General features: G+C 49.7%; 1 protein-coding gene across 2 annotated transcripts; it reads left to right on the top strand.

The window, feature by feature from the left end:
• Positions 1-3,091: 3,091 nt before the first annotated feature.
• Positions 3,092-48,517, top strand: rchy1 (ring finger and CHY zinc finger domain containing 1). 2 transcript variants are annotated; one of them, XR_015080699.1, is made up of 10 exons: positions 3,092-3,233; positions 11,121-11,240; positions 15,807-15,922; positions 20,713-20,791; positions 34,657-34,701; positions 37,349-37,407; positions 42,262-42,353; positions 42,930-42,959; positions 44,409-44,529; positions 46,443-46,629. XR_015080699.1 is itself a non-coding variant. In XM_086006012.1 (9 exons), exons 1-9 carry the CDS (start codon positions 3,156-3,158, stop codon positions 46,569-46,571), a joined length of 777 nt encoding a protein of 258 aa, XP_085862138.1. In that variant the 5' UTR covers positions 3,093-3,155; the 3' UTR covers positions 46,572-48,517. The 2 variants fall into 2 exon arrangements, 1 of the variants encoding a protein (XP_085862138.1); XM_086006012.1 differs by lacking the exon at positions 42,262-42,353 and having other exon boundaries at positions 3,093-3,233; positions 46,443-48,517.
• The last annotated feature ends 23,020 nt before the right edge of the window (positions 48,518-71,537 follow it).

Here is a 71,537-nt window from a genome sequence, read left to right on the forward strand (position 1 = left end):
AGCAGCTGGGGTTGTTCTCCTTAGAGCAGAGAAGGTTAAGGTGAGATTTTGTAGAGGCGTTCAAAATCATGAGAGAGTAAATCAGGAGAAACTGTTTCCACTGGCAGGAGGGTGAGTAACCAGCCCCTCCCGCCATGGTGCGGTGACGTGTCCCGCACAGGCCGCTCACAAGCTGTTGCGGCCGGAAGAGACACCGCGCACGCGTGACCGCGCAGCAAATTTAAAGGGACCGCGCACAAAAAAAAATTAGACGGATCATTGTCGGTAACCAGAGGACACAGATTTACGGTAATTGACAAAAGAACCAGAGGGGGAGACGAGGAGAATTTTCTTTAAGCAGCGAGTTGTGATCTGGAACGCGCTGCCTGAAAGGGCGGTGGGAGCAGATTCAATAGTAACTTTCAAAAGGGAATTGGATAAATACTTGAAGGGGATAATTTGCAGGGCTCTGGGGAAAGAGCAGGGGGGAGTGGGACTAATTGGAGAGCTCTTTCAAAGAGCCGGCACAGGCACGATGGGCCGAATGGCCTCCTCCTGTGCTGTGAGATTCTATAATTCCAGGTAAATAGCTGAAATGAAGGTCTGTAAAGTTTTCCCCACCCTTACAATTCTGAGCGGAGAATCATCCATAATCCCTGTGATGCACAACAAGCCTCCTCCCACCCCCCCTCATCTCACCCTATCAGCAAATCCTTCGATTCCTTTCTCCCTCATGCGCTAAAAAAGTTAAAGAAAATGGGTTCCGACGAAGGAACACAGGAATAGGAGGAGGAAATTCAGCCCCTCAAGCCTGTTCTGTAGTAGTGTCATCTGTGGCTCAGTGGGCAGCACTCTCGCCTCTGAGTCAGAAGGTGGTGGGTTCATAGTCCCACTCCAGAGACTTGAGCACAAAAATCTGTCGGAGGGGCAGTACTGAGGGAGCGCCGCACTGTCGGAGGGTCAGCACTGAGGGAGCGCCGCACTGTCGGAGGGTCAGCACTGAGGGAGCGCTGCACTGTCGGAGGGTCAGTACTGAGGGAGCGCCGCACTGTCGGAGGGGCAGTACTGAGGGAGCGCCGCACTGTCGGAGGGTCAGTACTGAGGGAGCGCCGCACTGTCGGAGGGGCAGCACTGAGGGAGCGCTGCACTGTCGGAGGGTCAGTACTGAGGGAGCGCCGCACTGTCGGAGGGGCAGTACTGAGGGAGTGCCGCACTGTCGGAGGGGCAGTACTGAGGGAGTGCTGCACTGACGGAGGGGCAGTACTGAGGGAGCGCTGCACTGTCGGAGAGGCAGTACAGAGGGAGTGCCGCACTGTCGGAGGGGCAGTACTGAGGGAGCGCCGCACTATCGGAGGGCAGTACAGAGGGAGGGCCGCACTGTCGGAGGGGCAGTACTGAGGGAGCGCCGCACTGTCGGAGGGTCAGTACTGAGGGAGCGCCGCACTGTCGGAGGGGCAGCACTGAGGGAGCACTGCACTGTCTGAGGGGCAGTAGAGGGAGTGCCGCACTGTCGGAGGGTCAGTACTAAGAGAGCGCCGCACTGTGGGAGGGCCAGCGCTGAGGGCATGCCGCACTGTCGGAGGGGCAGTACAGAGGGAGCGCCGCACTGTCAGAGGGGCAGTACTGAGGGAGCGCCGCACTGTCAGAGAGGCAGTACTGAGGGAGCGCCGCACTGTCGGAGGGGCAGTACTGAGGGAGTGCCGCACTGTCGGAGGGTCAGTACTAAGAGAGCGCCGCACTGTGGGAGGGGCAGCACTGAGGGCGTGCCGTACTGTCGGAGGGTCAGTACTGAGGGAGCGTTGCACTGTCGGAGGGGTAGTACTGAGGGAGTGCTGCACTGTCAGAGAGGCAGTACTGAGGGAGCGTCGCACCGTTGGAGGGTCAGTACTGAGGGAGCGCTGCGCTGTCGGAGGGGCAGCGCTGAGGGAGTGCCACACTGTCGGAGGTGCCATCTTTCGGATGAGACGTTAAACCGAGGCCACATCTGCTGCTCTCTCAGGTGGCTGTAAAAGCTCCCACAGCAAATTTCGAAGAAGAGCAGGGGGAGTTCTCCCCAGTGTCCTGGGCCAATATTTATCCCTCAATTAACATCACTAAAAAACAGATTAGCTGTGCTGTGCTGTGCTGTAACCATTCTATGACCTGGAGATTATCACACTGCTGTTTGTGGAGCTTGCTGTGTGCATAAATTGGCTGCTGTGTTTCCGATGTAACAACAGTGACGACACTTCATAAGTACTTAATTGGCTGTAAAGCACTTTGGGATGTCCCAAGGTCGTGAAAGGCACTATATAAATGATGATCTCCTTACCTAAGAAAGGATATAGTTGCCATAGAGGGAGTGTAACAAAGGTTCACCAGACTGATTCCTGGGATGGGGGGATTGTCCTATGAAGAGAGATTGAGTAGACTAGGTCTATATTCTCTAGAGTTCAGAGGAATGAGAGGTGATCTCATTGAAACATACAAAATTCTTACAGGAGCAAAATACTGTGGATGCTGGGAATCTGAAATAATAACAGAAAATGCTGGAAATACTCAGCAGGTCAGGCAGCATCAAGGAGAGAGAAACAGAGTTAATGTTTCGGGTCGAACCCTTTGTCAGAACAGAAAATCCTTACAAGGCTTGACAGGGTAGATGCAGGGAGGATGTTTCCCCTGGCTGGGGAGTCTAGAACCAGGGGGCACAGTCTCAGGATAAGGGGTCGGCCATTTAGGACTGAGATGAGGAGGAATTTCTTCACTCAGAGGGCGGTGAATCTTTGGAATTCTCTACCCCAGAGGGCTGTGGAGGCTCAGTCGTTGAGTATATTCAAGACTGAGATCGATAGATTTTTGGACTCTGAGGGAATCAAGGGATATGGGGATCGGGTGGGAAAGTGTAGTTGAGGTAGAAGATCAGCCATGATCTTATTGAATGGCGGAGCAGGCTCGAGGGGCCGAATGGCCGACTCCTGCTCCTAATTCTTCTGTTCTTATGGTTTTAGCGCCATTCAATGAGACCATGCCTGACCCTGCTCAGCCCACAGGTGGCGCTGACCCTCCGCCCGCACTGCGCCTGCGCCGAACCGCATCTGCCGGCAGCCGTTGATATTGCGCCTGCGCAGTCCCATGATGCCGGCGCGGTGGTATTGCGCCTGCGCGGGTCACGGCGCGGCGGGTTTCCTGGTAACGGGATGATGGCGGCGGCTGAGACCGGGCTCGGAGCCACGCTCCTGGGGTGTGAGCACTACTCGCGGTCCTGCCGGCTCAAGGTGAGTGAGGGGAGAGGCCAGGGCCTACCCCGCCCACCCGGGGTCGCCACCCAGTGGGAAAGCGAGCGGCCTGTCACAGCGCGCCGGGCCTCAGGCTGTGGGAGAGCGGCGGGCCCGCGAACAACCGCGTCACCCCGCCACTCAAAACCCGGCACTCAAACCCCGCCCCTCAAACCGCATCACTCCGCCCCTCAAACCCCGCTCAACCCGGCCCGCCCCCTCCCTCCCTCTAACCCCGCCCCCTCCCTCCCTCTAACCCCGCCCCCTCCCTCCCTCTAACCCCGCCCCCTCTAACCCCGCCCCCTCCCTCCCTCCCTCTAACCCCGCCCCTTCCCTCCCTCCCTCTAAACCCGCCCACCTCCCTCCCTCTAACCCCGCCCCCTCCCTCCCTCTAACCCCGCCCCCTCACTCCCTCCAACCCCGCCCCCTCCCTCCCTCCAACCCCGCCCCCTCCCTCCCTCCAACCCCGCCCCCTCCCTCCCGCTAACCCCGCCCCCTCCCTCCCGCTAACCCCGCCCCCTCCCTCCCGCTAACCCCGCCCCCTCCCTCCCGCTAACCCCGCCCCCTCCCTCCCGCTAACCCCGCCCCTCCCGCTAACCCCGCCCCTCCCTCCCTCTAACCCCGCCCCTCCCTCCCTCTAACCCCGCCCCTCCCTCCCTCTAACCCCGCCCCCTCCCTCTAACCCCGCCCCTCCCTCCCTCTAACCCCGCCCCTCCCTCTAACCCCGCCCCTCCCGCTAACCCCGCCCCTCCCTCTAACCCCGCCCCCTCCCTCCCTCTAACCCCGCCCCCTCCCTCCCTCTAACCCCGCCCCCTCCCTCCCTCTAACCCCGCCCCCTCCCTCCCTCTAACCCCGCCCCCTCCCTCCCTCTAACCCCGCCCCCTCCCTCCCTCTAACCCCGCCCCTCCCTCCCTCTAACCCCGCCCCTCCCTCCCTCTAACCCCACCCCTCCCTCCCTCTAACCCCGCCCCCTCCCTCCCTCTAACCCCGCCCCCTCCCTCCCTCTAACCCCGCCCCCTCCCTCCCTCTAACCCCGCCCCCTCCCTCCCTCTAACCCCGCCCCCTCCCTCCCTCTAACCCCGCCCCTCCCTCCCTCTAACCCCGCCCCCTCCCTCCCTCTAACCCCGCCCCCTCCCTCCCTCTAACCCCGCCCCCTCCCTCCCTCTAACCCCGCCTCCCTCCCTCCAACCCCGCCCCCTCCCTCCCTCCAACCCCGCCCCCTCCCTCCCGCTAACCCCGCCCCCTCCCTCCCGCTAACCCCGCCCCCTCCCTCCCGCTAACCCCGCCCCCTCCCTCCCGCTAACCCCGCCCCCTCCCTCCCGCTAACCCCGCCCCTCCCGCTAACCCCGCCCCTCCCTCCCTCTAACCCCGCCCCTCCCTCCCTCTAACCCCGCCCCTCCCTCCCTCTAACCCCGCCCCCTCCCGCTAACCCCGCCCCCTCCCTCTAACCCCGCCCCTCCCTCTAACCCCGCCCCCTCCCTCCCTCTAACCCCGCCCCCTCCCTCCCTCTAACCCCGCCCCCTCCCTCCCTCTAACCCCGCCCCCTCCCTCCCTCTAACCCCGCCCCCTCCCTCCCTCTAACCCCGCCCCCTCCCTCCCTCTAACCCCGCCCCTCCCTCCCTCTAACCCCACCCCTCCCTCCCTCTAACCCCGCCCCCTCCCTCCCTCTAACCCCGCCCCTCCCCCCCTCCCTCTAACCCCGCCCCCTCCCTCCCTCTAACCCCGCCCCCTCCCTCCCTCTAACCCCGCCCCCTCCCTCCCTCTAACCCCGCCCCTCCCCCTCCCTCCCTCTAACCCCGCCCCCTCCCTCCCTCTAACCCCGCCCCCTCCCTCCCTCTAACCCCGCCCCCTCCCTCCCTCTAACCCCGCCCCCTCCCTCCCTCTAACCCCGCCCCCTCCCTCCCTCTAACCCCGCCCCTCCCTCCCTCTAACCCCGCCCCTCCCTCCCTCTAACCCCACCCCTCCCTCCCTCTAACCCCGCCCCCTCCCTCCCTCTAACCCCGCCCCCTCCCTCCCTCTAACCCCGCCCCCTCCCTCCCTCTAACCCCGCCCCCTCCCTCCCTCTAACCCCGCCCCCTCCCTCCCTCTAACCCCGCCCCCTCCCTCCCTCTAACCCCGCCCCCTCCCTCCCTCTAACCCCGCCCCCTCCCTCCCTCTAACCCCCGCCCCCTCCCTCCCTCTCTCTAACCCCGCCCCCTCCCTCCCTCTCTCTAACCCCGCTCCCTCTAACCCCGCCCCCTCCTCCCTCTAACCCCGCCCCCTCCCTCCCTCTAACCCCGCCCCCTCCTCCCTCTAACCCCGCCCCCTCCCTCCCTCCCTCCCTCCCTCCCTCTAACCCCGCCTCCAGCGCCCTAACATCTCATTCCTAGTTCTCGAGCTTATTAAAGGGGTCTGGTTCCGGATTATTCTCAAAAAACCCAATATATAGTCAGCCTGCTCGGAGGCAGAAACCTAAAAGTTCCGATCTGGATTTGTGGTGGGCGATCACCTCGAGTGCAGGAAGGAATAGGCTAGCTGCCTGGAGAACTGATCCCAAAAACAGTGATTCGGACAGAGATAGAAAGTGTTTCAATCAGCAAGATTGATATTTTAAATAGCTGTTGAGTAATTTAAAAATGTTTCAACCCTGCAAGATTGAGTCAGTGCAGTGCCCTGGTTTTAATAACAGTTTCTAGCTCCTTCAATGGTTATTCCCTGAATGAGATTTAAGGTACTTAAATACAATTTCTCCAAGTCTTTTTATGGTCTAAACGATCATTGCAATCAAATATGAGACTTCTGTCCTTGTTACAATTGCTTCCCCTTTTGCTCATATGTTCTGCACATATCGGGGTAGATTTTCCTGAACCTGTCGGGAAGAAGGCGGGACTTCAGCTTTCGGGTTTTTGACCCGCCTACATCGACGTCCGGCCAATCCGCGCGATTCTCCCTTGATTGACCTTGTTGAGCCCGCCCAGCGGTCTCAGCAGCCCAATTAAGGGCCACCCGGCAACAGGTGACGTCACAGACTGCAATTTCATCTGTCGAGTTTTTGACAGATGACATATCAGTGTTTCACAGCCGTTCAGCTTTAAGTGCCGGCTGAGTGATGGGCTCCCGCCGCCTGCAGGAAGAAAGGCTGTTAAGGTAAGTACAGGTAAGTGAAAGTTCGTTACACACTTTAGACACACCAAACACACTTACCTTTGCAGTCATGCACCCATCACTCACCTGAGCACCGACATCGCGACCCCTCCAACCCCACGGACCGCCTGCTCTAACCTGGCGTGGTTTGGAGCCGTCGGGAAACCCACACGACACCCCTCAAAATAGGGATTAGGCTAAAAACTGCCTGTTAACTACCTGTTAACAGGCAGTTAATTGGCACTAATCCCTTCCCACCTGGTTTCGGCGGGTCCCAGTGCGGGGCAGGTACCCGCCGCCCCTGAAAGTTGCGTGAGGCGGGATGGTGTCGGGACACCCAAATTCGGGATTTCCCCCCCCCCCCCCACACGCCTGAAACCCCGCCTGACGGCTCCCCAAAAATCTAGCCCATCGTATCTAATCTTACATCTGCGCACAACTTGACTTCCTGTTGTCACATTTTCTTCATGCTTTCTGTGTCACCATTTCCATTATCAATTTCTATTTCCACATTGATTCCCGTTCTCCTGTCGCCCCTGTGCTCGCTGACCTACATTGCCTCCCGGTTCGGCAATGCCTCAATGTTAAAATCCTCATCCTTGTTTCCAAATACCTCCATGGCCTCGCCCCCCTCTTTCAGCCCCACAACCCTCTGAGATCTCTGCGCTCCTCCAATTCTGGCCTCTTGAGCATCCCCGATTTTAATCGCTCCACCATTGACGGCCGTGCCTCCAGCTGCCTGGAATTCCCTCCCTAAACCTCTCCGCCTCTCTCGCCCCCTTTAAGACGCTCCTTAAAACCTACCTCTTTGACCAAGCTTTTGGTCACCTGCCCTAATATCTCCTTCTGTGGCTCGGTGTCAAATGTTGTTGGATAATCGCTCCTGTGAAGCGCCTTGTAGCGTGCGCTATATAAATACAAATTGTTGATGATGGGTGAACTTGCCACATTCAGCAATTGTACAATCTGGCCACTGGGTGGAATGCGGAAGAAATCTGTGAACTTTCTCTGCTGTTGTCTTGGTTTCCCTGCAGGTTATTGTTAGCTTTATTTTAAACTTTTATTTGCTTTTTTATTTTTAGATTTTATGTGATGTTTTATTTCCTCTTTATGGTCTTAAAATACCTTTCACCACGCATGGATGACTCGTATCCTGAGACAACCCACTGGCTGGCTGTAATTTTTTTTAACAGAGGCGGCTGAAAGGCCAATGGTTAATATGGGGTGACCATATTTTCTAAACCGAACCCGAACCTGGGGACACGCAGGGTGGGAGCGCAGCAAAGCAGCCAGGACGGAAAATGTAGGTCGCGCAGCGCAGCGAGGCAAACATTTTTAGCAGCCAATATTTTAACAGTTGTACAAATACACTGCACCGCAAAACAAATGTGCCTATAATGACTGCAGATGTGAAGTCACACTATTAAAGACACCTGAATCGTGTGTGTCCTACATCATACGCCATTCATTCAGTGCCGTAGCTATGGCAACTGCAATAGTGCTGTACCATTTATACTCGTCCCCAAATACCCTAACCTTTAAATTCTCCATTTAAAATCTGTTCCAAACAGACTGAGATTTTCCATATCAGGTGTGAACCGTGTCGGCCGTGGCTCAGTGGGCAGCACTCTTGCCTCCGAGTCACAAGGTTGTAGGTTCAAGTCCCACTCCAGGGACTTGAGCACAAAATCCAGGCTGACACTCCCAGTGCAGTACTGAGGGGGCGCCACACTGTCAGAGGGGCAGTACTGAGGGAGCACTGCACTGTCAGAGGGGCAGTACTGAGGGAGCGCCGCACTGTCGGAGGGGCAGTACTGAGGGAGCGCCGCACTGTCGGAGGTGCCGGCTTTCAGATGAGACGTTAAACCGAGGCCCCGTCTGCTCTCAGGTGGACGTAAAAGATCCCACGGCCACTATTTTGAAGAGCCGGGGAGTTCTCCCCGGTGTCCTGGGGCCAATATTTATCCCTCAATCAGCATCACTGAAACAGATGATCTGCTCATCATCACATTGCTGTTTGTGGGAGCTTGCTGTGCGCAAATTGGCTGCCGCGTTTCCCACATTACAACAGTGACTACACTTCAAAAAGCACTTCATTGGCTGTAAAGCGCTTTGAGACGTCAGGTGGATGTGAAAGGCGCTGGAGAAATGCAAGTCTGTCTTTCTTTGCAACAGCCTCTATCTCAGAAGGTTTGAGAACCCTCTTCCTGGTGGGAGAATTTAGAGCTTGCCTTATTCATTTAAAAGAAAACACGATTTGATCCAATCTTTGCACCATGCTGATCTCTGAGGTAAATCCATTCCCCCACCAGCTCTCACCGCGCCATCAGCTTCTCCTCCGATTTTTCTTCTCGCTCATGTTAAAGAATCCGCCAGCAGCTGCCTCCTCATAGGATGAAACCTAACCCACATGTCCCACCTTCGCCACCAGCAACAGCCAATCCCAGGAGCGCCGCGCTCTGATTGGTCTAGATCTGAGGCGTGACGAAGATTGACGTTTCAGCGGACCAATGAATATGGCTATAATCTGTTCGAGGACAAGTTTTGTGAACAGGGACTCTTCCGGAGAATCTCCCGGGAACACAATACCTCATCCGGGGACTGTCCCCAGAAAATGACTGACGTATATGGCTGTATTAAAAGAAAGAAAGACGTGCATTTCGATAGCGCCTTTCATGACCACCAGACGTCTCAAAGCGTTTTACAGCCAATGAAGTACTTTTGAAGTGTAGTCACTGTTGTAATGTAGGAAACAGGGCAGCCAATTTGTGCACAGCAAGCTCCCACAAACAGCAATGTGATAATGACCAGATAATCTGTTTTTGTTATGTTGATTGGGGGATAAATATTGGCCAGGACACCGGGGATAACTCCCCCTGCTCTTCTTCGAAATAGTGCCATGGGATCTTTTACTTCGACCTGAGAGAGCAGACGGGGCCTCGGTTTAACGTCTCATCCAAAACACAGCACCTCCGACAGTGCAGCACTCCCTCAGCACTGCACTGGAGTGTCAGCCTAGCTTTATGTGTTCAAGTACCTGGAGTGGGACTGGAACCCACAACCTTCTGACTCCGAGGCGAGTGTGCTGCCCACTGAGCCACAGCTGACACATAGGGGGTGATTTTGCCAATGGGGGCGCGGTGGAGGCGGGACTGCTGCTTGTCGGGTTTTAGTCCCGCCTCTGTCGACTTGTGGCCAATCCGCGCTATCTTCCTTTGATTGACCTTGTTAAGCCTGCCCAGCGGGCTCAGCAGGCCAATTAAGGGGAAGCCGGTTACAGAGAACGTCAGCGTATGACGTTTCATCAAAAATTTTTGACAGATGAATTGTCATCATTTGACAGCTCTGTGAAGCTGTCAAACATGGACATTCTCTGTTGTTTGATGAGTCCTTGTATTCAAGTCTCATCAAACCTCTTGTGAGCAGAAATTAGATGGTTGTTGCATTGGAGAATGTAGCAGCCATCTGTCATCTCTGCCGGTGAGGTGTGAGACTCTCCACATCCCCAACTGTTGAGGCCTGCAGGAAGAAACAAAGCTAAGTAAACATTTCCTATCACTTTCCACTCACCTCACATACTTACCTCTCCACACTTGCACCCATCACTTACCTCCACAGCGCACTTTTGCACCCTGCAGACCCACTGCTCGCCTCGGTGACCCTGGCGGGATTTCCTGACGTCAGGAAGCCCGCACCTGTGTGAGTAAAATGGGGATAATCCTCTTAACTGCTTGCTAACTACCTGTTAACGGGCGGTTAAGTGGCTGTAATCCCCTTCCCACCTCCAGGAGACGGGACCCCCGGCGCGGGTCGGCTACCCGCCTCCTGGGAAGTTGGCATGGAGGTGGGATGGGGGTGGGATGGGTACCCACCCCCAGATTCTGCCATTTTCCCGGCAGTCCCGCCTCCCCAGGGCTGGCAAGATCACACCCTTAGGATTAGGAATACTTCAATGTTAGCCACCAGAATCTGTTGTTTATTCACATACATATCGATAGACTGCGTGTTTCTCACCAGCTACACGCACCACCTATGAAAATCTCCCATCTAAATCATTTCAATACAAATTTGTTAGCCCTTTCCCCTTCCTCTATCTCCCTCCCTCTAGCCCCCTCCCTCCTCTCCTTCCCACCTCCTGCACTTAACTCTTTGCGATGACAATCTTAAAATGCTGTGTATTTCAGCGCCCATCTCCAAGAACACACCAGTTCTAACATATCTGCAAATTCTTTATTGTCCCATCAATCTGCCCTCTCAGGTGGACGTAAAAGATCCTGCAGCTCTTTTCGAAGAATATTTATCCCTCCATCAACAATCACTAAAACAGATTATCTGGTCATTATCCCATTGCTGTTTGTGGGAGCTTGCTGTGCACAAACTGGCTGCTGCGTTTTCCACATTACAACAGTCACCACACTTCAACAGTAGTTCATTGGCTGGAAAGCGCTTTGGGACGTCCTGAGGTTGGGAAAGGCGCTATAGAAATGCAGGTCTTTCTTCCAATCCATCAAAGTCAGGGTTCTGACCTGCAGCTTGACCTCTAACTGAACTCGGTAATGTAGGGCAGTGACAAATTCGAGCTTTAAAGGGACACGCACCTACCTTCTACTTTACAACATAATGTTCCAGTCCTTCTAAAACAACACACCTAACATAGCATGGGCCGCACCATGGAATATCCACCAGTGTATGAATAAAATAGAGAAAGCATGGAGAGCTGAATTGAGAAGTGCATTTTTTGAAAAGTTGTTTTTGATCTTTCAGGCACCATGCTGTGGCAAATTTTACATCTGTCGACTGTGTCATGATGACATAGAAAATCACCAGCTGGATCGCTTCAAGGTCACGCAGGTTCAGTGTGCAAAGTGTGAGACAGTCCAGCAGGTAGGTACATACTAAGCAATGTGTTCCAGAACACACGTGTACAGATTTAGGTGTGGGGAATGTAGCAGGTGCACAGTGTGTGTGTGGGAGGTAATAATCATCCCTACAGCAGAATCAACTGCAGTGCGATAATATCACTTTCTTGGAATTAGAGAGTGTGCTGCTGTTAGCAATTCTGGAACAGTTTGTATTTATAATGCACCATTAACAATAAGAACATAAGAAATAGGAGCAGGAGTCGGCCATTCGGCCCCTCGAGCCTGCTCCGTCATTCAATAAGATCACGGCTGATCTTCAACCTCAACTCCACTTTCCCGCCTGATCCCCAAATCCCTCGATTCCACTAGAGTCCAAAAATCTATCGATCTCTGCCTTGAATATACTCAACAACTGAGCCTCCACAGCCCTCTGGGGTAGAGAATTCCAAAGATTCACCCCCCTCTGAGTGAAGAAATTTCTCCTCATCTCAGTCCTAAATGGCCGACCCCTTATTCTGAGGCTGTGACCCCTGGTTCTAGACTCCCCAGCCAGGGGAAACATCCTCCCTGCATCTACCCTGTCAATCCCTGTAAGAATTTTGCATGTTTCAATGAGATCACCTCTCATTCTTCTAAACTCGAGAGAATATAGGCCCAGTCTACTCAATCTCTCCTCATAGGACAATCCCCCCATCCCAGGAACCAGTCTGGTGAACCTTCGTTGCACTCCCTCTATGGCGAGTATATCCTTCCTTAGGTAAGGAGACCAAAACTGTACACAATACTCCAGGTGTGGGCTCACCAGGGCCCTATATAATTGCAGCAAGACTTCTTTACTCTTGTAATAAAGGCCAACATACCATTTGCTTTCCTAATTGCTTGCTGTACCTACATGTTAACTTTCAGTGATTCGGGTACAAGGACACCCAGGTCCCTCTGAACACCAACATTTCCCAATCTCTCACCATTTAAAAATACTCTGCTTTTCTATTTTTCCTACCGAAGTGGATAACCACACTTCTTCACATTATATTCCATCTGCCATGTTCTTGCCCACTCACTTAGCCTGTCTATATCCCCTTGAAGCCTCCTTGCATCCTCCTCACAACTTACATTCCCACCCAGCTTTGTATCATCAGCAAACTCTGTCCCCTCATCCAAATCATTGATGTAGATTGTGAATAGCTGAGGCCCAAGCACTGATCCTTGCGGTACCCCACTAGTTACAGCCTGCCAACCCGAAAATGACCCGTTTATTCCTACTCTCTGTTTTCTGTCCGTTAACCAATCCTCACTCCATGCTAGTATATTACCCCCAATCCTATGAGCCCTAATTTTGTTTAATAACCTCTTGTGTGGCACCTTATCGAATGCTTTTTGAAACTCCAAATGCACCACATCCACTGGTTCCCCCTTATCTATTCTGCTAGTTACATAAGAATATAACAAAGAAATCGGAGCAGGAGTAGGCCATACGGCCCCACGAGCCTGCTCTGCCATTCAATAAAATAATGACGAATCTCCTACCTCAACTCCACTTTCCTGCCCCGATCCCCATATCACTCGATTCCCTGAGTGCCCAAAGATAATGTACAAAATGTCCCGAGGCACTTCACAGAGTAACAGTAAGATTCTGGGGAAAGCTGAGCGAGGGAAGAAAGTGTTTCGGAGGGATGGCCGAAAGCTTGGGTGAAGAAAATGGATTTTAAGTATGATTTTGAAAGATGAGAAAACAATAAAAGAGAGGCTGAAGAAGGAGTTGAGGGAGGGAGATCCAGGAAGCAGGGCTGAGGCGGCTGAAGGCTGTGCTGTCCATGGTGGGGCGAAGGAAGGGAGGAGAGTGCACAGGGGGTTAGCTGGAAGGCTGATGCCTGCAGGAGGGAAAGCAAGCTGGTCGCAGGTTGCAGTGGCGGAGTCGAACGAGGCCATGGAGGGATTCAAGACAAGGGGGACAGGGGATCAGTGTAGCTCCGTGAGGGTGGGAGTGATGGACAAATTGGGCTTCGTGTGAGACAGGATATGAACAGCGGCGTTTTGGACCAGTTAAGAGTTTATGAGGCGTGGAGGCAAGCAAGGAGAGCGTTGGAATAATCAAGCCTATTGTAGCAGCAGGAGTTTTGTGGAGTGCCTGAGGACGTAAGTGTTAAGGTCCTGGATCACATGCTCAACGCGTCTGCAGAATTTCTTGAATTTAAGTATGAACGAATGTTTTATTGATGTTCATGGCTACAGTGTTGAATAACAACAACAGCTTGCATTTATACAGCGCCTTTAACGTCGTAAAACATCCCAAGGCGCTTCACAGGAACGATTATCAAACAAAATTTGACACCGAGCCACATAAGGAGATATTAGGACGGGTGGCTAAAAGCCTGGTCAAAGAGGTCGGTTTTAAGGAGCACCTTAAAGGAGGGGAGAGAGAGGCGGAGAGGTTTAGGGAGGGAATTCCAGAGCTCGGGGCCCAGACAGCTGAAGGCACGGCCGCCAATGGTGGAGCAATTAAAATTGGGAATGCGAAAGAGGCCAGAATTGGAGGAGCGCAGCAATCTCAGAGGGCTGTAGGAGATTACAGGGATAGGGAGGGGTGAGGCCATGGAGGGATTTGAACAGAAAGGATGAGAGTTTTAAAATCGAGGCCTTCAAGTAAGGAACATTTTCTTCTGTAAATTGCTTTTGAATTGGTTTCTCAGCTTCCTGTTTGGTAGAAAACATGCATCATTTGAAAGTGAGGGCAGCTTCCTAAAAATAGTTGCTGTTCTTTGAACATAAATCAATAGAATAAACTAATGAGCATGGTTATTAGGCTTAGCTCGGTTAGTGAATACTACATGCCATGGGATTCATTTGATCTGTTAGTTTCAGTTTAGATTTGACCTTTTAAGCATTCTACAAAAACTAGCAATACTATGTATCGTTTGAATAAACATTGCTTCTAAATCTTCATTAAATGGGCATTTCCTCTTGATTTACTGAAGGCATTTATTAGAAGGATGAATATTAGCATGCTTAAAATAAACATTTTTATCATTCTCACACATAGCACACATATTAATAATATCATTTGGCCCAAACTTTGGATCTGCATTTTAGCTCATCACACAAAGGAAACCATCCATAGTGCAGTTGCCAGGATAGCTTAGCAGTCACACTAGGATACGTAACATTCAGAGCATTTAAATTACTGGGCTGTATTTTGCGACCCCTATGGGTGTGTACGCGCCCGTAGAGGCCGCGCAAGTTCCGGGTTTAGGCGCGCGACGCGCATGTGCTAAAACCCGGAACTTGTGATTTGTCGAGAATCCTCTTGACCGATCCTCCGCATCCCCGGGAGACGGGCCTCCGCGGGGGGAGAGTTGCGCTATTCGCCCAACTTCCGCCCGCTGAGTGCCCGTCAAATCCTTATGTCTGGTAAAGGCCGGCTTTTACCAGCATAAGAGTTTTAAAAAATAGAAAAATAAAATTTTATCACTCATTTATACATTTAAAAACCCTGTCCAATAAGCGAAGTTTATTTTAAGCCCCATTAAAACAGATACATTTTTTTCCCAAAAAATTTAATTAAATGGCATTTTAATTAATTTTAAATATGTAATTAAAAAAAAAATTAATTTCATGTGCTCGTGTATTTTTTTAAGTGGTATTTCTCTACCACAGAAGGCAGTTGAGGCCAATTCATTAAATATATTCAAGAAGGAGTTAGATATATTTCTTAAGGCTAAAGGGATCAAGCGATATGGGGAGAAGGCAGGGACAGGGTACTGAATTTGGATGATCAGCCATGATCTCATTGAATGGCGGAGCAGGCTCGAGGGGCCGAATGGCCTCCTGCTCCTATCTTCTATGTTTCTATGATCCCCATTCATAGGGTGGTAGAGGCAGGAACCCTCACAACATTCAAGAAGCATTTAGATGAGCACTTGAAACGCCATAGCATACAAGGCTACGGACCAAGTGCTGGAAAATGGGATTAGAATAGACAGGGTTTGATGGCCGGCGCAGACACGATGGGCCGAAGGGCCTCTTTCTGTGCTGTATAACTCGATGATTCTATGACATACTTATGGGGATTCCGTACGTACGCAACTCCCATAAGAATGAATGGGGATTCCCTTCTTTTATTGGTTGGGCCGGCCCACGTGATCCCAGGGGCGCTTTTGAACCGCCTGCGCCCCCGGGATACCTGGGGCTCTGCCCGCACGGACCTGGAGAGGCCCAGGATCGCGAGTCTCCGTATCTCCCGGGCCACCAGGTACATTCGTAGATTTTTTTACAGGTCGGAAGCGTCCGTCCGCGGGAAGCCTCCCATCGCAAATTTTGGGCCATTGTGCATGCGTGTGTGCTTACGTGTGCGCGTGTCACAGGAATTGATTGTTTTCATCAACGTTACCAATTAGCACAGTAAAAATAAGGCGAGACTGAAGGTTTCTTTTTCTGTCCGCAACATTTTCATCCATTTGTGTAATCACTTATTTCATAATTTGATCCTTTTATTGATTGTATGCTGATAATGCTACACTGCATTGTTGTCTTGTATGTGCAGTATAAAAGTCACATGCTCTCTTGAATACTTTGATGCTTTTCCCTAAAGGTGCAAAGGACGTGTGAAAGCTGTAAAACCGTGTTTGGAGAATATTACTGCGACACGTGTCATCTCTTTGATGTAGACAAGAAACAGTACCACTGTCCACCATGCGGAATTTGTAGGTGAGCATTAAAAGGGCCCACTGTAGCATTTAGTTTTAGTACATTTCAGATTTTAACTAACTCGTGTAGTCATTGAAGAAGTCTTAATTTATTGCTCTCCCAACGAGAGTTAGAGCAGCAAATGCGTTGCTAGTCCGATGAGCTCTTGAGCTAGTCTGCTGTCCCAACTTATCAGCAACACAATCTGTTTGAGAACAGATTACATATCGGAATTTTGCACAGTTGTCGTAACAGTGAAAATTGATCGACATTATCAAAAGAACCAGGGCGGAGATGAGGAGAATTTTTTTTACACAGCGAGTTGTTGTGATCTGGAACACGCTGCCTGAAAGGGCGGTGGAAGCAGATTCAATAGTGACTTTCAAAAGGGGAATTGGAGAAATATTTGAAAAGGAGAAATTTGCAGGGCTGTGGGGAAAGAGCAGGGGGGAGTGGGACTAATTGGAGAGTTCTTTCAAAGAGCCGGCACAGGCACGATGGGCCGAATGGCCTCCTGTGCTGTGTGATTCTATGAATCTATCCCTTGTACCTGCCCTATTCCCATATCCTGGTACCCTACCCACCTCCCCTTCCTACAACCACCCATCTAACCTATTCTTAACTGTTGACATTGGGCTGGATTTTGTCAATGTGGACGTGATGGAGGCGGGACTCCCACTTTTTGGGTTGTAGTCCCGCCTCCATCGACTTGTGGCCAACCCACGCTACTTTCTCTTGATTGACCTTGTTAAGCCCGCCCAGTGGGCTCAGCAGGCCAATTAAGGGACACCTGGTTACTGGTGACGTCAGCGATTGACATTTCATCTGTCAAGAGCTTTTGACAGATGAAAAGTCAGCGTTTGACAGCTCTGTGAAGCTGTCAAACACTGACAATCTGTCTTCTAACTTGAGTCCTTCTACTCAGACTCAGTTAGAGATCTCTCCAGACCAGAAAGCAGAGGCTGCAACTTTTGACATTTCAGCGGCCATTCTGCTTTCTGTGCCGGTGAGCTGAGGGACTCCCAAGAACTGAAGGGAGGAAGCCTGCAGGAGAAAGTAAAGGTAAGTAAAACTTATTAAAAGACTTTACACTTACCTCACACACTTACCTCTGCACACATGCACCCATCACTCACCTGCACAACGGACATCTCGACCCCTCCAACCCCTTCAGACCGATGGTCTGCCTCGCTAACTTGGCGTGGTTCGGAGCCGTCGGGAAGCCCACACATCAGGGCTAAAAATAGGGATTAGGCAAAAAACTACCTGTTAACCACCTATTAACAGACAGTTAATTGGCACTAATCCCCTTCCCGCCTCGGGGAGGCGGTTCCCAGCACAGGTCGGGTACCCGCCTCCTGGGAAATGGGCATGGAGGCGGGTTGGGGGCGGGATGGGTTCCTTCCCCCCCGATTCTGCAATTTTCCCCCCACTCCCGCCTCCAAACCTGCCTCCACGGGGCTTGGAAATTCGAGCCCATTATCTCTGTTTCAGTCACTGACTCTAGCCGTGCATGCGACAGCTCTCTGTACGAGAAGGTTTCTCCTGTTCTCCCGACTCGGAGCAGGAACCTTTCACTAGCACACATGACGAGGGCAGCACCCTCACTGATGGAAAAGTAAACGCTGGATTTTTTTGTCGGAACCCTGACTGAATTTTCAAATTAAACGTTTTCTTTTAAGTGGTTTATCCCGGGTTGAGCTATGAAAAGTAATTTTCAGATTACAGTATTTTCTGCAAACACCGTGGTCTGTTTTTGGATCATGCTGACGTAGCCAGATAGTGTCCTGAATATCAAATTCTGGAAACTGAAGGTTATCTGTTCTTTGTGACCGACTGCAAAAATTCAGTCTGGACTTAAAACTTGCTGATTTCATTGTGTCAGCAGGTCAGCTACTGACGTAGTGAAGTGTGTTGTGTTATAAAAGATCTTTGCTGAATAATATTTCTCGTTAAATCCCCATTTAATTAACTAATTTTGGATGCTGTTCAAGATTTTTTATTACAGCAAATCTTCCCTTTAGACTAAAGCAAAATACTGCGGATGCTAGAAATCATAGAGAATCATTCAGCTCAGAAGGGGACGATTCGGCCCATCGTGCCTCTTTGGAAGAGCTGTTCAATTAGTCCCACTCCTCTGAAACCGGAAATAAAAACAGCAAATGCTGGAAAAGTTCAGCAGGTCAGGCCACTTCCGTGGAGAGAGAAACAGAGTTAACGTTTCAGGTTCTGATGAAAGGCCATCGACCTGAAACGTTAACTCTCTTTCTCTCTCCACAGTTTCTGCTTGATCTAAGAGTTTCCAGCATTTTGTTCCTTTTAGACTGGAGCTTGAATAGTACTTGGATTATATGTAATAAAATGGTGTAGCTGTTCATCACATGAATGCGTTTGAGCTTTCTGTATAGATAAGGGCCCAGAAATTCGGGTCGGGGGCTTCCCGCGGGTGCAAGCCCTCGACCTGCACTTACCTAGCGCGCCGGCCGTTGAGCTGTGGGCCCGCGTGGGATTCCGATCCTGGGCCTGCTCCAACTGCCGGCGCGCAGTGCTTGCGTATCCCAGGGGCGCAGTTAGTTCGAAGCGTCCCCTGGGATCACGTGGGCCATGGAGAGCCAATGGTAGCAGGGAATCTCTATTCATAGGTTTGACAGGACCTATAAATACAGTTCGGCCCCAAAACATAACTAAAACTTCAAATAATTTTTTTTTTTAAATCACATTTTTAAAATAACTATAAATTATATAAAATAACTATTCTAAACAATAATTTAAATTTTTGAAAAAATTAATTACAGTTTTTAATGGGGCTAAAATAAACTTACCTTTCTTTAAAGTATTTAAAAATAATAAACCTGTGGAAAAAATGTTTTAATTTTACTTAATTCACCACTTACCTTGTTAAAAGCAGGCCTTGCGCCTGCTTTTTAAAAGCATAGCTCCTGGAGACTTACCCTCCCGGTGAAACCTGTTAAAAAAATTTTTTAAAAACCGGAAGTTCCAGGCGTACGCGCAGCCTCTCCGGCGCACGCGTTCGACCTGTGAACCCCTTTAAGGGAACGGAAGTTCCGGTTTCCTGTGCATGCGCAGTGCATGCACGAAACCGGCACTTTCGTTGGGCCTACGCGTGCGCACCCAGCGCGTACTCACCCATGGGGACCCGAATTTCTGGCCCAAGGTAGTTACTGAACTCACAACTAGTACTTATAGGTTATTTCTTTACACATGTTTGTGCAAGTTAATTAAATTAGTTGGACTAACTTTCGTGGCTGCATATAGTGCCACCACAAGTCCCGGCCAGAATGGAAATGATTGGGTAATTCACCCGTCAGTCACGCCTGCATGTAAATGACTGGGGTTGATTTTGTGCACATAATTTGTATTATGTAACCATCCTCCACTCACTGCATTTTGCTGGAGAAATAATCCTGCTTTTATTGGCAGAAGTTGCTGTAGTTTCGGTTATGAGTTCTGTTTGCTGTAGTTCATAGAGACTCTTTAAATAGACTCTGTAAACTGTTTGCTGTAGTTCGTAGAGATTCTCTTTAAATAGACTCTGTTTGCTGTCAGTCCTGCTGTAAGTCTCACCCCACCTCCAACTCATTATATGACACAGTGGTGACAATAGACACTTTTTTAAAGTTGTGTTGTGCCGCACTGTAAGGTGTATATATTATAATGAAGTAAATGACTTAAATACACTTTCAATTTTCCATAACAATTGCATGACCGTTTTTACAGTGCCGCTTGCCTTCCATTGTTAACTGTTTCTTATTACAGCAGTTAAAATGGATAAAGGAATAGAATGGTTAAGTGAATAAAATTACTTGACAAAATCATTATTCATGTAACAGTTTTCCAAATTACAAAATGAATAAATTCTATGTGAGCTGAAAAATAAAATGCACAGTACCCTTTTAAATTGTAATCCTTTAACTAATAATGGATTATCATTCATTCTTTTCATGGAATATAACTTGCTCGATATTTATGGTATACTTGAAATCACCTCCAAGTTGTTCCCCTCCAAGTCACACACCATCCTGACTTGGAAATATATCGGCCATTCCTTAATCGTCGCTGGGTCAAAATCCTGGAACTCCCTCCCTAACAGCACTGTGGGAGCAGCTTCACCATTCGGACTGCAGCGGTTCAAGAAGGCGGCTCACCACCACCTTCTCGAGGGCAGTTAGGGATGGGCAATAAATGCTGGCTTTGCCAGCGACGCCCACATCCCAGGAACGAATATAAAAAAAATGTTTCAAGCGTGTCAGAGTGGATCACAGGGCTATTTAAATGGGCTATAAAAGCCTTTTCGAGGATTCCCAGGACATCCTAAGCTAAACTGGACTTTTCTTCAATTATATAAGAACATAAGAATTAGGAGCAGGAGTAGGCCATTCGCCCCCTCGAGCCTGCTCCGCCATTCAATAAGATCATGGCTGATCTTCGACCTCAACTCCACTTTCCCGCCCAATCCCCATATCCCTCAATTCTCCGAGAGTCCAAAAATCTATCGATCCCTGTCTTCAAAGAAAATTCTTCAGAACTTGGGGAAAGTAATGTGAAGTTGATTTTTCACTAAGCTTATTTGGTCATGTTTGCAGTGAAGAGGCAGGCATGCTAATCTCTCAGTACACGGATGGGTACAGTTCCATCACAATCTGGTTCTATAAACGGGGTCCGTGCAATGGGGCAAACTTTTTTTTGGTGGGAGGGGTGGTTACCAGTGGTGGTAAATTAATCAGAACTTTGTTGAATTAAATTAATGCTATTTCTTTAAATATATATATTTTTTTTAATTTTACAAACAGGATTGGACCAGAAGATAATTTTTTCCACTGTGTGAAATGTAACCTCTGCTTAGCAACTCCTCTCCGTGGGAACCACAAGGTAAGTCAGCCCTGATGTTTACTGGGATAAGAACATAAGAAATAGGAGCAGGAGTCGGCCACACGGCCCCTCGAGCCTGCTCCGCCATTCAATGAGATCATGGCTGATCATCGACCTCAACTCCACTTACCTGCCCGATCCCCACATCCCTCAATTCCCCTAGAGTTAAAAGATCTATCGATCTCTGTCTTGAATATACTCAATGACTGAGCATCCACAGCCCTCTGGGGCAGAGAATTCCAAAGATTCACCACCCTCTGAGTGAAGAAATTCCTCCTCATCTCAGTCCTAAATGGCCGACCCCTTATCCTGAGACTGTGACCCCTGGTTCTAGACTCCCCAGCCAGGGGGAAACAACCTCCCTGCATCTACCCTGTAAGAATTTTAGACGTTTCAATGAGATCACCTCTCGTTCTTCTAAATTCCAGGGAATATAGGCCCTGTCTATTCAATCTCATCAGGGCTTCTCAGTGAGTCGCTTATCTTTTATCTTGTGGGGGTGGGTGGAGAGAAAAAGATCGAATACATTGTCGTGCTGTTGGAGTGTTCGATCTTGCTGGCCGTGGGCTGAGCAGAGGCTGGCGACACAGACCGCATGCACCTCCTGCCTAAAGTGGGCAGCAGTGGCACGCCATCAAAGGCCGAAACTCGGAAGAAAAATCACGTCTTTAAAAAAAAAAAGATATAATTTGATTGAAAGCAAATCTCAGATTGCTGTAAATAGCTGACAATTAAATGGAACATTTTAGGGGCAGCTCAATAACACGAGGTAGAAAAGAATAGAAGGATATGGTGATAGGGTGAAAGAAAGAAAAGAAAGACTTGCATTTATATAGCGCCTTTCACGACCACCGGGCATCCCAAAGCGCTTTACAGCCAATGAAATACTTTTTTTTGGGAAGTGCAGTCACTGCTGTAATGTCGGTAACTGGGCAGCCAATTTGTGCACAGCAACCTCCCACAAACAGCAATATGATAATGACCAGATAATCTGTTTTAATGATGTTGGTTGAGGGATAAATATTGACCCGGACACTGGGGAGAACTCCCCTGCTCTTCTTCGAAATAGTGCCATGGGATCTTTTACATCCACCTGAGAGTGCAGATGGGACCTCAGTTTAATGTCACATCCGAAAGACGGCACCTCCGACAGTGCAGCGCTCCCTCAGTACTGCCCCTCCAACAGTGCGGCGCTCCCTCAGTACTGCCCCTCCGACAGTGCAGCGCTCCCTCAGTACTGCCCCTCTGACAGTGCGGTGCTTCCTCAGTACTGCCCCTCCGACAGTGCGGCCTTCCCTCAGTACTGCCCCTCCGACAGTGCGGCGCTCCCTCAGTACTGTCCCTCCGACAGTGCAGTGCTCCCTCAGTACTGTTCCTCTGTCAGTGCGGCGCTCCCTCAGTACTGCCCCTCCGACAGTGCAGCGCTCCGTCAGTACTGCCCCTCCGACAGTGCGGCGCTCGCTCAGTACTGCCCCTCCGACAGAGCGACGATCCCTCAGTACTGCCCCTCCGACAGTGCGGCGCTCCCTCAGTAGTGCCCCTTCGACAGTGCGGCACTCCCTCAGTACTGTCCCTCCGACAGTACAGTGCTCCCTCAGTACTGTCCCTCCGACAGTGCGGCGCTCCCTCAGTACTGTCCCTCCGACAGTGCGGCGCCCCCTCAGTACTGACCCTCCGACAGTACGGTGCTCCCTCAGTACTGCCCCTCCGACAGTGCGGCGCTCCCTCAGTACTGCCCCTCCGACAGTGCGGCGCCCCCTCAGTACTGACCCTCCGACAGTACAGTGCTCCCTCAGTACTGCCCCTCCGACAGTGCGGCGCCCCCTCAGTACTGACCCTCCGACAGTACGGTGCTCCCTCAGTACTGCCCCTCCGACAGTGCGGCGCTCCCTCAGTACTGCCCCTCCGACAGTGCGGCGCTCCCTCAGTACTGCCCCTCCGACAGTGCGGTGCTCCCTCAGTACTGCACTGGGAGTGTCAGCCTGGATTTTTGTGCTCAAGTCTCTGGAGTGGAGCTCGAGGCGAGGGTGCCGCCCACTGAGCCACTGCTGATACTCAATAGCGTGAGGTGAAGTGGCGACTCGTGTGGGGGTTAAACACCAGCACAGACCAGTTGGGCCGAATGGCCTGTTTCTCTGCTGTGCATTCTATGTAAAACACTGGGCAGATCCTGGCTGCAGATTTACTGGATGTAGCTTTTAGGGCAGCACCTCTTTATACTTAGAAACTAACTGGCCACCTCATCTGCACTAAAACTCACTACAAATCTTTCCTGGTTAAAAGTTGAACCAAATAAATACTAAATTGACACACTGTGCAGTGAGCACACTCGATTAGCCCTGGCTGTGACACAGTGTGTAAACTCTACGTGGGCCCAACACGACTGTCTTCTAAATAATGAACTAATCATTATTGCTATCTTTCAGCAGTTCATTATTTTGAAGAGTTGATTAAGCTCTTTCTGAGGGCAGATGTTTGCTCTCTGCCCACAGTACCAGAATTTATAAGATTGTTTTACTGCCAGCAATGTCATTCAAGCTGTAACAACCACAACCTGCATTCTCCTTCTGCAAATTGACATATGTAGTACAAGGTTATAATAGTTCATTTGAACGGTTCTCCATTTTATAACTTTGTTTTTATTCGTTTATGGGATATGGGCGTCGCTGGCAATGTCAGCATTTATTGCCCATCCCTCGTTGCCCTTGAGAAGGTGGTGGTGAGCCGCCTTCTTGAACCGCTGCAGTCCGTGAGGTGAAGGTGTTCCCACAGTGCTGTTAGGGAGGGAGTTCCAGGATTTTGACCCAGCGACGATGAAGGATCGGCGATATACTTCTAAGTCAGGATGGTGTGTGACTTGGAGGGGAACTTGGAGGTGGTGGTGTTCCCATGCGCCTGCTGCCTTTGTCCTTCTAGGTGGAAGAGGTCGCGGGTTTGGGAGGTGCTGCTGAAGAAGCCTTGGCGAGTTGCTGCAGTGCATCTTGTAGATGGTACACACTGCAGCCACGGTGCGCTGGTGGTGGAGGGAGTGAATGTTCAAGGTGGTGGATGAGGTGCCATTCAAGCGGGCTGCTTTGTCCTGGATGGTGTCGAGCTTCTTGAGTGTTGTTGGAGCTGCACTCATCCAGGTAAGTGGAGAGTATTCCATCACACTCCTGACTTGTGCTTTGTAGTTGGTGGAAAGGCTTTGGGGAGTCAGGAGGTGAGACACTCGCTGCAGAATACCCAGCCTCTGACCTGCTCTTGTTGCCACAGTATTTATGTGGCTGGTCCAGTTACGTTTCTGGTCAATGGTGACCCCCAGGATATTGGTGGTGGGGGATTTGGCGATGGTAATGCCGTTGAATGTCAAGGGGCGGTGGTTAGACTCCCGCTTGTTGGAGATAGTCATTGCCTGGCACTTGTGTGGCGCGAATGTTACCTGCCACTTATCAGCCCAAACCTGAACGTTGTCCAGGTCTTGTTGCATGCGGGCATGGACTGCTTCATTATCTGTGGAGTTGTGAATGGCACTGAACACTGTGCAGTCATCAGCGAACATCCCCATTTCTGACCTTATGTTGGAGGGAAGGTTATTGATGAAGCAGCTGAAGATGGTTGGGCCTAGGACACTGCGATGAGGAACTCCTGCCTCGATGTCCTGGGGCTGTGATGATTGACCTTCAACCACCACAACCATCTTCCTTTGTGCTAGGTATGACTCCAGTCAGTGGAGCGTTTTCCCCCGATTCCCATTGACTTCAGTTTTACTAGGGCTCCTTGATGCCACACTCGGTCAAATGCTGCCTTGATGTCAAGGGCATCTCTCACCTCACCTCTGGAATTCAGCTCCTTTGTCCATGTTTGAACCAAGGCTGTAATGAGGTCTGGAGCCGAGTGGTCCTGGCAGAACCCAAACTGGGCATCAGTGAGCAGGTTATTGGTGAGTAAGTGCCGCTTGATATCACTTTGCTGATGATTGAGAGTAGACTGATGGGGCAGTAATTGGCCGGGTTGGATTTGTCCTGCTTTTTGTAGACAGGACATACCTGGGCAGTTTTCCACATTGTCGGATAGATGCCAGTGTTGTAGCTGTACTGGAACAGCTTGGCTAGAGGCGCGGCTAGTTCTGGAGCACAAACCTTCAGCACGACAGCCGGGATGTTGTCGGGGCCCATAGCCTTTGCTGTATCCAGTGCGCTCAGCCGTTTCTTGATATCACGTGGCGTGAATTGAATTGGCTGAAGACTGGCTGTGATGGTGGGGACATCGGGAGTAGGCCGATATGGATCATCCACTCGCCACTTCTGGTTGCAAACGCTTCAGTCTTGTCTTTTGCACTCATGTGCTGGGCTCCACTATCATTGAGGATGAGGATATTCTTGGAGCCTCCTCCTCCCGTTAGTTGTTTAATGGTCCACCACCATTCATGACTGGATGTGGCAGGACTGCAGAGCTTTGATCTGATCCGTTGATTGTGGGATCGCTTAGCTCTGTCTATAGCATGCTGCTTCCGCTTTATAACATGCATGTAGTCCTGTGTTGCAGCTTCCCCAGGTTGGCACCTCATTTTTAGGTACGCCTGGTGCTGCTCCTGGCATGCTCTTCTACACTCCTTGTTGAACCAGGGTTGGTGGTAATGGTAGAGTGAGGGATATACTGGGCCATGAGGTTACAGATTGTGGTGGAATACATGGATGCCCAGTTATGAGCTGCTAGATCTGTTCTGAATCTATCCCATTTAGCACGGTGGTAGTGCCACACAGCACGATGGAGGGTGTCCTCAGTGTGAAGATGGGACTTCGTCTCCACAATGACTGCGGTGGTCACTGCTGCCAATACTGTCATGGACAGATGCATTTGCGAGAGGTGGATTGGTGAGGACGAGGTCAAGTAGGTTTTTCCCTCGTGTTGGTTCTCACCACCTGTCGCAGACCCAGTCTGGCAGCTATGTCCTTCAGGACTCGGCCAGCTCGGTCAGTAGTGGTGCTACCGAGCCTCTCTTGGTGATGGACATTGAAGTCCCCCACCCAGAGTACATTCTGTGCCCTTGCTACTCTCAGTGCTTCTTCCAAGTGATGTTCAACATGGAGGAGTACTGATTCATCAGCTGAGGGAGGGCGGTAGGTGGTAATCAGCAGGAGATTTCCTTGCCCATGCTTGACCTGAAGCCATGAGACTTCATGGAGTCCGGAATCAATGTTGAGGACTCCCAAGGCCACTCCTTCCTGACTGTATACCATCTGTGCCACCACCCCTGGTGGGTCTGCCCTGCCGGTGGGACAGGACCTACCCAGAGATGGTGATAGAGGAGTTTGGGACATTGGCTGAAAGGTATGATTCTGTGAGTATGACTATGTCAGGCTGTTGCTTGACTAGTCTGTGGGACAGCGCGCCCAATTTTGACACAAGTCCCCAGATGTTGGGGAGGAGGACTTTGCAGTGTCGACTGGGCTGGGTGTGCCATTGTCGTGTCCGTAGCCGGTGCCGAGGTCGATGCCAGGTGGTCCGTCCGGTTTCATTCTTATTATTTTGTTTCGTAGCAGTTAGTTACAACTGAGTGACTTGCTGGGCCATTAAGAGTCAACCACATTGTTGTGGGTCTGGAGTCACATATCGGCCAGACCGGGTAAGGACAGCAGATTTCCTTCCCTAAAGGACATTAGTGAACCAGATGGCTTTTTATGACAATCCGGTAGTTTCATGGTCACCATTACTGATGCTAGCTTTTTTTAAATTCCAGATTTATTTAATTAACTGAATTTAAATTCCCCAGCTGCCGTGGTGGGATTTGAACTCACGTCTCTGGGTCATTAGTCCAGGCCTCTGGATTACTAGTCCAGTGACGTTACCACTACACTACCGTTCCCAGAATATGGCGCAATATCCTATTTAACTGAGTGTCAGCTTAGATTTCGTGCTGAAGTCTTTGGAGTGGGGCTTAAACCCACAGCCTTCTGACTCCGCGGCAAGACCACTGACGTGTAGACAAGAACTGGTATCGCGCAGAATATGGCTTTTGTACACTGATGCCGAAAGGATAACTGTGGCAATTATTGTTCTTTGAAGCTGTTATTGCTGGAGCTGATCACTTCAGAGCACATTTAATCCTAATTTTTGAGAGAGAGAGTCTGGAAGGAAGCGAAAAGGTATAGATTCCAAAGGAATTAATGGTCATTCTGCCAATTTGATACTGCATTTATGCTCCGACCCTCCCATTCGAGCTTTGCTCCCAGGCTGTGACTGACTTCTCCTGCTGTTTCGCACCATCCAGCCCCCACACCCTTCCGACCCCTCCCCTGGCTAGTAGACCAGAGCTTGCAACAAGACTAGTACATGATCAGGCACACTTTGACCTTAGGATGAAACTTAAAATGCTTCATGTATAGTCTGACGGGCTGCGGTTTAGATGTTTCTTTGCTTCCTCAGCATCAGTGTTGTTACGGCATTTAATGCAGCATAACAACATCATTAAGTAGCTAGACTACATGACAGAAATGAGCTTACTTAATGATGCCTCCAGAAGAATAAGCTCCGACTGCAATTAAACCCATAAAAATAAAGACTTTACACTCGTTGCCATAATTCTCCACTCCGCTCCCACTCTGACCGCTCTGTCTTCGGCCTCCTACCCTGTTCTAATGAAGCTCAACGTAAACTCGAACAGCACCTCATTAGGCACTTTACAGTCTTCCGGACTCAACATCGAGTTCAACAATTTCGGATCATAACCTCGGCCCCCATTTTTTTGGATGGCAGCTGCTCCTGATTCTGCTTCAATTGGATATAGACTTGAAGGGGAAACATAGGGCTCTGGGGAAAGAGCAGGGTTGTGGGATTGATAGGAGAGCTCTACCAAAGAGCCGGCACAGGCACGATGGGCCGAATGGCCTCCTTCTGTAATAAAACCTCAGTGGCTGTAAAGCGCTTTGTGATGTCCGGTGGTCGTGAAAGGCACTATATAAATGCAAGTCGTGTTTCTTTGCTATTCACATTTACACCTCTTCTAGACCCATCTTTTGTTTCTTTACTTGTGCCATTACCATCTCCTTTCACCTTGCACCATTACCCCTTTTGTCATTTACTCTCTCCTGCCCTCCTCCCCTTCCCCCCCCCCCCCCTTTCCCTTTCCCTGCCCCTGCACTTGCCTAAAACCTGTTACATCTCTAACTTTCTCCAGTTCTGATGAAAGGTCATCGAACCGAAACGCTAACTCTGTTTCTCTCTCCACAGAGGCTGCCTGACCTGCTGAGTATTTCCAGCATTTTCTGTTTTTATTACAGAAGGAGGCCATTCGGCCCATCGTGCCTGTGCCGGCTCTTTGGTAGAGCTCTCCTATTAATCCCACAACCCAGCTCTTTCCCCACAGTCCTGCAAATGTTTTCCCTTTTCAAGTATTTATCCAGTTCCCTTTTGAAAGTTACTATTGAATCTGCTTCCACCGCCCTTTCAGGCAGCGCGTTCCAGATCACAACAACTCGCTGCGTAAAAAAAAAAAAATCTCCACATCTCCCCTCTGGTTCTTTTGCCAATTATCTTCACCCTGTGTCCTCTGGTTACCGACCCTCCTGCCACTGGAAACAGTTTCCTCTTATTCACTCGATCAAAACCCATCAAAAAGTGACTTTTTTTCCAATTTATTAAAGCAAATAGCAAAACCATTTTGTTACAGATATTTGTAGCCACCTTGAGCCTCTGGAAATCGGCATTAGCGAATGGGCATCTAGCCCAGAATGGGGAAAAGTCGAAACCCTAATGTCAGTTTTCAGATAGGATAAGAAATTTCATCGGAAATACTCCGGTTCCTTTTTTAAAAAATCAACCCTGCAGCTAAAGGCAAAAGCCAGCTGAAGCACTGGTATAACTAAATTTAATGGCCCAGAAATTCGGGTCGGAGGCTTCCTGCGGGTGCAAGCCTTCGACCTGCACTTGCCTTGCGCGCTGGCCGGTGAGCTGTGGGCCCGCGTGGGATTCCGATCCTGGGCCTGCTCCAACTGCCGGCGCGCAGTGCCTGCGTATCCCGGGGGCGCAGTTAGTTCAATGCTAAATCTTCAAATACATTTTTTTTTAAATCACATTTTTTAAATAAACTATAAATTACATGAAATAACTATTTTAAACAATAATTTCAACTTTTGAAAAAAAAATTATTTTCTAACGGGGCTAAAAATAAACTTACCTTGCTTTAAAGTATTTAAAAATAATAAACCTGTGGAAAAAATGTTTTAATTTTAATTAATTCACCACTTACCTTGTAAAAAGCAGGCCTTACGCCTGCTTTTTAAATGTCTAACTTCTGTAGACTTACCCTCCTGGGAAAACCTGCAAAAAAAAAAATGTAAGTTCGATGCACACGCGCAGCCTCTCCTGCGCACGCGTTCGAACTCTGAACCCCTTCTTTCAGGGGAATGGAAGTGCCGGTTTCCCGCGCATGCGCAGTGCATGCAGGAAACCTGCACTTCCAATAGGCCTGCGGGTGAGTACCCCGTGCGTACTCACCCGTGGAGACCCGAAGTTCTGGGCCAATATCTTAATTCTGGTGCTGTGCTTTTGTTTAACGGAAATCAAGATGAGAGCAAAAGGAGCTATAAACGGCACAGGAGTGCAAGCCGAGGCCAGCTGACGATTGGTGAACTGAGAAGATGGAAACAACAGCTGTTTGCGTTTATATAACCAGCGCCATCAAAGTACAGCAATGCCCCGAGGCGCTTCGACAAACGGATTCTGAGCCAGGGAAATAACGATTAGGAGGGGTGACTGAAAAGCTGGGTCACAAAGGTGGGCTTTCAGGATGATCTTAAAGGAGGAGCGGGAGGTGGCGAGGCAGAGGGGCTCAGGGAGGGAAATTCACAAGAGTGGGATCCTGCTTTGGCTGAAGGCACGGCTGCCAATGGTTGGGAAAAGGGAAACGCACAAGAGGCCAGAATAATAGGATCATAGAAACATAGAAGATAGGAGCAGGAGTCGGCCATTCGGCCCCTCGAGCCTGCTCCGCCATTCAATGAGATCATGGCTGATCATCCAAACTCAGTACCCTGTCCCTGCCTTCTCCCCATATCCCTTGATCCCTTTAGCCTTAAGAAATATATCTAACTCCTTCTTGAATATATTTAATGAATTGGCCTCTACTGCCTTCTGTGGTAGAGAATTCCACAGGTTCACCACTCCCTGGGTGAAGAAATTCCTCCTCATCTCAGTCCTAAATGGCTTACCCCTTATCCTTAGACTGTGACCCCTGGTTCTGGACTCCCCCGCCATTGGGAACATCCTTCCTGCATCCAGTCTGTCCAGTCCTGTTAGAATTTTATAAGTTTCAATGAGATCCCCTCTCATTCTTCTAAACTCCAGCGAGTATAAGTCCAATCGACCCAATCTCTCCTCATACATCATTCCTGCCATCCCAGGTATCAGCCTGGTGAATTTTCGCTGCACTCCCTCCGTGGCAAGAACATCCTTCCTCGAGAGTTCACGGGGTGGGGGTTTGTAGCCAGGCCGGAGGAGATTACAGCGATAGGGAGGGGCGAGGCCAAGGAGGGATTTAAACAAAAGGAGGAGAATTTTAAATGTGAGATGTTGAGAGGCTAGGAGCCAGTGCAGGTCAGTGAGGACAGAGGGGATGTGCGAGCGAGCTAGGAGATGGGCAGCAGATGAGCTGAAGTTTATAAAGGAGGCTGGCTGGGAGAGCACTGGGGCATTTGGGCCCGATTTTAACTTTCTCCACTTGACGCAAACAGGGTGGAGTGGGCAGTTAAAATGATGGCCAGTCACTTACCCCCTCTGATCCCACTGCCTTCCCACCATGTCCCGATCTCTTGAGCTGGTGAGCGGGACACTCACAGGGGGGACAGTAGGGTCATCTTTAAATTTGACGTCATCGGGTCTCGATCTGCAATTTTAGTGTGGGTGGAGTGGGCCGGGGGGGCCTAAGCGGGGCAGCAGTGATGGCTTTAATGTCAGGCCAGACCTGCCCGGAGGGGGATCTTGGGCCAGAAGAGGTCCCGGCAGGAAAGTAATTATATTTAATTTTTGGTTTCCTTGTGGGCCAGGCTCCTTTGGGCCTCACAAGGACGCCTTGGGCTTCCCTTTCCTCAGGCTACACCTCCCCCCCCGCCCCCCCAACCCCCCTGATCGTGTATAAAAAAAAAAGGAAGACTTGCATTTCTAAAGCGCCTTTCACGACCACCGGACGTCCCAAAGCACTTTACAGCCAATGAAATACTTTTTGAAGTGTAGTCACTGTTGTAATGTAGGAAACGTGGCAGCCAATTTGCGCACAGCAAGCTCCCACAAACAGCAATGTGATAATGACCAGATAATGGCCTAGAAATTGGGTTGGGGCGCCAAAGTGGCGCAAAAGTCGGCGGAGCGCAGGATTTAGCGCGGCGATTGGGGTGATACCGATTGCCAGAAATTCAGTTTCAGTGCCCCTCGAGGGACACGGGGCGAGGCTCGAGGCGCTCCGCGTCCCTCTTAGGGCGCTGAAACTGATTATCGCAGCGCAACGTGCCGCAGTGCCACACGCTGCGGCACGGCACGCTGCGGTACTGCAGGCCTTCCTCCCACTGTTAAGGGGGAGGTGCCTGCAACAGCGCGATCCCCGATCGCGAGTGCCGGCAAATGAGCCCGGCACCAAGGAGAAGTGCCGGGCTCTCGGGAAACAGCCGGCAATGCCGCGGCGGGGGGCGGCGGTTAGGAGGCCGGGGACGGAGGTGCTGGCAGGCGGCCGCCAAAAAAGCGGCCGCCCCGCACCTCCACCTTAACTTGCGCCGCTGCCGGCACAGTAAGGCCCCGTGAACCGGGCGCAGGTAGCGAACGGCGCAACTGTGGCGTTCGCTACCAAATGTCGCGAATGGGGCGCTGTGCACACCGATGACGTCATCGGTGGTGGCGCAGCGCAAATGCCTAACGCCACCATTAGCGCCCCTACTGAATATCGCCGCAGACGCAGCCAGTGGCGCTACAGCCACTGACTGCCTCTTTAGGCGCTAACAGCTGGCGCTACTCACCCAATTTCTCCCCCAATCTGTTTTAGTGATGTTGATTGAGGGATAAATATTGGCCCCAGGACACAGGGGAGAACTCCCTGCTATTCTTCAAAATAGTGCCGCGAAATATTTTACGTCCACCTGAGAGCAGACGGGGCCTCGGTTTAATGTCTCATCTGAATGACGGCACCTCCGACAGTGCGGCGCTCCCTCAGTACTGCCCCTCCGACAGTGCGGCGCTCCCTCAGTACTGCCCCTCCGACAGTGCGGCGCTCTCTCAGTACTGCCCCTCCGACAGTGCGGCGCTCCCTCAGTACTGCCCCTCCGACAGTGCGGCGCTCCCTCAGTACTGCCCCTCCGACAGTGCGGCGCTCCCTCAGTACTGCCCCTCCGACAGTGCGGCGCTCCCTCAGTACTGCCCCTCCGACAGTGCGGCGCTCCCTCAGTACTGCCCCTCCGACAGTGCGGCGCTCCCTCAGTACTGCCCCTCCGACAGTGCGGCGCTCCCTCAGTACTGCCCCTCCGACAGTGCGGCGCTCCCTCAGTACTGCCCCTCCGACAGTGCGGCGCTCCCTCAGTACTGCCCCTCCGACAGTGCGGCGCTCCCTCAGTACTGCCCCTCCGACAGTGCGGCGCTCCCTCAGTACTGCCCCTCCGACAGTGCGGCGCTCCCTCAGTACTGCCCCTCCGACAGTGCGGCGCTCCCTCAGCACTGCCCCTCCGACAGTGCGGCGCTCCCTCAGCACTGCCCCTCCGACAGTGCGGCGCTCCCTCAGCACTGCCCCTCCGACAGTGCGGCGCTCCCTCAGCACTGCCCCTCCGACAGTGCGGCGCTCCCTCAGCACTGCCCCTCCGACAGTGCGGCGCTCCCTCAGCACTGCCCCTCCGACAGTGCGGCGCTCCCTCAGTACCGCACTGGGAGAGTCAGCCTAGGTTTTTGTGCTCAAGTCTCAAGTGGGAATTGAATCCACAACCTCTGACTCAGAGACGAGAATGCGACCCACTGAGCTACGGCCCTCCCCGATTGTGTCCACAGGCCCCCCTCCTCGATCGTGTCCCGAGCCCCCCCCCTCAATCGTGTCCCGAGCCCCCCTTACCACCTGAATCCCTGGCTGTGGCCCCTGCCGCCACGGACTTCCCGTGTTTGACACCGATTCAGGACTCGTACGCCCCGCCCCACTTGTATTAAAATCGGGACCATTGTGTATGGAGGTGACAACGACATGTATGAGGGTTTAAGAGGCAGATGGACTAAGGTAGGGGTGGAGGTAATATTATGGAGGTGGAAATAGGCAAGTCTTTATGATGCAGGATTGGTAGCTCAGTTTGGGGTGGAGCAGGATTTTGCGAGTGTAGACAGTCTGGAATGGACTAAGATAACGGCCGGGAGGGGATAGTGTCAGCGGCAAGGATATGGAGTGTGAATTGGGAAAAACGTCCCAAGGCATTATCAAACAAAATTTGACACCGAGCCACATAACGAGCTATATTAGGACAGGTGACCAAAGGCTTGGTCAATGAGGTCGGTTTTCAGGAGCGTCTTAAAGGAGGAGAGAGCGGCGGAGAGGTTTAGGGAGGGAATTCCAGAGCTCAGGGTCGAGGTAGCTGAAGGCACGGCCGCCAATGGTGGAGCGATGGAAATCGGCGATGTGCAAAAACTGACTTTAAGATTCTTGTCCTCGCCTTCGAATCCCTTCATGGTCTCAAACCTTTTCCCCCACCCTTGGGATCTTCCCCAGGTGTGCATCGCTGCATTATACCCTGCACTCTGCCGACACCGGTCTTCCTCCACTCTATACCAGTTGCAGTTTCAGCCATTTATCCCACTCGTATTCCGTCCCTTGACATCTCTTTGTCACCCTCTTTCCTGCCTTCAAAAGCCTTCCAGCGATCCATCTCTCGGATTGTGATTGCACACTGTTCTCAGCCCGCTATTACCTTTCTCCCTCCTGTTCAATATCCACTGTCCTGTAAAATGCTCTGAGAAACCCATCTGTATGCAAGGAGTGCCAGAGAAATTTAACTTGTACCTTATTCCTCGTTTGGAGTTTTTGGGGGAGAAATTCACCTGGTTTGCGCCTCCCGTTAGCGCCTGCGGGAGGTGGTAATGGGGCGCTAAGGGGTTACCCGACCGGGTGCTAAGACTTACCGCCTCGCTCCCTTGTGCCCCAAAGATCGTGACATCATCCAGTGCGCAGTGCCCCGTTAGCGCCTCGGGCGTCAACAACGGCAGCTTCAGGAGGCGTCGTCACCTCGGCCGGCCGCTTGGGGAGCGCTAATTAAAGGCAGTGATGGTCAGGTAGGGCAAAATGTATTTATGTCCCCATTCTGGTACCTCCTGCTTTTTGCCCCCCCCCCCCGCGATTGCTCAGCCCTGCACTCAGCGCTGGGGGCTGCTATGCACGTTGCGCAGGTGCCATCGTCCAAACAGACACAGCCTGAAGATTCATTCAATGCCGCATTGGCCCTTCCCTTTAAGGGAGGGAAGGAGCCTGTAAAGACGGCAGCGCGGCCCCGAACATTGCTCAGCACTCTGGCGATCCCGCTCCTCTCACTCCCTGTAGCGCTCTAAGGGAACTGGTAGCGCTTGATTTAGCTCCACTTCCCTCTTGGAGCGCTGAAGCGGAAGCTCCCAGCAGCAGCAAATCTTTTCCGCCCGGCGATACTTTTGCGCTCCCTGAAAAGTTTATCGCCCCAAACGGGACGTGACGCAATTTCTAGCCCAAAGTCAATGATGTTAATTTTTTTAGATACCAGTTTCAGTAATGGTTAGAATTACACCAGTATATTTTTCTCCAATCCTTTCTCTGCCGGTCAGTGCTACAGGTTGTGTGATTGAAATAAAATATATACATGGTTAATGGTGTTTGTATACTGACACTGGGTTCCCTTCCTCTACAGTGTGTTGAAAATGTTTCACGGCAGAACTGTCCAGTGTGCATGGAGGTAAGATAATAACCACCAAGAATGCGGAATCGGTGTTCAGTTTGCTGCTGGGTACATGCATTTGTCTATTAACCTTGTTCTGGAGCTGTCCTGTGAAACAATGAGAACAAATCAACTGTAAATCTTAGATGTGCAGTTCATATTATCCATTTTACATTGGCTGGATTGGGCAGCTTGTATACTTAACATAAGAAATAGGAGCAGGAGTCGGCCATTCAGCCCTTCGACCCTGCTCCGCCATTCAATAAGACCATGGCTGATCATCGACCTCAACTCCACGTTCCTGCACTATCCCCATATCCCTTGATTCCCTTAATATCCAAAAATCTATCGATCTCAGTCTTGAATATACTCAATGACTGAGCCTCCACCGCCCTCTGGGGTAGAGAATTCCAAAGATTCACCACCCTCTGAGTGAAGAAATTCCTCCTCATCTCAGTCCTAAATGGCCGACCCCTTATCCTGAGACTGTGACATAGAAACATAGAAGATAGGAGCAGGAGTAGGCCATTCGGCCCTTCGAGCCTGCTCCGCCATTCAATGAGATCATGGCTGATCATCCAAATTCAGTACCCTGTCCCTGCCTTTTCCCCATATCCCTTGATCCCTTTAGCCTCAAGAAATATATCCAACTCTTTCTTGAATATATTTAATGAACTGGCCTCCACCGCCCTCTGTGGCAGAGAATTCCACAGGTTCACCACTCTCTGGGTGAAGAAATTCCTCCTCATTTCAGTCCTAAATGGCTTACCCCTTATCCTTAGACTATGACCCCTGGTTCTGGACTCCCCCGCCATCGGGAACATCCTTCCTGCATCTAGTCTGTCCAGACCTGACAGAATTTTATAGGTTTCGATGAGATCCCCTCTCAATCTTCTAAACCCCAGCGAGTACAAGCCCAATCGACACAATCTCTCCTCATACGTCATTCCTGCCATCCCAAGTATCAGCCTGGTGAATCTTCGCTGCACTCCTTCCATGGCAAGAACGTCCTTCCTCAGGTAAGGTGACCAAAACTGCACACAATACTCAAGGTGCGGTCTCACCCCTGGTTCTAGACTCCCCAGCCAGGGGGAAACCATCCTCCCTGCATCTACCCTGTCAAGCCCTGTAAGAATTGTGTATGTTTCAATGAGATCACCTCTCATTCTTCTAAACTCTAGAGAATATAGGCCTAGTCTACTCAATCTCTCCTCATAGGACAATCCCCCCATCCCAGGAACCAGTCTGGTGAACCTTTGTTGCACTCCCTTTATGGCAAGTATATCCTTCCTTAGGTAAGGAGACCAAAACTGTACACAATACTCCAGGTATACTTGTGACGCCTAATGCCCTTTAGGGAAGGAAACCTGCCGTCCTTACCCGGTCTGGCCTATATGTGACTCCAGACCCACAATGTGGTTGACTCTTAACTGCCCTCTGTTGCCTCTCAGCTGTACCAAACCATTATGACAGAGTCAGCACTGTGGGAGCACCTTCACCACAGGGACTGCAGCGGTTCAAGAAGGCGGCTCACCACCACCTTCTCGAAGGCAATTAGGGATGGGCAATAAATGCCGGCCTTGCCAGCGACGCCCACATCTCGTGAACGAATACATTTTTTTTTTAAATGGCATAATGGGTAAAGTGTTGTTCGTGATTCTTTTATAACTTCTGAAGGAACCAGTTTACTTCAGAAACTAAATACACATGAGTTGGGATGAGAGGGCTGTCCTATGAGGAGAGATTGAGTAGATTGGGCCTATACTCACTGGAGTTTAGAAGAATGAGAGGTGATCTCATTGAAACATACAAGAATCTGAGGGGGATTGACAGGGTCGATGCTGAGAGGATGTTTCCCCTGGTTGGAGTGTCTAGAACCAGGGGTCACAGTCTCAGGATAAGGGGTCGGCCATTTAGGACTGAGATGAGGAGGAATTTCTTCACACAGAGGGTGGTGAATCTTTGGAATTCTCTGCCCCAGAGGGCTGTGGAGGCGCAGTCATTGAGTATATTCAAGACAGAGATCGATAGATTTTTGGACTCTAGGGGAATCGAGGGATATGGGGATTGGGCGGGAAAGTGGAGTTGTGGTCGAAGATCAACCACGATCTTATTGAATGGTGGAGCAGGCTCGAGGGGCCGTGTGGCCGACTCCTGCTCCTAATTCTTATGTTCTTATCTTATGTTCTTACAATGCAGCTGACCAGAGTCATGCATAGCACATGGACCTGTAACTATAATGGATTCTGGGTGGGTGGTGTTGTCCTGTCATTCTTTACCTTGATAATTGCACGATAAAGGTACCAAAGTATGCCAGTATTAAACAGCAGGCTTTGGTTAAGGAATTGGACTCTAAACATACAGGTGAATTCAGTGATTCCCACGTTCCCGGTGAAGTACAGGGTGGAGATTACATCGAATATACAGCACAGAAACAGGCCATTCGGCCCAACTAGTCTGTGCTGGGGAGTATACTCCACACCAGTCTCCTCCTAGGGCCACGAGTGTTGCGCAGATTCTCTGACCCATGCTCCCTTTGCGTGTGCTCCCCGGCTGGGACCGGTGACCTTACCCTATAGTCTCAAATTCCCTGCTTTCTACTTCACTTTTACTTTCTGTTTTATTGTGTTTTGATGGTTTGCTGATTTTGTTTTTCTTGCAATAGGACATTCACACTTCTCGCATCGGGGCTCACGTGCTGACCTGTGGTCACCTTCTTCACAAGTAAGTGTACTAAATTCTAACTTCAGCCAAACGTGCGACTCGAGAGCACAGGCGCATTTTGTTGTGGGTTAAAGGCGGAGAGCAATTGATCAGAGGCTGAGACCTGGAGCAGTTCATTAAGCCAGTTTGTTAAAATGCAGTGCTGGATCCAGCGATTGAAAAGGACATTTCTTCAGGAGCAGTCCTGGCGTATTTAGCAGCACCCGGGGGCTGGCTAAAGTGAAGAATTAAGTGAAAAGCGTGGCACAGATTAAGGGCCAGAAATTCAGTGGGCTTTGCGCCCAGTTACTGCCCAAATAGGATTTCTGCGCCAGTGTAAGAGGGTGCGCTGATATTCAGCGCTGCGGTAATGGCGGCGGTAGCCGGTAGCGCTGCGCCGACACCGATGACGTCATCGGTGTGCGCAGTGCCCCGGTTCCGCCCCGCTTCCGGCCCAAACCCCATATTTAGTTGCGGCCGCCTCTTCTGCAGCGGCCGCAAACAGCGATTGAAAAACGGGGCCGTACTGCTGCGCTACTGGGGCGCTTTAAGGTGGAGGTGCGGCCGGCCGCTTTTTCGGCGGCCGCCTGCCCGCACCTCCTTCCCCGGCCTCCTCCACGCCGCCCCCCCCCCCCCCCCCCGCGGCATTGCCGGCTGCTTTTCGCGAGCCCGGCACTTCTCCGTGGTGCCGGGCTCATTTGCCGGCACAATCCAGCGGCGATCTCCCCGTTGCAGGCACCTCCACCTTAAGAGAAGGAGGAGGCCTGCAGTACTGCAGCCTGCCGCACCGCATCGGGTGGCGCAGTGGCACTTAGAGCGCTGATATTCAGTTTCAGCGCCCCAAGCGGTGGCGGGCACACCCTGGAATAGCGGCCGGTTCCGACTTGGGGCGCAAAAAGTGAATATCGGACGGTCGCACATGGCTCCGCGCCCAGCGCTAACTTTTGACCGTTAGCCAGCTGGCGGGGCCATAGTGAATTTCTAGGCCTAAGTGTTTGAACATTGGACTCAGTTCATCTTCCTTAGGCTTCAATGTGCACTCTGAGACCTGTAGGTGCAATGGTGGGTTCCAGCTCGGCAGTACACTGCTGGCTGGAACTAACTGTGCTAAAGAGTGTGCTGTAGGCATGCATGGTTACACTCCTACTCACAGCTCCTCTCCCAAAGTCAAAATTTACATTTTGAGAGTGTGGGTGGCAGTATGTGCACTGTCTGAACATTTCAATTAATTTAAGGGCTTATAAAGTTTGCACTTTTAAAATCTGTTGATCACTGCACTGGAGTTAATCTTGTGGCTTTATAACCCAGCCAGTGTGAGACTGTGTCCTCCCTATCATAACCCAGCCAGTGTGAGACTGTGTCCTCGCTATCAATTGTGCAAGAGATGGTAATCTAGGTACTTGTGCAAGAGATGGTAATCCAGGTACTTGTGCAAGAGACGGTAATCCAGGTAATAGTGCAAGAGATGGTAATCCAGGTACTTGTGCGAGAGATGGTAATCCAGGTACTTGTGCAAGAGATGGTAATCCAGGTACTTGTAGGCACTTGTGCAAGAGATGGTAATCCAGGTACTTGTGCAAGAGATGGTAATCCAGGTACTTGTGCAAGAGCTGGTAATCCGGGTACTTGTGCAAGAGATGGTAATCCAGGTACTTGTGCAAGAGATGGTAATCCAGGTATTTGTGCAAGAGATGGTAATCCAGGTACTTGTGCAAGAGGTGGTAATCCAGGTACTTGTGCAAGAGGTGGTAATCCAGGTACTTGTGCAAGTGATGGTAATCCGGGTACTTGTGCAAGAGGTGGTAATCCAGGTACTTGTGCAAGAGATGGTAATCCAGGTACTTGTGCAAGAGACGGTAATCCAGGTAATAGTGCAAGAGATGGTAATCCAGGTACTTGTGCGAGAGATGGTAATCCAGGTACTTGTGCAAGAGATGGTAATCCAGGTACTTGTAGGCACTTGTGCAAGAGATGGTAATCCAGGTACTTGTGCAAGAGATGGTAATCCAGGTACTTGTGCAAGAGCTGGTAATCCGGGTACTTGTGCAAGAGATGGTAATCCAGGTACTTGTGCAAGAGATGGTAATCCAGGCACTTGTGCAAGGGATGGTAATCCAGGTACTTGTGCAAGAGATGGTAATCCAGGTAATAGTGCAAGAGATGGTAATCCAGGTAATAGTGCAAGAGATGGTAATCCAGGTACTTGCGCGAGAGATGGTAATCCAGGTACTTGTGCAAGAGGTGGTAATCCAGGTACTTGTGCAAGGGATGGTAATCCAGGTACTTGTGCAAGAGATGGTAATCCAGGTACTTGTGCAAGAGATGGTAATCCGGGTAATAGTGCAAGAGATGGTAATCTGGGTACTAGTGCAAGGGATGGTAATCCAGGTAATAGTGCAAGAGATGGTAATCTGGGTACTTGTGCAAGAGATGGTAATCCGGGTACTTGTGCAAGAGATGGTAATCCAGGCACTTGTGCAAGAGATGGTAATCCGGGTACTTGTGCAAGAGATGGTAATCCAGGTACTTGTGCAAGAGGTGGTAATCCAGGTACTTGTGCAAGAGATGGTAATCCAGGTACTTGTGCAAGAGATGGTAATCCGGGTACTTGTGCAAGAGATGGTAATCCAGGTACTTGTGCAAGTGATGGTAATCCGGGTACTTGTGCAAGAGATGGTAATCCAGGTACTTGTGCAAGAGGTGGTAATCCAGGTACTTGTGCAAGGGATGGTAATCCGGGGACTTGTGCAAGAGATGGTAATCCAGGTACTTGTGCAAGAGGTGGTAATCCAGGTACTTGTGCAAGAGATGGTAATCCAGGTAATAGTGCAAGAGATGGTAATCCAGGTACTTGTGCAAGAGATGGTAATCCAGGTACTTGTGCAAGAGATGGTAATCCGGGTACTTGTGCAAGAGATGGTAATCCGGGTACTTGTGCAAGAGATGGTAATCCGGGTACTTGTGCAAGGGATGGTAATCCAGGTACTTGTGCAAGGGATGGTAATCCAGGTACCTGTGCAAGGGATGGTAATCCAGGTACTTGTGCAAGAGATGGTAATCCAGGTACTTGTGCAAGAGCTGGTAATCCGGGTACTTGTGCAAGAGATGGTAATCCAGGTACTTGTGCAAGGGATGGTAATCCAGGAACTTGTGCAAGAGATGTTAATCCAGGTACTTGTGCAAGAGATGGTAATCCAGGTTTTGATGAGAAAATTCCGTGTCTGGAGCGGTGAGTTTGAAATTAGGAAGTGGGTTGGAAGGGAAGGTAAGCGATCACAGTCAGGTCCTTGATCAGGGTCCATGGAGGCAAAATTAATCTCGCGTAGTGGCACAAATGGGCTGCCTGTTTTTTCACTCCACCTGACCTCTCACCCCCGCCCCTAAACAGAAACCCCACATGAATATGGAGACAACTCAGATTAGTATATAATTGCAAAATACTGCGGATGCTGGAAATCTGAAATAACAACAGAAAACGCTGGAGAAAAAAAGCTCAAGGAACAGTTCCTCATCTTTCTATTAGGCAAATGTGGGAAGTCACACAACACCAGGTTATAGTCCAACAGCTTTATTTGAAATGACTGTTGGACTATAACCTGGTGTTGTGTGACTTCCCACATTTGTCCACCCCAGTCCAACACCGGCATCTCCACACCATGGCTTCTATTAGGCACTTTACAGCCTTCTGGACTTAACATCGAGTTCAACAATTTCAGACTATAAATTGGCCTCTGTAGTTACTTTTTTTTCTCTTGTTTCCTCACATGGTAGCTGTTAATGTTGCTGCCATCATCATCCACACATCATCTCGGCCATCTTTTGTTTCTTAACTTGTCCCATTACCTCTCCTTTTGCCTCGCACCATCATCCCTTTTGTCATTCAATCTCACCTGCCTTCCATCCCATCACAGACCTTGCCTTTGTTCTTTCCTCCCCTCCTCCCTGCCCCTGCTTAAAAACCCCTCCTCCCGAACCTTTCCCAGTTCTGACGCAGGGTCCTCGACCCGAAACGTTGACTCTGTTTCTCTCTCTCCTCGATGCTGCCTGACCCGCCGAGTGTTTCCAGCACTTTCTGTTGTTATTTCAGATTAGTACATGTTGCTTTAAATGCATGTTTTGGTGGCGTGTTTGAAAGCTCTTTTTCTCTGGGCTAACACTATGTGAGGAATGAGGAGTATTAATTGAATTTCCAGGAGCTTTGGTGCTCAGCGGACTGAAAGTCATGAGCTGGAGTCACAGGGCTGCTCATGACATGAATCTTTAGCTCAGCTGAGTGAGGTTAGGCCAGGTCAGGCCACTAGTTAGCGGATCATAGGAAAGTTAATGATCTATGGGGGACGGGGAAGCAGGGTGAAGGGAGGGAGAGAATTAGATTGGAGCGAAGTAATGGCCCAGAATTTGCTGGAGTGGGGCATCTCGCGACGTGCCCCATTAGACTTTTGGAGTGTAGTCACTATTGTAATGTGGGAAACGCGGCAGCCAATTTGCGCACAGCAAGCTCCCACAAACAGCAATGTGATAAATGACCAGATCATCTGTTTGTGATGTTAATTGAGGGATAAATATTGGCCAGGACACCAGGGAGAACTCTCCTGCTCTTGTTCGAAATAGTGCCGCGGGATCTTTTACATCCATCTTGGTTTAACGTCTCATCCGAAAGATGGTACCTCCGACAGTGCAGCTCTCCCTCAGCACTGCACTGGGAGTGTCAGCCTAGATTTTTGTGCTCAGGTCCCTGGAGTGGGACTTGAACCCACGACCTGCTGACTCAGAGGCAAGGGTGCTACCCACTGAGCCACAGCTGACACTGTATCATTCAATGATTTTATAACGTCTCATTCAAGGCATCATTCGAGTTTTCATTTAATGCAACAGATTCGGCCTAAGATGTACACCAGATAGTTACTCAGAGTTGGACTGTGGCGCTCCACATAACTGTACAGATCTTCTCTCCTTCTTAACAACAAGTACGTTTTAGTTTAATGTTAATGAGCGTTCTGATGTTGGGCTTGGGCCCTGATAACATCACCGAAAAGGGGAATTCCAAAATTAGGAGCAAGCCCGATAAAACCTTAAAACATCTGCATTGGCTTTTACTGCCGTTCTACTGTGTCACTCGCAGTTACTTTCCTTAACGCAGGGAGATTTTCAACATCTGCACATTGCTGAGCAGCAAAGAAGAAGGGACTTTCAGTTGCCTGTGTTATGCACAGGTGGTTGCACGAAGTTCCACAGGAGGGGGAGGGAGAGAAAGCTTTGAAGATCTACTTGGCCGCTTTTGGCACCATACTTTGCTAAGCATTTTATTAATTTGAAGTATTTTACCTGTTCCAAAATTGTTTTGCTGAATAAACCTGAAGCTTTCTGATTATGGAACCTTCTGTTTTATTCCGGAAAAGCGTGCAATTAATAGCAGATGGCTTCACCCAATCTTTTGACAGGAATGCAAGGAGAAAAAATGAATATCAAAAAGTCTAAATGTTAACTAAAAATCATTTCCTCTCTTTCTTTTCTCCCCCCCCCTCACCCCCCTCCTTCCCCAGGACATGCTATGAAATGCTGTTTAATAAAGGGTAAGTGTTTTGAAGTGCGATTATTAGTGGGTATGGTCATGGAAGGAATATAATTAATATGGTTAACAAACTATCTTCTGTGTTGTCCCATTGAGTGGTAAACCAAGGATATCTAGGGTACAATTGTTAATGCACTGTTTATAGCAAAATCTTGCAGTCAATTATTATTGCTACACTAACAAAGTTTTACTCATAATTGACAATGCAGCCTTTACATTTTTTTTTAATATTGGGCCAGATTTTGCTGTGAGTGGAGAACGAGCATGCCTGCCGTTCGTTAGACCTGCGCTTGCCCGTAGACTTTCTATGGGGTTTTGCACAGCAAGTTGCTGTCAGCGGGACATCCAAACAGCACAGCACCCTCTACAGTGCATCTGGGACCTGTGAACAGGGCAAGCAACTGTGGCCCGGATTTGGTGTTGAGAATAACGGTGAGGCTATCGGCGCTCACCATTATTGTGGAGTAAATCGGATAGCAACTTCCGGAGTCCACGCATGCGCAGTTAAATGTGGAAATCCGGAAGTTGCGGTCCGAGTTACCCTGCTCCTCCACAGGCTACGCTATAATGGTACCTCACCGATAGACTCGGCATTAAAATCCATGTAAGGGTGTGAAGTTGCGGTACTTACCCACTAGATACCCACTAAACATGGCAGAAAAAATTAGGGCTGGTGCATTCAGCTATAAGTAAATTTTTAACAGCGTGATTAGTCATAATTACTGTCAAACGACCTCTCTGGCACTGAAAATTTAATTTTACAAGCGTGGAGTCTCATTCCTTCAAAATTTAATTAGTGTTGGAGTTTTTTTTAAACTAATAATTATCTCCTTAACCAATCAGATTGAAGAATCGTTAATGAGCAGCGCAGAGTCCAAACCAGGAAGTGTAAATAAGAATTCAATGATAAATCAGGTACAGAAAGCAAAATAAAGGGAAAGAAAGATAGGATTAAGAGAGAGAGATAAATAAGACAGGAAAAAAAGTAAAAAACAATGTTATTTAATTTAAAAAAAAATCTCCAACAATAATTAAAAGCGAATGGAATGAGACTCCACACTTTTAAAAGTTAATTTTCAGTGCCAGAGAGGTTGTTTGGCAGTAATTCAGACTTATCACACCGTTAAAAACGGAAGTTATACTGGAATAGACAAGCCCTAACTTTCTGCCGCGAGTTTAATCCGTCCCTCCAATGTCAGTACAGGAAATTCAAGCATTTGAATGGGAAGCCAGATGGCGAGATGCTGTTTTCGCGCAGCTTACGCAGGAGCGACGCATCTTGACAGCAACTCCTGGATTTCTGTGTTTAAATGCGTGCGTGCGTGCGCCGGAAGCTGCTGTCTGATTTGCGTATTCGCTGTTAGCCTCACTGTTGCTTTTGCAGCAAACTCCGGCCCATTGTCTTTTGACTCTCCTCCATACAAGCTGATCTGTAACCCTGTTGTTTCAGAGCCTATCGGTGTCCTTTATGTATGCAGTCTGCTATTGACATGACTAAATACTGGGAGGAGCTCGACACAGAAGTAGCCCAGACCCCTATGCCATCAGACTATCAGAATATGATTGTTAAGGTAAGCGCTGAATTCTACTCCCCATATATAGCAGCCAGTGTACCAGTGCTTGCAATGATCCCAAGAGGTGCTTAAAAGTGCAAACTTAAAGGCTGGGGTTGAACTGAAAATGCTGCAGTGAGAGTGCTAGTGAGGCCTTGGGCAGGATTTTCATTGGGCCGTGGAGGCGGGATTGGAGGCGTGTGGGGGGTTAAAATCCCGAAATCGGGGGGCACGAACCCATCCCGCCGCCATGCCAGTTTCAAAGGAGGCGGATACCCGGCCTGTGCTGGGACCCACCTCCCCGAGGAGGGAAGGGGAATAGTGTCAATTAACTGCCTGCTAACGGGTAGTTAACAGGCAGTTTTTAGCCTAATCCCTATTTTTATTCCTGAAATGTGGGATTCCCGACAGCTCCAAACAACGCCAAGTTAGCGAGGCGGACCATCGGGCTGAAGGGCTTGGAGGGGTTGAGATGTCCGGTGTTCAGGTGAGTGATGGGTGCATGAGTTCAGAGGTAAGTATGTTTGGTGTGTGTAAAGTGTTTAAAGAAGTTCTACTTACCTTTACTTACCTTTACAGCCTTCCTTCCTTCAGGTCTCGGGAGTCCCTCATCTCACCAGCACAGAAAGCAGAATGGCCGCGAATTGTCAAAAGTTGCAGCATTCAGCTTTCTGTTCCGGGGAGATCTCTAAATCAGCCTGAGAGGAAGGAATTAACTTATAGTACAGATTGTCAGTGTTTGACAGCTTCAAACAGCTGTCAAACGCTGATATTTCATCTGTCAAAAGCTCTTGACAGATGAAATGTCAATCTGTGACGTCACCTGTGGCCGGGTGGCCTTTAATTGGCCTGCTGAGCCCACTGGGCGGGCTCAACAAGGTCAATCAAGGGAAAATCGCGTGGGTTGGCTAGAACACGATGGAGGCGGGACAACAACCCCAAAAGGCAGTACTGAGGGAGCGTCACACTGTCGGAGGGGCAGTACTGAGGGAGGGCCGCACTGTCGGAGGGGCAGTACTGAGGGAGGGCCGCACTGTCGAAGGGGCAGTACTGAGGGAGCGTCACACTGTCGGAGGGGCAGTACTGAGGGAGCACTGCACTGCCGGAGGGGCAGTACTGAGGGAGCGTCACACTGTCGGAGGGGCAGTACTGAGGGAGCACCGCTCTGTCGGAGGGGCAGTACTGAGGGAGCGCAGCACTGTCGGAGGGGCAGTACTGAGGGAGCACCGCACTGTCGGAGGGGCAGTACTGAGGGAGTGCTGCACTGTCGGAGGGGCAGTACTGAGGGAGTGCTGCACTGTCGGAGGGGCAGTACTGAGGGAGCGCCGCACTGTCGGGGGGGCAGTACTGAGGGAGTGCTGCACTGTCGGAGGGGCAGTACTGAGGGAGCGCCGCACTGTCGGAGGAGCAGTACTGAGGGAGTGCTGTACTGGCGGAGGGGCAGTCCTGAGGGAGCGCCGCACTGTCGGGGGGGCAGTACTGAGGGAGTGCCACACTGTCGGAGGGGCAGTCCTGAGGGAGTGCCGCACTGTTGGCGGTGCCATCTTTCGGATGAGACGTTAAATCGAGGTCACGCCTGCTCTCTCAGGTGGACGTAAAAGTTCCCACAGCATAATTTCGAAGAAGAGCAGGGGAGTTATCCCCAGTGTCCTGGGGCCAATATTTATCCCTCAACCCACATGACTAAAAAACAGCTGATCTGGTCATTATCACATTGCGGTTTGTGGGAGCTTGCTGTGCGCAAATTGGCTGCTGCGTTTCCTACATTACACTACACTTCATAAAGTAATTCATAGGCTGTAAAGCGCCTTGGCACGTCCTGAGGACATGAAAGAAGCTATATAAATCAAGTCTTTTCTTTCTAGTGTGCATAGCACATCCCATCATCCGTCTCAGATTAATTCTATGTGGTTGTGTGATTGCTTCTGTAGATCATGTGTAATGACTGCCAGCTCCATAGCACCGCGCCGTTCCACGTGTTGGGTCTGAAGTGCAGCGGATGTGGGTCTTACAACACCGCCCAAGTTGGAGGACTGATGGCACCACCGGGGCAGCAATGATGCACAGCCTGCCATCCTGTAGAATTCTCAATTAAACCTCTTGAAACTGGACTGCAAATCTCTGGTTGACTAACTTCCTTTTGACAATTTTACAACTGGCAAGCTGAAAAAACATCCATACCTTTGTCATTTTAAATTGCCGTTCACATAACGTAATAGCTTTGTGGGTCAGTAATCCTCTTTAAAAACTCTTGGATTTATGTGTTTGGTATTTTTCCCCATTTACCGTGTGCACGCCTGGTAACCTTCAAACACTTTTCCAGCTTGTGTCGGGGTGGGGAAACTGGCCATTGTCTTTGATCGAGAATTACTGATCTTTCAGTTCAACCTAGTGCGCTGTGAGGTGCTAGCTTACTTTCAGAAGTTGGTGCACATCTGCATGTCCTATCATCATGGTTTATATGAAAATCTGTGTGCTATCTTGTAACTCAAAATCTCAAATGGAATTCCTCTTGGCTTCAGTGTTTTTTTTCCAAGAGGCCCGCGGGTTGGGAAGATTCTGTGCTTAAACCCTGGCTTCTGCCGACAATAGCTATAACATCAGACTTGCTGAGAGCCAGTGTAATAATACTCACCTTTGTGTCCATGGTTCTGAGCGAGTTCAGTGTGTTTAAAACCGTCTTCGGGTTTTATTTGGTCCTATAAGTAATTCACTCCTCAGACATTGGGTTTGTTGCTAATTAAAAAGAAGGCATTGTGAGGATTGTATGTTTGTACAAGATATAATTCCCCTGGCCAAAATGCCCCATCGCTTATTGGAATACAAATCATACATTCTTAAAATGTCATTCAAGCACTATAAAAGTATAAAAATAATGCTAGATTGTGGAAAACTGGATTTAGTTTACACTGACATTTCCTTGTCCATGTTCTCTCATGACATTTTAACTGCTTTGAATGGTTTCTACAATCTTCTACATAATTTTTCCAGGAACATTTTTATGACTTTTACCATTTCGTTACGTAGTCCCTTATTTTTCAGTGTCTTTTTCATCCTTTAATTCTAAAAGGGTCAATGTCTAATCGGACACTCCTAGTGGGCAATGACGCTTGCATTGGACGCAACCTGTGAAAATCACAGGTTACCTGCCCGCGATGTGACCCCCACTTAGTATGAGTCAGCCGTGGCTCAGTGGGCAGCACTCTCGCCTCCGAGTCAGAAGGTCGTGGGTTCAAGTCCCACTCCAGAGACTTGAGCACAAAAATCCAGGCTGACGCTCCAGTGCAGTACTGAGGGAGTGCTGCACTGTCGGAGGGGCCGTCTTTCGGATGAGACGTTAAACCGAGGCCCCGACTGCTCTCTCGGGTGGAAGTAAAAGATCCCACGGCCACTATTTCAAAGAAGAGCAGGGGGGAGTTCTCCCCGGTGCCCTGGTCAACATTTCTCCCTCAACCAACACCTAAAGCAGATGATTTGGTCATTATCACATTTGTGGGAGCTTGCTGTGCGCGAATTGGCTGCCGTGCTTCCTACATTACAACAGTGACCACACTTCAAAAGTAATTCATTGGCTGTAAAGTGCTTTGGAACGTCCTGCGGCTGTGAAAGGCGCTATAGAAATGCAAGTCTTTATTTCTGTAATATGTCTGTGGATACCTAGTTACCACACATGGCAAATGTTTATACCCTGGAAATATAATGGGCATGCATACGCTCAATTTGGGTCTAAAAATGTGTGCAATGGTTGGATACTCCAATCCCTATTTAGTCACTCATGGTAAGAGTCTTATGAATCCAGGAACCAATGCACAAGGTACAACTGTGGCTTAACCAACTCCTAACACGGCTTGATCAGAATCTCTTCGGATTGTATTTAATGCAATTGTACATAAAACCCAAAGTACCATTGGCTTTTTCTGACTCTACTTGTAACTGTGCTTATAGTGATCCCTTACAGTGTTTGTACTTCTACTCCAGTGAAAATTATACCATTTGGTTTTATTGAGCTTTTTTTCAGTATTTAGTTTTAATACTTGGGTTTTGTTTTTTGCTATTATACTGAGGGTTTGGTTCTGACCCGTTAGAAGAACAACGCTTCAAGGCCAGAATCACCAGGAGTTGACACTCGTCAGGGGGGAGGGAGTGCCGCTGGAGCGAGCAGGGAGGTTGAGCGCACTCAATCTATTGTCACAGGGCCTAACAGCAGGAGCAGAGGCTTCAGACTCCGAGTGAATCAGGGGCTGGAGAGTGGGCCTGAAGCGGAGGCTAAAGAGTGACGTTGTTGGTCATTGAGGTCATGTGAGTGCAAAGTCCTGAAAGGTCAGCAATGCACAGCGGCCCAGAAACTATCAACGGGAAGGCCCAGGAGCAGAATTCAAACTCTAGGCATGGAGCAAAACTCAAGTCTTAGGCCTCTGCAAACAAAACCTAGTTGGACAGCTTTCAAGCAAGGCATGTGCGATTCTATGGGTAAGTTTTAATAAAAAAGTGTTTTTGAATTAAGTTTTTATATATTATGTTATAGTCTACTAGCTTCAGTAATAAACACTTAAAAAGTATCAGAAAATAGTTCGAGCAATCTGATTGGGATGTTTGATAGAAGTGAAATTTTGTTGATTGAGTGAATGTGGTAGTTTGTGAGTTTCTAGTCTGTAATTGGTAGCTTTCCTATTTATCTTTGAGTAAATCCGCATGGTTAACTGAACAGCTTATATTAGCCAAACAGAAAGCCGTGATGGATCTTTTTTTGTGCAGCAAGTATATTTGTCAGCCGTGGCTCAGTGGGCAGCACACTCGCCTCTGGGTCAGAAGGTTGTGGGTTCAAGTCCCACTCCAGGGACTTGAGCACAAAATCCAGGCCGACACTCCCGGTACAGTACTGAGGGAACACTGCACTGTCGGAGGGGCAGTGCTGAGGGAGCGCAGCACTGTCGGAGGGATGGTACTGAGGGAGCGCCGCACTGTCGGAGGGATGGCACTGAGGGAGCGCCACAAAGTCGGAGGGGCAGTACTGAGCGAGCGCCGCACTATCGGAGGATCAGTACTGAGGGAACACTGCACTGTGAGAGGGGCAGTACTGAGGGAGCGCCGCACTGTCGGAGGGGCAGTGCTGAGGGAGTGCCGCACTGTCTGAGGGGCAGTACTGACGGAGCACCGCACTGTCTGAGGGGCAGTACTGAGGGAGCGCCGCACTGTCAGAGGGGCAGTGCTGAGGGAGCGCCGCGCTGTCGGAGGATCAGTACTGAGGGAACACTGCACTGTCAGAGGGGCAGTGCTGAGGGAGCGCCGCACTGTCGGAGGATCAGTACTGAGGGAACACTGCACTGTCAGAGGGGCAGTACTGACGGAGCGCCGCACTGTCGGAGGGGCAGTACTGAGGGAGCGCCGCACTGTTGGTGGGGCAGTATTGAGGGAGCGCCGCACTGTCGGAGGGGCAGTACTGAGGGAGCGCAGTACTGAGGGAGCGCCGCACTGTCGGAGGGGCAGTACTGAGGGAGCGCTACACTGTCAGAGGGGCAGTACTGAGGGAGTGCCGCACTGTCAGAGGTGCCGTCTTTCGGGTGAGATGTTAAACCGAGGCCCTGTCTGCTCTCTCAGGCGGATGCCAAAGATACCACGGCACTATTTCGAAGAAGAGCAGGAGAGTTCTCCCCAGTGTCCTGGGCCAATATTTATCCCTCAGTCAACATCACTAAAACAGATTATCTGGTCATTATCACATTGCTGTTTGTGGAAGCTCGCTGTGTGCAAATTGGCTGCCGCGTTCCCTACAACAGTGACTACACTTCAAAAAGTACTTCATTAGCTGTAAAGCACTTTGGGACGTCCTAAGGACGTGACAGGCGCTGTAGAAATGCAAGTCCTTTCTTTCTAGTGTGCATAGCACATTCCGTCATCCTTTTTATTTGATCTGTGGTAGATTGTATTCATATTTACACTGAAAGCACTCCTTTACACTTCTTTAGAAAGAACATTTGCTCATGCATTAATTATATATTCTAATGAAAAAGCTGCTGGTTTCTAAGATACATATGCACTTAGTTTATAGATTTCTGGCAACTTTGCATCTGATGTTTTATATTTTGATAGTTTATATGCAAATTTGGAAGATCAGAGTTGTAATTGGAAAAGATCAGAGCATTTACCTCATTAATACATTTGGTTGGACATGTGTGGAATTTGAATTTTGCAACTGCATTATAATTAAATATCTAAACAAATATTAATTTTTTGCATGGTGAAGCTCTCAATACTTGGCAAATCTTGTATCACCACATTATCACTGCGCATATTAAAATGAGTTTCTGTTTGTTTTAAGTCAAAAATGGCCTAATAGTATCTTGGACGAAAGATCTTCAACCTGAAACGTTGACTCCGTTTCTCTCTCCACGGATGCTGCCTGGCCTGCTGAGTTTTTCCAGCATTTTCTGTAGTTATTATGGCCTAATAGTATCTTGGAATTATTGCACATGTACTCATAATGTTAGAGAATTTTAGTTGGAACAATGTGAAATGCGGATAGAACACGCTAATTATCATGGGCGTTTCATAAACTAATTCAATGTTTTGGGTCCTATAGTTTACACAAATCCGAATGGATTTTAAAACCTGACCCAGCTCATCCACATGATTCATCTATTGCTGTTAAAGCCTCTCCTCACCTCCTCCCTTCATTTTTACAGTGCTGAAGATGACAAAGCAAAACTCTTAACCAAAAAAGCCTGATCTTTGCTTGCCATCTGGCAGCCACCCTTCAATTATTCTTTGCGCAGTTGATGGGGGCACTGAGGAATGGTTGCACAGTGCTGCTTAATGTTCTGAACAATTTGTTTAACACTATCAATGTCTCACTTCAGTGGATAAGCATTGTCCTCTTTTTCCCCTCACACGGGCTTGTACAAAGGCTGAAAGGAGTCTGGTGTGACCATGGTATGTGTTGGTCTTCCACTGACATATTCAGCCACTCGATGGTGCGAATACCCTGTAAAGCAGTTCGAGGATGTTACACAAGTGTACCACCTTGCCATACAAGCAGGTCAACTTGACTCCCAAGTTGACATGCCTGTCAACAAAAGATTGGAGTTACGGCGGATTCATTACTTTGATACCTGAGCCAGACTGCTCCACAAGCACTCCAAGGCACTGTTGATAACTGACCAGCTGGCCCAGCTCGTTGCTGGGACCTGTCATTGGGAGGAGGATGAGTGCAACAGCACTTTTTTTTTAATTCGTTTATGGGATGTGGGCGTCACTGGCAAGGCCAGCATTTATTGCCCATCCCTAATTGCCCTTGAGAAGGTGGTGGTGAGCCGCCGCCTTGAACCGCTGCAGTCCGTGTGGTGAAGGTACTCCCACAATGCTGTTACGGAGGCAGTTCCAGGATTTTGACCCAGCAACGATGAAGGATCGGCGATATACTTCTATGTCAGAATGTGTGACTTGGAGGGGAACTTGGAAGTGGTGGTGTTCCCATGAGTCTGCTGCCCTCGTCCTTCTAGGTGGAAGAAGTCGCAGGTTTGGGAGGTGCTGCCAAAGAAGCCTTGGCGAGTTGCTGCGTGCATCTTATAGATGGTACACACTGCAGCCACGTTACACCGTGGAGGGAGTGAATGCTTAAGGTGGTAGAGGGGGTGCCAATCAAGCGGGCTGCTTTGTCCTGGCTGGTGTCAAGCTTCTTGAGTGTTGTTGGAGCTGCACTCATCCAGGCAAGTGGAGAGTATTCCATCACACTCCTTACTTGTGCCTTGTAGATGGTGGAGATGAACATCGTCCAGGTCTTGTTGCATGCGGGCATGGACTGCTTCATTATCTGAGGAGTTGTGAATGGCGCTGAACACTGCAGTCATCAGCGAACATCCCCATTTCTGACCTTATGATGGAGGGAAGGTCATTGCTGAAGCAGCTGAAGATGGTTGGGCCTAGGACACTGCCCTGAGGAACTTCTGCAGCTGTGATGATTGACCTTCAATCACCACAACCATCTTCCTTTGTGCTAGGTATGACTCCAGCCAGTGGAGAGTTTCCCCCCCCCCCGATTCCCATTGACTTCAGTTTTACTAGGGCTCCTTGATGCCACACTCGGTCAAATGCTGCCTTGATGTCGAGGGCGGTCACTCTCACCTCAACTCTGGAATTCAGCTCCTTTGTCCATGTTTGGACCAAGGCTGTAATGAGGTCGGGAGCCGAGTGGTCTTGGCAGAACCAAACTGGACATCAGTGAGCAGGTTATTGGTGAGTAAGTGCTGCTTGATAGCACTGTCGATGACAGCTTCCATCACTTTGCTGATGATTGAGAGTAGACTGATGGGGCAGTAATTGGCCGGGTTGGATTTGTCCTGCTTTTTGTAGACAGGACATACCTGGGCAGTTTTCCACATTGTCGGATAGATGCCAGTGTTGTAGCTGTACTGGAACAGCTTGGCTAGAGGCGCGGCTAGTTCTGGAGCACAAGTCTTCAGCACGACAGCCGGGATGTTGTCGGGGCCCATAGCCTTTGCTGTATCCAGTGCGCTCAGCCGTTTCTTGATATCACGTGGAGTGAATCGAATTGGCTGAAGACTGGCTTCTGTGATGGTGGGGACCTCAGGAGGAGGCCGATATGGATCATCCGCTTGGCACTTCTGGCTGAAGATGGTGGCAAACGCTTCAGCCTTGTCTTTTGCACTCACGTGCTGGGCTCCACCATCATTGAGGATGGGGATATTCATGGAGCCTCCTCCTCCCATTAGTTATTTCATGGTCCATCACTGGATGTGGCAGGACTGCAGAGCTTTGATCTGATTCGTTGATTGTGGGACCGCTTAGCCCTGTCTATAGCATGTTGCTTCCGCTTATTAGCATGCATGTAGTCCTGTGTTGCAGCTTCCCCATGTTGGCACCTCATTTTTAGGTACGCCTGGTGCTACTCCTGGCATGCTCTTCTACACTCCTTATTGAACCAGGGTTGGTCCCCTGGCTTGATGGTAATGGTAGAGTGAGGGATGTGCTGGGCCATGAGGTTACAGATTGTGGTGGAATACATGGATGCCCAGTTTTGAGCTGCTAGATCTGTTCTGAATTTATCCCATTTAGCACGGTGGTAGTACCACACAACATGATGGACGGTGTCCTTAGTGTGAAGACAGGACTTCGTCTCCACAATGACTGTGCTGTGGTCACTGCTACCAATGCTGTCATGGACACATGCATCTGCGACAGGTAGATTGGTGAGGACGAGGTCAAGTAGGTTTTTCCCTTGTGTTGGTTCTCTCACCACATCTCACAGGCCCAGACTGGCAGTTATGTCCTTCAGGACTCAGTCAGCAGTGGTGCTACTGAGCCACTCTTGGTGATGGATATTGAAGTCCCCCGCCCAGAATACATTCTGTGCCCTTGCTACTCTCGGTGCTTCTTCCAAGTGGTGTTCACCATGGAGGAGTACTGATTCAACAGCTGAGGGAGGGAGGTAGGTGGTAATCAGCAGGAGGTTTCCTTGCCCATGCTTGACCTGAAGCCATGAGACTTCATGGGGTCTGGAGTCAATGTTGAGGACTCCCAGGGCCACTCCCTCCCGACTGTATACCACTGTGCTGCCACCCCTGGTGGGCCTGTCCTGGCGGTGGGACAGGACTTACCCCGGGATGGTGATGGAGGAGTTCGGGACATTGGCTGAAAGGTATGATTCTGTGAGTATGACTATGTCGGGCTGTTGCTGGTCTAGTCTGTGGGACAGCTCTCCCAATTTTGGCACAAGTCCCCAGATATTGGTGAGGAGGACTTTGCAGGGTTGACTGGGCTGGGTGTGCCGTTGCCGTGTCCGTAGCCGGTGCCGCGGTTGATACGGTACAGCCGGCTTCATTCTTATTGTGTTTCGTAGCAGTTTGTTACAACCGAGTGGCTCGCTGGGCTATTTCAGAGGGCAGTTAAGAGTCAACCACATTGCTGTGGTCTGGAGTCACGTATAAGCCAGACCAGGTAAGGACGGCAGATTTCCTTTCGTGAACCAGATGGGTTTCATTCCAGATTTATTAAATTAACTGCATTTAAATTCCCCAGCTGCCATGGTGGGATTTGAACTCACTGGATCATTAGTCCAGGATTACTAGCCCAGTGACATTACCACTACGCTACCGTTCCCTATACTTGAGAACATTTATTGGGATCATCCTCCTCCTCTTTGTAGACTTGTCTTCCTGCTCATCACTTGGACAGCTTTACAAGCTAATGCCCTAATGGGTAGGTTGGTCTTAATTGGACGTGATTGGGAAGCTTATCAGTGTGCTGTGCCAGTATGCTGGGGTGTTTTAGCTGGTTGATCTTTGGGTAGGGCTTGCCAACTCTGGTTGGACATATTCCTGGAGGTGTCATCACATGACCGCCCGCCATTGGTTGCCCGATACGTCCATCCTCGCAGTGCCCCGCCTTCCCACACCGGGCGGAAAGCCAACAAACACTTCCTTACCCGATTGGATGGTTCTTGACTCTCAGTCAAACATCCTTTTTTTCCCAGGTCCGATATTTTTATAACTAATAGAAGTTTTCAAAGAAAGTTTTAAAAAACACTTTTTTTAACGCCCTTCGTCAGCCGTGGCTCAGTGGGTCGCACTCTCTCTCTCTCTCACCTCTGAGTCAGAAGGTTGTGGGTTCAAGTCCCACCCCAGAGACCTGAGCACAAAAACTCCAGTGCAGTGCTGAGGGAGTGCTGCACTGTCGGAGGTGCCGTCTTTCGGATGAGGCGTTAAACTGAGACCCCCTCTGCTCTCTCAGGTGGATGTAAAAGATCCTGTGGCACTATTTCGAGGAAGAGCAAGGGAGTTCTCCCCGGTGTCCTGGGGCCAATATTTATCCCTCAACCAACATCACTAATGAAACAGATGATCTGGTCATTATCACATTGCTGTTTGTGGGAGCTTGCTGTGCGCAGATTGGCTGCCGCGTTTCCCACATTACAGCAGTGACTACACTCCAAAAAAGTACTTCATTGGCTGTAAAGCACTTTGGGACGTCCTGAGGTCGTGAAAGACGCTATTTAAAAGCAAGTTTTTCTTTGATTTTTTCTCCCGGGGTTTGCTCACTGCAGTGTCCTGGAGATTAATCTTTAATTCCTGGAGACTCCAGGGCAATCCTGCCTTTGGTGGGATCTTTACACCTTGGCTGTTTCCAACCTTTGCCTAAATTTTCATTAGTTCCCTACCAGGCAGGCAGAAGCTGTACTTGTGTAGATTTGTCAGTAGTTTGGTCTGAGGTCTCTTATGCACGGCGATGGGTTGCTACATGTATCAGATACCTGCCTGGCCCCCAACAAACAACAGTATAGGCTCTTGTTTAGTAAAACTTAATGAAGCGCAACGTAAGCTCGAGGTACAACACCTCAGCTTTTGATTCGGCACTTTACAGCCTTCCGTCTTCAACAATTTCAGACCATAACCTCTGTCCCCATTTTATCAGACGGCAGCTGTTGATGATTCTACTATTTCCATCTACACTTCCTCTAGACCCATCTTCTGTTTCTTTACTTGTCCCATTACCATCTCCTTTTGCCTCGCACCTTTTGTCATTTAATCTCTCCTGCCTTCCACCCAATCACAGACCTTCCCTTTTGTTCTTTCCTCCCCCTCACCCCCTTTCCCTGCCCCTACACTTGCTTAAAACCTGTTACATCTCTAACTTTTTCCAGTTCTGATGAAAGGTCATCGACCTGAAACGTTAACTCTGTTTACATAGGATTACACCGGATATATGGCACAGAAACAGGCCATTCGGCCCAACCAGTCCGTGCCGGCGTTTATGCTCCACTCGAGCCTCCTCCCGTCTTTACTCATCTAAATCTATCAGTGTAACCCTCTATTCCCTTCTCCCTCATCTGCTTGTCCAGCCTCCCTTTAAATGCATCGATACTATTCGCTTCAACCACTCCCTGTGGTAGCGAGTTCCACATTCTCACCACTCTCTGGGTAAAGAAGTTTCTTCTGAATTCCCTATTGGATTTCTTGGGGACTATCTTATATTGATGGCCTCTAGTTATGCTCTTCCCCACAAGTGGAAACATTCTCTCTCTATCCACTCTATCAAAACCTTTCATAATTTTAAAGACCTCTATTAGGTCACCCCTCAGCCTTCTCTTTACAGGAGAAAAGAGACCCAGCCTGTTCATCCTTTCCTGATATGTATACCCTCGCATTTCTGGTATCATCCTTGTAAATCTTCTCTGCACCCTCTCCAGTGCCTCTATATCCTTTTTATAATATGGTGACCAGAACTGTACGCAGTGCTCCAAGTGTGGTCTAACCAAGGTTCGATACAGGTTTAGCATAACTTCCCTACTTTTCAATTCTATCCCTCTGGAAATAAACCCTAGTGCTTGGTTTGCTTTTTTTATGGCCTTGCTAACCTGTGTCACAACTTTTAGTGATTTGTGTATTTGTACTCCGAGATCCCTTTGTTCCTCTACCCCACCCAGACTCGCACCCTCAAAGTGATAATTACATAGAAACATAGAAGATAGGAGCAGGAGTCGGCCATTCGGCCCCTCGAGCCTGCTCCGCCATTTAATGAGATCATGGCTGATCATCCAAATTCAGTACCCTGTCCCTGCTTTCTCCCCATATCCCTTGATCCCTTTAGCCTTAAGAAATATATCTAACTCCTTCTTGAATATATTTAATGAATTGGCCTCAACTGCCTTGTGTGGTAGAGAATTCCACAGGTTCACCACTCTCTGGGTGAAGAAATTCCTCCTCATCTCAGTCCTAAATGGCTTACCCCTTACCCTTAGACTGATTGATCTCCCTATTCTTCCTACCAAAATATAATACTTCACATTTTTCTGTGTTGAACCTCATTTGCCAATTACACGCCCATTCTGCAAGTTTATTAATGTCCTCCTGTAATTTGTTGCAGTCCTCCTCAGGATTGACTATCCCCCCAATTTGGTGTCGTCCGTTTCTCTCTCCACAGACGCTGCCTGACCTGCTGAGCGTTTCCAGCATTCTCTGTTTTGATTTTAGTATAGGCTACAATTCCTTTAATCAAATTAAATACCAGCAGTTTATGCTACTTGCTCTCCTGTTAAATGTGTGCTGCGATGTATCTGACAGGTTCTGTACTGCCACTGACAGGTGCACAACTCATCTCTTAAATCTCTACAGGGTGATGGCAGGGCAGCTAATTGGTTTTAGTGCCACAGCTTTTAGAAAAATTACAAGACTGAGTCAGTTGCAATTATAACAATATTAATGCAAACATTAGGGCAATAAAATTGAAGGTGATGTATTATTAATTTAAACAGAGTTGCAAGTTGAGTGTACTGCATTACTAATGTTCATATCCATTTCATAAGGTTACAAGATGAGATGGGCCACTTGGCCAATCTTAGTTCATTTATCCTAAATGACCTTAAAGTCCTCCCCCTCTCCCCCGCATCCAATTAGTCTTTAAAAGCATCCTACAGTTTTCGCCTCCACTCCAAGTTTCTCTCCAAGTCACACACCATCCTGACTTGGAAATATATCACTGTGAGTCAAAATCCTGGAACTCCCTCCTTAACAGCACTGTGGGAATACTTTCACCGCACGGTCTGCAGCGGTTCAAGAAGGCGGCTCACTACCACCTTCTCGAGGGCAATTAGGGATGGGCAATAAATGCTGGCCTTGCCAGCGACGCCCACATCCCATAAACAAATTTTAAAAAAACGACTCTATCCAGGAGTCCATCCCATGTCTTGGTCACTCTCCGTGTGACAAAATTTCCTGCTACCAGTCCTACATTTGCCTATCGCTAGTTTGAACCCGTGTACTCTTGTCCTGTTGTCATTGTTTAGTTTTAAGTAGTGTCCCAAATTTGTTCTTTTGTATACTGTTTACTGTCTCAGATATTTCGATGAGGTCGTCTCGCAGTCGCCTCCTTTCAAGGATGAAAAGCCAACGTTTCTCCAGCCTTCCCTCACAACTCGGTGTTCTGAGGTCAGACATAGAGTAAAGCTCGACTCTGCCCCAACAACGTACCTCAACCCCAATCTTAGAAGAGCCACTCTCACTTCAAGTGTGAATTTTTTTCCATTTCCCACAACTGCGACCTTATGGTCTCTGAACAAGATTGACATTTTTTGCCAAATTAAAGACAGTTTTTGTGTTATAGATGTGTACCCATTAGGATTTGGCTTGAGACTGCCGAGACTCATTGATCCTACAGCTGGGTCACCATGTCACTGTCTACCTAAAGACTGGTTTAACCTTTGTTCCCACAGTTGCTGGTAACTGTGCCAATTAACAGTCTGGTCCTTTCATATTTTGTCATCATTCCTTGGTGTCATATTTGACCCTGAAATGAGCTTCTGACCACATATCCATTCCATCACTAAGACCGCCTATTTCCACCTCCATATCATCGCCCGTCTCTGCCCTTGCCTCAGCTCATCCGCTGCTGAAACCCTCATCCATGCCTTTGTTACCTCTAGACTTGACTATTCCAACACACTCCTGGCCGGCCTCCCACATTCCACCCTACGTAAACTTGAGCTCATCCAAAACTCGGCTGCCCTGTGTCCTAACTCACACCCAGTCCCGTTCACCCATCACCCCCGTGCTCACTGCCCCGTGTCCTAACTCACACCCAGTCCCGTTCACCCATCACCCCCTGTGCTCACTGCCCCGTGTCCTAACTCACGCCCAGTCCCGTTCACCCATCGCCCCCTGTGCTCACTGCCCCGTGCCCTAACTCACACCCAGTCCCGTTCACCCATCACCCCCTGTGCTCACTGCCCCGTGTCCTAACTCACACCCAGTCCCGTTCACCCATCGCCCCCTGTGCTCACTGCCCCGTGCCCTAACTCACGCCCAGTCCCGTTCACCCATCGCCCCCTGTGCTCACTGCCCCGTGCCCTAACTCACACCCAGTCCCGTTCACCCATCACCCCCTGTGCTCACTGCCCCGTGTCCTAACTCACACCCAGTCCCGTTCACCCATCACCCCCTGTGCTCACTGCCCCGTGTCCTAACTCACACCCAGTCCCGTTCACCCATCACCCCCTGTGCTCACTGCCCCGTGTCCTAACTCACACCCAGTCCCGTTCACCCATCACCCCCTGTGCTCACTGCCCCGTGTCCTAACTCACACTAAGTCCCGTTCACCCATCACCCCCTGTGCTCACTGCCCCGTGTCCTAACTCACACCCAGTCCCGTTCACCCATCACCCTCTGTGCTCACTGCTCCGTGTCCTAACTCACACCCAGTCCCGTTCACCCATCACCCCCTGTGCTCACTGCCCCGTGTCCTAACTCACACCCAGTCCCGTTCACCCATCACCCCCTGTGCTCACTGCCCCGTGTCCTAGCTCACACCCAGTCCCGTTCACCCATCACCCTCTGTGCTCACTGCCCCGTGTCCTAACTCACACCCAGTCCCGTTCACCCATCACCCCCTGTGCTCACTGCCTCGTGTCCTAACTCACACCCAGTCCCGTTCACCCATCACCCCCTGTGCTCACTGCCCCGTGTCCTAACTCACACCCAGCCCCATTCACTCATCACCCCCTGTGCTCACTGCCCCGTGTCCTAACTCACACCAAGTCCCGTTCACTCATCACCCCTGTGCTCGCTGACCTACATTGGCTCCCGGTTAAGCAACGCCTCGATTTTAAAATTCTCATCCTTGTTTTCAAATCCCTCCGTGGACTCGCCCCTCCCTATCTCTGTCATCTCCTCCAGCCCCACAACCCCACCAAGATATCTGCACTCCACTAATTCTGCCCTCTTGAGCATCCCTGATTTTAATTACTCACCATTGGTGGCCGTGTCTTCAGCTGCCAGGGCCCTAAGCTCTGGAATTCCCTCCCTATGTAGTTGAGCAAGAACAGGGGGCAATGGGTGAATGGGACTCGGTGCGAGTTAAGATGCGGGGCAGCAGATTTTTGGATGAGTTCAGGTTTATGGAGGGTGGAAGATGGGATTCTCGCATCATTTCCAGAACATCATGAAAGTAATATCAGTCAATCACCTCAACTTCAGAATCCACTGCAAAGTTCACAAATTGCCATTAAGTGAGTTCCAAACAGGATTGTGTGTCGATCATTTAAAGTGCATTCTTGATAAAGCCAGAGTGCGTGATCCTGTAGCTATAGTAATGAGCTGGACCAGTTCAGCCAGGTTTCATTAACACCCATTCAGTGGCACAGCCATTCTTTGTGTTTTATCAGGAACCCAAGAGCTTACAAAGCAGCTCGTCGTGTACAGGGGCAATGACAGCTCCAGCAGGAAGGTAGCCATGGGCTGCTCGAGAGCAGCTAATGAGTAATAATGACGTAAGTGAAGGCTTCAGGTTACTTTCATGTGCTGCAAGAACACATTGGAACTCTGGGATGGGAAAAGAACAAAGCCAAGATTGCAAGGGATTCGATTGAGGCCGTTTGTCTGAGGGAGGCCATCATCAGATTAACAGGTGCCAGTTGTTATTTTCCTAATCTTGTCCTGTCAGCCTGCTCCATGGAAATTCTTTTAGTTTAGAAGAATGAGAGGTGATCTCATTGAAGCGTATAAGATTCTGAGGGGAGATGCTGAGAGATTGTTTCCCCCTGGCTGGAGAGTCTAGAGCCAGGGGTCACAGTCTAAGGATAAGGGGTCGGCCATTTAGGACTGAGATGAGGAGGAATTTCTTCACTCAGAGGGTGGTGAATCTTTGGAATTCTCCACCCCAGAGGGCTGTGGAGGCTCAGTCGTTGAGTATATTCAAGGCAGAGAGCGATAGATTTTTGGACTCTAGTGGAATCAAAGGATATGGGGATCGGGCGGGAAAGTGGAGTTGAGGTCGAAGATCAGCCATGATCTTATTGAATGGCTGATCTTCGAATGGCCGTATGACCGACTCCTGCTCCTGATTCTTATGTTCTTTCCGCTCCTGTCAGATACTAGCAGTAAAGTCCAGTATCTTCAGCCCCAACATTTGGTTGTGTTCTCTCCCAGCCTCTCACTGCTGAAGGCCAGCTGGATCAGTGCACATCCACAACAGTCCCGCAACTCGCTGTCGCCCCCATTACTTGTTGACCTGTTCGGTGACATAATTCCATCATTGGAGCACTGTTACTTGGGACACAAGTCTCGCCCAGCACTCTGCGCGCTGATAACTCCCATTTAAAAGTAACGTGTGCCCCCGTTTCAAGGGACGCATTACAACAACAGCAACTTGTATTTATATAGCGCCTTTAACGTAGTAAAACGTCCCAAGGCGCTTCACAGGAGCGATCTTAAAACACAATTTGACACCGAACCACATAAGGAGATATTAGGGCAGAACTTGGTCAAAGAGGTAGGTTTTAAGGAGCGTCTTAACACAGGAGAGAGAGGTAGAGAGGTTTAGGGAGGGAATTCCAGAGCTTAGGGCCTCGGCAGCTGAAGGCACCTTCCTTCACGGCCCTGCAAATTTCTCCTTTTCAAGTATTTATTGAAAGTCACTATTGAATCTGCTTCCACTGTCCTTTCAGGCAGCGCGTTCCAGATCACAACAACTCGCTGCGTAAAAAACAATTCTCCTCATCTCCCCTTTTGCTCTTTTTCCAATCACCTTAAATCTGTGTCCTCTGGTCACTGACCTAGCGGCCAATGGAAGCAATTTCTCCTTATTTACTCTCGAATGCTTTCATAATTTTTGAACATTTCTATTAAATCTCTCCTTAGTCTTCTCTGCTCTAAGGAGAACGACCCCAGCTTCTCCAGTCTCTCCACATGACTAAAGTCCCTCAATCTCTTCTAGTAATTCTCCTCTGCATCCTCTCCCGGGCCATACACATCATCACAGCATTGCATGGAATCGGAACCCAGATGGGTTTGCGCTTACGCTGCGGCTGGGCCCCTGCTTGCCTGAAACATTTGTTCCAGTCCTGTGTCAGTTCAGGGGAAAACCTCAGTGAGTACACTGCAGGGTAAAGAAAGAACTTGCATTTCTATAGCGCCTTTCGTGACCTCAGGATGTCCTAAAGCGCTTTGCAGCCTATGGAGTACGATTTAGGTGTAGATTTTTGTGCTCACGTCTCTGGTAACCAGATCCTGAAGGATTTCAGAGCTGTTGCAGTGTGGTATAACTGGGATAAGAGGTGAAAGGTATTTGTTTAGTGATGTAGATTGTAAAGGTACGTTATTGACCTCCTATAGGTCTGTCTGATAGACTTGTTTTAATTGTGAAATGATGGTAGCAAAGTCAGGGAATGAGTGATAAAAAGCAATCCGACAGGGCGGGACCAGGGAACTGATCCACTGGGTTTCGTATTCTGTAGAAATGGAAACCCTGGCTTCCTTGTAAAGTGAAAGTAGTGAATGAGAAAGGGGAGTGTCTGTAAGGTGATCTTTGACGAACAGACTGTCCTGATAATCTGTGCACTTTGAAGAGAACTTCGAAGGGCACAGCTCATGACGTTTTACATCTACTGTCTTCCATGGCTCAGTGGGCAGCACCCTCACCTCTGAGTCAAAAAGTTCTGGGTGCAAGTCCCACTCCAGAAACCTGAGCACAAATACTAGGCTGATGCTCCCAGTGCAGTACTGAAAGAGCGTCACCTCGACATTCCACCTCAACAGCCATCAAGCAAACCAAGCTTTGAAAGTCTCCTTTTGCGGCGCAGAGGTAAACCATGCCAAAAAACCCTCCTACTTAAGAGTCACGCTTGATCGCATCCTGTCATATAGACAACGTCTCCAGAACCTTGGGAAGAAACTAAAGAATAGGGTCAACTTGATCCAGAAACTCTCCGGCTCCACATGGGGAGCAGACGCTCAAACCCTCCGTTGGGTCAATACTGAGGGAGAGCTGCACTGTCGGAGGGGCAGTACTGAGGGAGCACTGTACTGTCGGAGGGGCAGTACTGAGGGAGCGCCGCACTGTCAGAGGGGCAGTACTGAGGGAGCGCCGCACTGTCGGAGGGGCAGTACTGAGGGAGCACTGCACTGTCGAGGGACAGTACTGAGGGAGCGCTGCACTGTCGGAGGGGCAGTACTGAGGGAGCGCGGCACTGTCGGAGGGGCAGTACTGAGGAAGTGCCGCACTGTCGGAGGGGCAGTACTGAGGGAGAGCTGCACTATCAGAGGGTCAGTACTGAGGAAGCGCCGCACTGTCGGAGGGGCAGTACTGAGGGAGCACTGCACTGTCGGAGGGGCAGTACTGAGGGAGAGCTGCACTGTCGGAGGGGCAGTACTGAGGAAGAGCTGCACTGTCGGAGGGGCAGTACTGAGGGAGAGCTGCACTGTCGGAGGGGCAGTACTGTGGGAGAGCTGCACTGTCGGAGGGGCAGTACTGAGGGAGTGCTGCACTGTCGGAGAGGCAGTACTGAGGGAGAGCTGCACTGTCGGAGGGGCAGTACTGTGGGAGAGCTGCACTGTCGGAGGGGCAGTACTGAGAGAGCGCCGCACTGTCGGAGGGGCAGTACTGAGAGAGCGCCGCACTGTCGGAGGAAAGAAAGCCAGCCAATATAGGAAACCAACATATGAACTGGAAATCGATATTTTGATGCATTTCGGATGGCTCAAAGCTCAAGCTGATTGTTTTTGTTATATAGCATTAACGCGTTTAATACCTGGGACATTCCTCCTGCACCATTCAAGTTTCAGATGATGAAGAGCAGCAAAAGTGAGGCTCACCAGAAATGTCTCTACTGGCCATCGCAAAAAACGGGCAAAATGCCCTGGCACGAACGCGCTCACGATAAACGGCGGGGACTGTATTTCATTTTCAATATTGCCACATGTGGTCTACATCACGAAACACTGCAGTCAATACAGGGCAAAATTTTAGAAGATGTGACCTGGAGACGCTCCAAGAGCAAGGGTCTGTCCAGAGTGGTAGCCTCATCTGTAAAAACTGGGGGCATCGATACAAGATAATCTCGGATCTCTTTAGTAGACAACAACAACTTGCATTTATACAGTGCCTTTAACGTCCCAAGACGCTTCACAGGAGGGTTATCAAACAAAATTTGACACCGAGCCACATATTAGGACAGGTGACAAGAGGTTGGTTTTAAGGAGTGTCTTAACAGAGGAGAGAGAGGCGGAGAGGTTTAGGGAGGGAATTCCAGAGCTTAGGACCTGGACAGCTGAAGGAACGGTCGCCAATGGTGGATTAAAATCAGAGGGATGCGCAAGAGGCTGGAATTGGAGGAGCGCAGAGATCTCGGAGGGTTGTTGGGCTGGAGGAGGTTAAAGAGATAGGGAGGGGGGGCGAGGGCCACGGAGGGATTTGAACACAAAGATGAGAATTTTAAAGGCCTTCTTAAAGATGGTTTGTTGGGTTTTTTTCTGCATTTGGAAAGCTGATTTATTTTTGCCGGTAGTATTTACATGGTTGTGAATTAATCATTGGAGTCGCTCAGCTGGACCCTGGACTTCCTAACAAACAGACCCCAGTCTGTCAAATTAGGTAACCACACCTCCCCCCCCTGACCCTGAACACGGGGGCCCCACAAGGATGTGTGCTGAGCCCCCTCCTCTACTCCCTCTTCACCCACGACTGTGTGGCTGTTCATGGTTCCAACACCATCATCAAGTTTGCGGATGATACCACGGTAGTAGGCCAGATCACCAACAACGATGAGTCAGCCTACAGGGAAGAGGTCCAGCATCTCGTGAAGTGGTGCGCCGATAACAACCTGGCCCTTAACATCAAGAAAACCAAAGAAATCATTGTGGACTTCAGGAAGTCTAAAGGCGGAAGTCACACCCCCATCCACACCAATGGGGCTGTGGTGGAAAGGGTGGACAGCTTTAAGTTCCTCGGAGTCCACATCACAGAAGACCTCTCCTGGTCCCTCAATACCTCCTCCCTGGTGAAGAAGGCCCAGCAGCGCCTATATTTCCTAAGGAGGCTGAAGGGATGTAACCTGTCATCCCTGATCCTCTCCAACTTTTACCGCTGCACAATAGAGAGCATCCTGACGAACTGTATCACAGTATGGTATGGCAGCTGTAGCTACTATGACCGGAAAGCCCTGCAGCGGGTAGTCAAAACTGCCCAACGCATTACCGGCACCCGGCTACCGACCATAGAGCACATATACCAGAAACGCTGTTTACGGAGGTCACGGTCCATCATCAAAGACCCTACCCACCCCAGCCACAGTCTGTTCGCCCTCCTGCCATCTGGGAGATGCTACAGATGCATTCGCACCGTATGACCAGATTTAGGAACAGCTTCTTTCCCAGGACTGTCATCCTACTGAACTCCACAAATAAACTCTAAAGCCAGCACATCTGCCAATGCATTTTATTATGGTTATGTTTATGTTAATGTATTACAAGCTAAATGTATGTTGAATGTTTAAATGTCTTAATCTAAATGTACACTCTTGGGAGCCGCAAGCCTACATTTCGTTGTACTGCACTTGTGCACTAACAATGACAATAAAAGTTGATTTGATTTGATTTTGATCAGCTTTTGCTGTGTGGTCAGAGATGTCCTCTAGATGAGATGTTCAAGTGAGACCCCATCTGCCTGCCTGTCTCTGTTGTTCAAGTGGATGTTAATGATCAGTAACACTATCGGAAGATGAGCAGAGAGTTCTCCCGCTGTCCAAACAATATTGTCCCCCCACAACCAACATCACCGAAACTGATTAATTGGTCATTCATTCAGCTGCTGTGTGTGGGACCCTGTGTACAAATTGGCTGCTGCATTTTCCAGACGGAAACGCCCAACTCTACGTCCAAGTCGTTGGTTGTGCGTGAAGTGTTTTGGGATGTTTCTGAAAGATCGGGCACTAGATAAGCACAAGTCTTTCTTTCAATCACTCGCACAAAGCACATCTGCACCTCTGATCAGATTTTTGAAGGTGAGTGACTCACAGGGCTGGATTTTGCCCGCACTCAGAGGGCGGGTTTGGAGGTGAGTCAAAGGGTAAAATCGTTTTGATTGACGGCGGGTTGCGATTCCCGCCATCAACCCGCCTCTAAACAATTTTCCCAAGTGTCGGGTCCCCGATTTGCGCATGGACCCGACACCTAGCGGCGGGAAGAGAATTAAAGCCAATTACCTGCCTATTAACAGGTAGTTGATAGTAGTTGACAGGTTATTTTTTAATTTTGCCGCTTCTGCCTCGGGTTTCCCGATGGCTGGACACCACGCCAGGTAAGCGTGGCGTGTTGTGAGTCTGCTGTAATGTTTCTGCATTGATGACAGCTGCAGAAGTGGTGTGAAAGTGTGGTATCTTGAGGTGGCCATAGATGGAGACAGACACAGGTTAACTCCTTAACATGGTTTAATCAACACTTGCACATAAAAGCTTCTGCCATGAGGCAGCAAAAACAAAGAGTACAACCAGTACAGATCAGACTTAACTCAGGAGAGCAATTGCCACAGCACCACCTGGTGGATCAGGTTACTCATAACCTCCCAGGTTACTACACGCCTCCCCCCTTAAGATCGCCTTTATTCTTAAACAATAACCCTTACTAGGTACTACGTTTTAATTAACCAGTATGCTCTAACCATGGTTAACCCCTGACTAATTTAACAGGTTTGTATAAGTCTTTCTGGTTGCTTGCGAATCCTTTGTGAACATCTTAATTCCACTTATGGTGGATTCTCAGATTCATTCGCACTTGAGATTGGAGTAGTCTCTGATGTTGGTTTTACTCTGTCCCGCTGTGGCCTGGCAGTACCAGTGTCCACTGGCACCTTATAAGCCGTGCTGGGTCCTGGAACAGCCTCCTCTACTGCCCTTTGTTCCATCTGAGGCAGTTCCCCCTGCTGCCGGCTGAAAAGCTGATCCACATGCCGACAAACCCCTCGACCATCCCCTAGTAACACGGAGTACGACACAGGTCCTGTAATGTCCTGGATTAGTCCTGGTATCCATTTAGGTCCATAACCGAAGTTTCGGGTGTACACAGAGTCCCCTATGGCGAAATGGCGAGCTTTAGTATGTTTGTCATGGTACGCTTTTTGGTTTTTGTTTTGTCTCAACCTTGCTTTTGAGATCTGGGTGTATCAGGTCTAACGTGCACCGCAACTTTCTCCCCATCATCAACTCAGCCGGAGAAAGCCCCGTGGTAGCTTGGGGTGTTATACGATAACTAAACAAGGCTCTATTGAGCTTGGTCTCCAGGGTGTCACCTGAGCTCTTCCTCATGAGCTCCTTAAAAGTCTGCACGGCTCGCTCGGCTAACCCATTTGAGGCTGGGTGATATGGAGCCGAGGTGACATGTGTGATTCCATTCCTTACCATGAATTCTTTGCTCCCTTCACTAACAAAACACTGTGCATTGTCGGATACAATCATTTCTGGAATACCATGCGTGCTGAAGCTGTTCCTGAGACAATTCAGTGTGGCATCAGTCATTGCAGAGCTCACTGGATAAACGTCGATCCACTTTGAGTGAGCGTCAACCAGCACCAAAAACATTTTGCCCATAAAAGGTCCCGCATAGTCTATGTGAATTCTCCAGGGTTTGGTGGGCCACTCCCAGGGATGGAGTGGTGCCCCGGCAGGTGCTTTCCTCTGTTCCTGACATATAGTGCATGACTTTACCTTTGACTCAATTTCAGCATCCAAGTTAGGCCACCACAGGTAGCTCCTAGCCAGTCCTTTCATTCTAGTCATTCCTGGGTGTGATTGATGCAACTGTTCCATCAAAGTAGAGCGACCCCGCTCTGGGACTATGATGCGTGCTCCCCATAGCACACATCCATCTTGGACACTGAGCTCGTGCTGTCTCTTGTCTGTACAGCGCGAACTCCGGTCCCTCACGGTGATCTGGCCAGCCTTTCAACACATACTCATGGACCCTTGACAGAACGGGGTCCTTGGCTGTCCAGCCCTGGATTTGCGCTGAAGTCATCAGGGGACTGATCTCCTGATCCAGCATCAGGACGTGCTCCTCAGGGGAAGTACTGCGAGGAGATTTTGAGAGGGGCAGGCAGCTGAGAGCATCCGCGTTCCCGTTTTCCTTGCCGGCTCTGTACGTGATCACATATTCATAGGCTCTTAGTATTACTGCCCATCTCATTATTCTCTGTGATGCCATTTGAGGCACCACTTTCATCTCATTCAGTAAGCTAATAAGAGGCTTGTGGTCAGTACTGATTACAAACTTCCTCCCATATATGTACTTATGGAATTTCTTTACTCCAAATATAATGGCCAACCCCTCTTTATCAAGCTGTGAATAGTTCTTTTCCGCAGCTGTGAGCGTGCGTGAAACAAACCCGATGGGCCTTTCCGTTCCATCTGGCATGCGGTGGGCCAACACTGCCCCCACTCCATAGGGTGATGCGTCGCAGGACATTATCAGCTCCTTCTTCTCGTCATAATGCACTAACACCCTGCTGGACTGAAGTAGCTCCTTTGACTGCTGAAACGCTTTCGCTTGCTCTGGCCCCCAACGCCATGGCTCCTCCTTTCTCAGCAGTTCGTGCAGGGGTGCCAGCAGCATCGATAAGTTTGGAAGAAACCGGTTATAATAATTCAGGAGCCCTAGATAGGCTTTCAGTTCAGTCACTGAGGTGGGTGCCGGTGCATCCTGCGCTGCCCGCACTTTCCCTGGTAATGGATGGAGGCCTGTGGCATCCACCCGATGTCCCAGGAATGTAACTTCCTTCTCCATGAAACTACACTTACTCCGTTTCAGGCATAGCCCCGCCTCTTCCAGCCGCTGTAGCACTTTGTCCAGTGTTTTTAAGTGATCCTGATCGTCACTTCCTGTTAGCAGAATATCATCTAAGTACGCGGCCACCTTTGGAATGCCCTGCAGAATGCCCTCCATAGTCCGTTGGAATATTGCTGGGCTAGAACTGACACCAAATGGTAACCTGGCATACGTGAACAGCCCCTTGTGCATGTTCACCGTGACAAACTTTTTTGATTCTTCATCTAGCAATATCTGCTGATACGCATGACTCATGTCCAGTTTGCTGAATCTTTCTCCCCCAGCGAGCGATGTTAACATGTCCTCCATTCTCGGAATGGGGTACTGTTCCAGTGATGATACTCTGTTCACTGTTAACTTATAGTCACCACACACCCTTACGTTACCGTCGGGCTTCAATACCGGGACTATTGGTGCCGCCCAGTCTGAAAATTTCACTGGTTCTATTACTTTGTCCTTTAACAGGCGATCTAGTTCCGCCTCAACCTTGGTTTTCGTTGCAAAAGGTACCGACCTTGGTTTAAAGAAACGAGGCGTGGCATCACTGGCTACATGAATCTTGGCTGTGGCTCCCCTTAAGGTGCCCAGTTCATCCTTGAACACTAACTCATGCTTCATCAGCACTTCTTGCAGTGCCTCTGTACTGTCCTCCATTTTATTCATTGCCTGCCAGTCCACACTCAACTCACTGATCCACCCTCGCCCTAACAGGTTTGGCCCTGACCCTGCTACCACTACCACCGTAAGCTCTTTGGTGACTCCTTTGTGTTCCACTTGTACTTCGGCCGCCCCCAAAGTGTCCACCTTCTGTCCTGTGTAGGTTTTGAGGCTAATGGGGCATGTACCTAGCTCTGGTACTTTTGCTTCCCCCCATAGCTTGGCGTACTCAGTCTGCGACATTATGGTTACACTACATCCGGTGTCAATCTCAAACTTTACTTGACCTCCGTTCGCTATCAAATACTGAGTGAGAGGGGGTACGTTGGGCCTTGAAGTGTCTATACTGTATATAGTGAAAACCTCCTCACTAGACTCACTAGACTCTTCCTCCTCTTGTATGTAATTTGCCCGCTTTGTGTACTTCTCCCTCCCCCCTTTTGCATGCTTTGCCCCTTTAGCACTGCTTCTCTCACTCACTGCCCTTTTACAGACTTTCTTTAAGTGCCCTATTTTTCCACAATTGTGGCACTTTGTCTTTGCAAACCTGCAGTCCTTTGCATAATGGCTCGTCCCGCCACATCGGTAGCAATCCCCAACCCCGACTGGTGGACTTTTCGCGCCAGCTTCCATCTTGAAAACAGCTCCTCCCACTGGTTTACTCCATTTCTCCTTGCTCATACTGTTTAAGTCCTTAATGTCCTTGTTAGCCATCTCCATGGCTTGTGCTTTTTTAAGTGCCGTCTCAAACGTTAATCCTTCTTCTGACAGCAACCTTTGCTGTATACTGTCGTCGTTAACTCCGCATACTAGTCTGTCCCTTAACATGACTGTGAGCGCATTTCCAAAATTGCAGTCCTGTGCGAGCTTCCGAAGCTCCTCCACATACTCAGTAACGCTTTCTTCCAGCCTCCTAATCCTCGAATTGAATTTCCATCTCTGTACTATTTCACTAGGTTTCGGATTGAAATGATTCTTTAGTAGATTCACCAACTCGTCAAAAGATTTTTCTCCTGGCCGCTCCGGGCTCAGCAGATTCCTCATCCGTGTATAGGTTTGCGCTCCCACACAACTCAGTAAAATGGCCCTTTTCTTTTCAGCACTCTCCACCTCGTTTGCCATAAAGAAATGGCCCAGTATTTCACAATACTCCTCCCAAGACTGCGACTTGCTGTCAAAAGGTGCCACGGAGCCTACCGTTCCTGCCATCCTTGGAGTCCGGTCACTTCAGCCAAAAAATCAAACTCCGTTTCGACTCCCGCGGCCTAGCCTCGTGCTTTTCCGACAAGTTTGCTAACCAACCCGAGCACCTCTTCCGAATACTCCAAAACTCTTCCGTCCTTTATTCTCGTCGCCATATGTGGTATCTTGAGGTGGCCATAGATGGAGACAGACACAGGTTAACTCCTTAACATGGTTTAATCAACACTTGCACATAAAAGCTTCTGCCATGAGGCAGCAAAAACAAAGAGTACAACCAGTACAGATCAGACTTAACTCAGGAGAGCAATTGCCACAGCACCACCTGGTGGATCAGGTTACTCATAACCTCCCAGGTTACTACAGAAAGATCCAATGTTGCACATGGTGAGTCTCAGAGGAAAGAAAATGTTGGGAAATTCATTTTTAATGCATTTACACATTTCTTTAGGTAACGAGTTTTGAAATCCATGTCCAGTGCCACCGCATTGGGAGGACCTCTCTCACCAGTGACAGATCGCTTCTGTCACCTCACCTGCAGCTGCCATCTATTCCAGCCTATGGAGGGAG

Source organism: Somniosus microcephalus, chromosome 2 (assembly GCF_052327205.1).
Source record: "Somniosus microcephalus isolate GS21.2 chromosome 2, FLI_Smic_1.0, whole genome shotgun sequence".
Lineage (NCBI taxonomy): Eukaryota > Metazoa > Chordata > Chondrichthyes > Squaliformes > Somniosidae > Somniosus > Somniosus microcephalus.

Coding starts and splice junctions, on each gene's coding strand:
- rchy1 (XM_086006012.1), top strand. CDS start 3,156: ATGATGGCGGCGGCTGAGACCGGGCTCGGAGCCACGCTCCTGGGGTGT. Junction 11,241..15,806: donor AGTGTGAGACAGTCCAGCAG/GTAGGTACATAC, acceptor TTTTCCCTAAAG/GTGCAAAGGACGTGTGAAAG. Junction 42,960..44,408: donor GAAATGCTGTTTAATAAAGG/GTAAGTGTTTTG, acceptor CTGTTGTTTCAG/AGCCTATCGGTGTCCTTTAT.